The sequence below is a fragment of the Triticum dicoccoides genome, chromosome 2A (assembly GCF_002162155.2).
Source record: "Triticum dicoccoides isolate Atlit2015 ecotype Zavitan chromosome 2A, WEW_v2.0, whole genome shotgun sequence".
Lineage (NCBI taxonomy): Eukaryota > Viridiplantae > Streptophyta > Magnoliopsida > Poales > Poaceae > Triticum > Triticum dicoccoides.
The window spans coordinates 594563561-594627614 of record NC_041382.1 but is presented as its reverse complement, the minus strand read 5'-3'; the positions used below and the strand labels follow the sequence as shown (position 1 = coordinate 594627614).

Below are 64054 nucleotides of genomic sequence, written 5' to 3'. Positions count from 1 at the left end.
CCGCTAGCGGCGCCCGACTGACCCCTATGGGTCAATGACAAGGGGGCCCCCAGCGCCCAGAATGTTTTCTTTTAAAAAAATTTAAATAAAAATAAAAAATTAAGTAATAATAAAAATAAAATTAATTAATTAATTAACTTAATTAATTCTAATTAAATTAACTAACTAAGATTAATTAATCTAATGATTAATTAACCTAATTAACTACTATTAATTAACTAACTAACAGAGAATGATAGTGGGGCCCATCCCTAATTAATACTAATTAGGTTAATTAAATTGTTTAATTAAAAGTGTCACTGACCAGTGGGACCCACTGGTCAGGTTGACCAGTCAACCCTGTTGGCTGCTGATGTCAGCATGACATCATGCTGATGTCATTAATTCATTTTCGAATTAATTAATTAATTAATTAAATTTCGGAAATTAATAAAATCTTTAGAAAATCATATCTTTTAATCCGTAACTCGGTTGAAAATACTTTCTACATGAAAGTTGCTCAGAACAACAAGACGAATTCGGATACGCAGCCCGTTCATCCGCCACGCACCCCTAACATATCAAACTCGCAACTTTCCCCCTCCGGCTCCTCTGCCCGAAAACGTGAAACACCGGGGATACTTTCCCGGATGTTTCCCCCCTTCACCGGTACCACCTCGTACCGCGTTAGGGCACACCTAGCATCACGCTTTGTCATGTCATGCATCGTCATGCATTTGTTTGCATTATATTTATTGTTTCTTCCCCCTCTTCTCTCGCTAGACATCGAGACCGACGCCGCTGCTACCCAGTACGACTACGGTGTTGACGACCCCTCTCTCTTGCCAGAGCAACCGGGCAAGCCCCCCCTTTGAACACCAGATATCGCCTACTCTTCTCTATACTACTTGCATTAGAGTAGTGTAGCATGTTACTGCTTTCCGTTAATCCTATTCTGATGCATAGCCTGTCATTGTTGTTACAACTGTTGATACCTTAACTACAATCCTAAATGCTTAGTATAGGATGCTAGTGTTCCATCAGTGGTCCTACACTATTTTCCGTCTGCCATGCTATACTATTGAGCCGTGATCACTTCGGGAGGTGATCACGGGCATATACTATATACTTTACACTGTTACATTACCGGTGATACTGTTTGGAGATGGGGGCTGAAGGGGCAGGTGGGTCCATCCCGGTAGAGGTGGGCCTTGGTTCCCGACGGCCCTCGACTGTTACTTTGTGGCGGAGCGACAGGGCAGGTTGAGACCACCTAGGAGAGAGGTGGGCCTGGCCCTGGTCGGTGTTCGCGGATACTTAACGCGTTTAACGAGATCTTGGTATTTGATCTGAGTCTGGCTATTGGCCTATACGCACTAACCATCTACGCGGGGACAGTTATGGGCACTCGATGTCGTGGTATCAGCCGAAGCCTTCGTGATGTCAGCGACTGAGTGGCGCGCGCCGGATTGGACCGTAAGCCTGCTCTTGTATTAAGGGGGCTAGTTCTGCTTCCGGCCGCGTACGCAACGTGCAGGTGTGCAATGGGCGATGGGCCCAGACCCCTGCGCCATAGGATTTAGACCGGCGTGCTGACCTCTCTGTTGTGCCTAGGTAGGGCTGCGATGTGTTGATCTTTCGAGGCCGGGCATGACCCAGGAAAGTGTGTCCGGCCAAATGGGATCGAGCGTGTTGGGTTATGTGGTGCACCCCTGCACGGAAGTTAATCTATTCGAATAGATATGATCTTCGGTAACAGGACGACTTGGAGTTGTACCTTGACCTTATGACAACTAGAACCGGATACTTAATAAAGCACACCCTTCCAAGTGCCAGATACAACCGGTGATCGCTCTCTCACAGGGCGACAAGGGGAGGATCATCAGTTAGGATTATGCTACACGATGCTACTTGGAGGACTTCAGTCTACTCTCTTCTACATGCTGCAAGATGGAGGCTGCCAAAAGCGTAGTCTTCGACAGGATTAGTTATCCCCCTCTTATTCTGACATTCTGTAGTTCAGTCCACATATGATACCCTTATTCCATTTGATACCCATGCATATGTAGTGTAGCTCCTTGCTTGCGAGTACTTTGGATGAGTACTCACGGTTGCTTTCTCCCCCTTTTTCCCCCTTTTCCTTTCTTTCTGTTTGTCGCAACCAGATGCTGGAGTCCAGGAGCCAGACGCCATCGTTGATGACGACTACTACTACTCGGGAGGTGCCTACTACTATGTGCAGCCCGCTGACGGCGACCAAGAGTAGTTTAGGAGGATCCCAGGCAGGAGGCCTGCGCCTCTTTCGATCTGTATCCCAGTTTGTGTTAGCCTTCTTAAGGCAAACTTGTTTAACTTATGTCTGTACTCAGATATTGTTGCTTCCGCTGACTCGTCTATGATCGAGCACTTGTATTCGAGCCCTCGAGGCCCCTGGCTTGTATTATGATGCTTGTATGACTTATTTATGTTTTAGAGTTGTGTTGTGATATCTTCCCGTGAGTCCCTGATCTTGATCGTACACATTTGCATGCATGATTAGTGTACGGTTAAATCGGGGGCGTCACAAGTTGGTATCAGAGCCGACTGCCTGTAGGAATCCCCCTTTCCAATTCCTTGGCCGAAGTCGAGTCTAGTCATTGAAAAACTTTTTACTAACATGGTTGTGCGGCTTATGGGCCCACGTCGCCATCTGGGTGGTATTAGAATCTTTTACTCCTGGACCTATACTCTGGGATTCTAACTTCTCTTCTATTCGGGTTAAATGGTTTTGCTAACTCTAACTCTAGGTTCTCGTAAATACTTCACCCGGAGAGCCCCTTATCACAAATGATCGCCTACTGCACCAGAAGATTTCGAAGTTACTCTCCGATGCTCTTTTGAGACTTTGTGCCCGTTGCTTTTGCAATTCCCTACCACTGTTATATCATTACTGATAACTACATACACTTGCCTTTTCAATCCCATGGATCTTGTTATTACAAGATACCCTAAAAATTCTCTTTATTGTTCCGAGAATACTTTGTGCCTACTGCCTTGCAATTCATTAACCACATGGACACCCCTACGGATTATTCCTTGCACATACCGAGTATCCGCCCATCCCCGGTTGTTTATGTGTTCACTAAGGTCTTCGAAATAATATTCGATCTTCCGAAAATCCTTAGCAGCTTATTGCTCTTGAAATTCTTGCTTACTTGCATTATGGTTAATCCCATAAGTATAGTACTCTTATTGGCAGCCTTTGTCACTATCATTTTGAGTCCATTGATTCAAAATATTGCGAATGCTCGCAATCCTCGATCAGATCCTAGAATTCATCCTTTCGGCTCAGACGCCATTTTAAACATGAGCTGGATCTCGACCAATCATATTGTTGTCAATTTTACCCCTAAGCCTACTCAACTTATCCATCCTTGATCAGAGCGTTGCTTCTGATCCCCTGGTTTGGAAATCATAAGTCTTTTGCATTTGAACTTTGAATTAGTCAGTTGTTTCTATAATCAGATCTCCTTGCATTTTCTTCCTCTGGTTGAGTACCGATGCTCACATCAGATCCCTTGTGGACCATCGGTTCCTTTGTTGGATTTTATCCGACAGTGTCCTTCATATTGAATAACCTTGTGAGCCTTTCCATGGGTATACAATACCTTTGGTAAATTGTATCATCTGCTTTTGAACGATGCTCTACTTTCGAGCCGGTGATGTTTATTATTGAAGCTTGCGGAATATGTTTCCACGATACCCCGATGGGTTGAACCTATGCCTTCCTTATTATGTGTGAACTCGAAAGTTTTCATGAGTCATACTCATCTGGTATTTTGCTAAATAAAATTTCTACACTACAGCGTCATCAAAAGCGAGAAGTAAAATGAATGGTCATGCGTTGAACAAGTGGGAGTCGACCTTGAACCCTGTGTTCATGCCCATGGACACGATGTATACCTTATCATGGAGGCTGCTTGTAAATATAATTACCCCCTTGTTATAAGTTCATCTTGTATATGTGGTTCAATCATTTATGATCGTGGTTTCTGACCATATTGTTCTTCTTTGATCCCATTTCTCGGACAAGGTCTTCTGCAGGGCAATACCCTAGTCCAACCTCTACTTTGACCCGTCGTCGAGTATTACCCCCCTGGTATCTCGAGATTATCATAGAACTGCATAACTTCTTATGAGTTCTTCATGAAGTACTACATTCTCACTGATTCCATTTTTTTCACGGGCTCTGAGTTATTAAACACTCATAGACACCGATAACTGAACCGAGTCCGCACTGTGGTTCAACAACTTTTAGTAATCTTCTTTACTTACGAGTTTGTACACAATCACGTCATTCCTGGCCTGATCGGCTATATCATTATCGTGCTAAATTTTTAATTGTGCTACCTGGTCCTTCTTCTCAGCACACGATTTTCGACGATGAGCTAATCTTACGTCGAACTTCCTCATCATATAATTTCTCCTTGAACATCAAGCTTGATTTCAAGTTTGTGTCATACCTATGGTTTCAATAACTTCTTGCTTCATCATTCCGTTGACTTGATGTCATCGTCGATCGGTTACATCTTCTTGAAACCTCTCGACAAATGTGTCGTGATAACCATCAACATTTTGACCCCTTCCAAGATATCAATTGAATTCATGATGATAAGTACCCTCCTTTCCCTCGATGATTTGTGTTATCATCGACCACTCTATTGCCTTCCCTCCAACACAGACTTGTACATGTTATGGAGCTCCTTGCTATCCAGAATTTGTTCTTTACCTTGGAGTATTACCATCTTTTATGTCAAGAATGTCGTGAGAAATTCACCACCCTTAAGAATTCTAGATACAAGTGATACTTATTAACATCACCATTCTTTCTTGGTCCTCGTGTTGTTTCTAACCGGAATACCGACAAATGGTCTGTGATGTGTAAATTTTAAACTTCTAGCAACCCTATTGCTTTGAAGTTAATGGTCGATATTTCATTCTTAGACCATTGGTTATTGAATCACCATTCTAACAATTGATCAGGCTACCTAAGCCCATATCTCGCGTGCACCTTTCAACCAAAGTTTAATTGTGTATGTTTTCCTCAAGCATACATCAATATATCATTTGATCCGACAAATGTTATCTCCTTGTTCTCATAATTGTGGGAATCCGTCTTTTTGGAAATCTCGAGGAATTGTCGCTGAGTCCATCAGCCACCCCCTCTTCCTCTTATTGGTTTAAGGATGGACTCACTTCCATAGTTCATGTCCCGAGAATCTTACAATGTCATCTCGTCAATTTGTGTCGCACCTTTTCTCGGGCATTCCGAGTCTAAGGTTTCCTAACACTGATCAGATCTGAATCTCGGTCAGATCTGATGGTTGGAACATATTCCCAAGAGTTATAACACTGGTCTTTTATATGACCCGGTAAGGTGATGTCATGCCTAGCACACCTGGCCGTAGGCCCTATTGTTATAACTTCCCTTTTAGCAAGGTTAACCATTCTGCCATGACGAAATTGTAAAACTTATTCTATAAGTTGTTTTCGGTGGATCCTTTGTATCCAAAGTCTGATCTTCACCTGGAGACCATGCCAATGCTATCTCGAAGCATGTCTATGGTACTCCGATTTTCCACAAGAGCATTTGAAGCCCAATGCTAAATGTTTCCTGCTCAATTATCCAAACACCATGGTATGGGTAATGTCAGAAAATTTCTCTCCCCATACTTAAAGAATTTTCTACATTATATCCTGTCATGGATATCATGCTCTGCTTGTCCATGGGAAGGATATAACCCTTGAAATATGTGTTTAAACACATTTTCCTTTCCATTGTTCTGTTTAAACCTGATAATCATTTTTCCTTTACATTGGTTTGTTTAAACCTTCTTATGATCTATATGGTATAAGAAGTTGTACCACTCTGTTAGAAAGACCCTGTTACTTTTGTTGATGGCATTCCGGTAACCACCGATGGACGAGAATCTTGCCTACTGGTCCGCCTCGTTCAACGAGCAGGAAGATGGTTCTCTTCGTCCCCCGCCCTTGGTACTGATGTGTTGCCGACATGACCGACAGACTATCCTCTGACATGCCTTGCTTACAAGATCGTGCAGGATGTCACCGACCTTCCTACTTTTAACCACATGGTGGGCCCATAACCCACAGTTCCACAGGATCGAAACCGACTCTCCTGTACACCCCATGTTCCTAAAGTTATTCCTCGTGTGTGGCCTCGTATGTAATTCACGGGCCACCGTCCTAGTGATATATTCTGGTATCAGACGCAATACTTGTTCACATTGCTCTGAACCCCTTTTCACCTTCTGATTAGGCATCGAACGCTTGCCTATCCGTTTGAAAATTCACATGGTACCTTCTTACTTTGCTCTCGATATCTTCTTAAGTTCCAATTCGGGAGATACTTATGCTTCTTCCACCGAGTTAACCGTCTGAAGCTCGATCTTGTTAGAATCCATCCTTATAGAGTTTTCCCTTCTTACCATTTCGTAAATACAGTGAAGATCCTGAAGGAAGGACGACAACTCCATCATGATGACCTGAAGCAGAGAAATGAAGACATCAGTGTAATGGACCGACCTCTTCGAGAAGAGCAACTAGGACCGAGAAGAATCGTTAGAATTTCATAACCATATCCCTTCCACCTTACAACCGCTCCTAAATCTCGGGACGAGATTTCTTGTACTGGAGGAGAATTGTGACGCCCGGGTAATTAAGCTATAGTAACCCTCTGGAAATGATGCCACATCACCTCGGTTAGTGTTGATAATCTCACATTAGTTCGAAACTGGTTCAAAATTCAAATTCAAGATATGGCAAACAACAAAGTTTTCAAACATTAAAACAAAAATGTTCGGACGGTGCCAAATATTACATAGGTAATTATAGTGAAGATGCGAGACGGTTATTCATTTAAATCAGAGAATAATGGTTGTTCTATTTATATGAGTAATATCTTCTATGGTCATGCACCCTTGAAGAGTGGTCTATTCTTATTAAATCTCGATAGTAGTGACACACATATTCATAATGTTGAAGCCAAAAGATGCAGAGTTGACAATGATAGTGCAAATTATTTGTGGCACTGCCGTTTAGGTCATATCAGTGTAAAGCGCATGAAGAAACTCCATACTGATGGACTTTTGGAACCACTTGATTATGAATCACTTGGTACTTGCGAACCGTGCCTTATGGGCAAGATGACCAAAACACAGTTCTCCGGTACTATGGAGAGAGCAACAGATTTGTTGGAAATCATACATACAGATGTATGTGGTCCGATGAATGTTGAGGCTCGTGGCGGATATCGTTATTTTCTCACCTTCACAGATGACTTAAGCAGATATGGGTATATCTACTTAATGAAACATAAGTCTGAAACATTTGAAAAGTTCAAAGAATTTCAGAGTGAAGTTGAAAATCATCGTAACAAGAAAATAAAATTCCTACGATCTGATCGTGGAGGAGAATATTTGAGTTACGAGTTTGGTGTACATTTGAAACAATGCGGAATAGTTTCGCAACTCACGCCACCCGGAACACCACAGCGTAATGGTGTGTCCGGACGTCGTAATCGTACTTTACTAGATATGGTACGATCTATGATGTCTCTTACTGATTTACCGCTATTGTTTTTGGGTTATGCTTTAGAGACGGCCGCATTCACATTAAATAGGGCACCATCAAAATCCGTTGAGATGACGCCTTATGAACTATGGTTTGGCAAGAAACCAAAGTTGTCGTTTCTGAAAGTTTGGGGCTGCGATGCTTATGTGAAAAAGTTTCAACCTGATAAGCTCGAACCCAAATCGAAGAAATGTGTCTTCATAGGATATCCAAAGGAAACTATTGGATACACCTTCTATCACAGATCCGAAGGCAAGACTTTTGTTGCTAAATTCGGAAACTTTCTAGAGCAGGAGTTTCTCTCGAAAGAAGTGAGTGGGAGGAAAGTAAAACTTGATGAGGTAACTGTACCTGCTCCCTTATTGGAAAGTAGTACATCACAGAAACCGGTTTCTGTGACACCTACACCAATTAGTGAGGAAGCTAATGATGATGATCATGAAACTTCATAACAAGATACTACTGAACCTCGTAGATCAACCAGAGTAAGATCCGCACCAGAGTATTACGGTAATCCTGTTCTGGAAGTCATGCTACTAGATCATGATGAACCTACGAACTATGGAGAAGCGATGGTGAGCCCAGATTCCGCAAAATGGCTTGAAGCCATGAAATCTGAGATGGGATCCATGTATGAGAACAAAGTGTGGACTTTGGTTGACTTGCCCAAAGATCGGCAAGCAATTGAGAATAAATGGATCTTCAAGAAGAAGACTGACGCTGACGGTAATGTTACTGTCTACAAAGCTCCACTTGTCGCAAAAGGTTTTCGACAAGTTTAAGGGATTGACTACGAGGAGACCTTCTCACCCGTAGCGATGCTTAAGTCTGTCCGAATCATGTTAGCAATTGCCGCATTTTATGATTATGAAATTTGGCAGATGGATGTCAAAACTGCATTCCTGAATGGATTTCTGGAAGAAGAGTTGTATATAATGCAGCCAGAAGGTTTTGTCGATCCAAAGGGAGCTAACAAAGTGTGCAAGCTCCAGCGATCCATTTATGGACTGGTGCAAGCCTCTCAGAGTTGGAATAAATTCTTTGATAATGTGATCAAAGCATTTGGTTTTGTACAGACTTTTGGAGAAGCCTGTATTTACAAGAAAGTGAGTGGGAGCTCTGTAGCATTTCTGATATTATATGTAGATGACATATTACTAATCGGAAATGATATAGAATTTCTGGATAGCATAAAGGGATACTTGAATAAGAGTTTTTCAATAAAAGACCTCGGTGAAGCTGCTTACATATTGGGCATTAAGATCTATAGAGATAGATCAAGACGCTTAATTGGACTTTCACAAAGCACATACCTTGACAAAGTTTTGAAGAAGTTCAAAATGGATCAAGCAAAGAAAGGATTCTTGCCTGTGTTACAAGGTGTGAAATTCAGTAAGACTCAATGCCCGACCACTGCAGAAGATAGAGAGAAAATGAAAGATGTTCCCTATGCTTCAGCCATAGGCTCTATCATGTATGCAATGCTGTGTACCAGACCTGATGTATGTCTTGCTATAAGTCTAGCAGGGAGGTACCAAAGTAATCCAGGAGTGGATCACTGGACAGCAGTCAAGAACATCCTGAAATACCTGAAAAGGACTAAGGATATGTTTCTCATATATGGAGGTGACAAAGAGCTCATCATAAATGGTTACGTTGATGCAAGCTTTGACACTAATCCGGACGATTCTAAATCGCAAACCGGATACGTGTTTACATTAAACAGTGGAGCTGTCAGTTGGTGCAGTTCTAAACAAAGCGTTGTGGCGGGATCTACATGTGAAGCAGAGTACATAGCTGCTTCGGAAGCAGCAAACGAAGGAGTCTGGATGAAGGAGTTCATATCCGATCTAGGTGTCATACCTAGTGCATCGGGTCCAATGAAAATCTTTTGTGACAATACTGGTGCAATTGCCTTGGCAAAGGAATCTAGATTTCACAAGAGAACCAAGCACATCAAGAGACGCTTCAATTCCATCCGGGATCTAGTCCAGGTGGGAGACATAGAGATTTGCAAGATACATACGGAACTGAATGTAGCAGACCCGTTAACTAAGCCTCTTCCACGAGCAAAACATGATCAACACCAAAGCTCCATGGGTGTTAGAATCATTACTGTGTAATCTAGATTATTGACTCTAGTGCAAGTGGGAGACTGAAGGAAATATGCCCTAGAGGCAATAATAAAGTTGTTATTTATTTCCTTATATCATGATAAAAGTTTATTATTAATGCTAGAATTGTATTATTCGGAAACATAATACTTGTGTGAATACATAGACAAACTAAACGTCACTAGTGTGCCTCTACTTAACTAGCTCGTTAATCGAAGATGGTTATGTTTCCTAACCATAGACATGTGTTGTCATTTGATTAACGGGATCACATCATTAGGAGAATGATGTGATTGACATGACCCATTCCATTAGCTTAGCACCCGATCGTTTAGTATGTTGCTATCGCTTTCTTCATGACTTATACATGTTCCTATGACTATGAGATTATGCAACTCCCGTTTGCCAGAGGAACACTTTGTGTGCTACCAAACGTCACAACGTAACTGGATGATTATAAAGGAGCTCTACAGGTGTCTCCAAAGGTACATGTTGGGTTGGCGTATTTTGAGATTAGGATTTGTCACTCCGATTGTCGGAGAGGTATCTCTAGGCCCTCTCGGTAATGCACATCACATAAGCCTTGCAAGCATTGCAACTAATGAGTTAGTTGCGAGATGGTGTATTACGAAACGAGTAAAGAGACTTGCCGGTAACGATATTGAACTAGGTATTGAGATACCGACGATCGAATCTCAGGCAAGTAACATACCGATGACAAAGGGAACAAAGTATGTTGTTATGCGGTCTGACCGATAAAGATCTTCGAAGAATATGTGGGAGCCAATATGAGCATCCAGGTTACGCTATTGGTTATTGACCGGAGACATGTCTCGATCATGTCTACATTGTTCTCGAACCCGTAGGGTCCGCACGCTTAACGTTATGATGACAGTTTCATTATGAGTTTATATATTTTGATATACCGAAGTTTGTTCGCAGTCCCAGATGTGATCACAGACATGACGAGGAGTCTCGAAATAGTCGAGACATAAATATTGATATATTGGACGGCTATATTCGGACACCGGAAGTGTTCCGTGTGATTTCGTAGAAAACCGGAGTGCCGGAGAGTTACCGGAACCCCCCCGGGAGAAGTAATGGGCCTTATGGGCCCTAGTGGAGAGAGAGAGGGGCGGCCAGGGTGGGCCGCGCGCTCCCTCCCCCTCTGGTCCGAATTGGACTAGGAGAGGGGGGGCGGCGCCCCCCTTTCCTTCTCCCTCCCCCCTTCCTTTCCCCCTCCTAGTAGGAGTAGGAAAGAGGGGAGTCCTACTCCTACTAGGAGGAGGACTCCTCCTCCTTGGCGTGCCCAAGGGCCGGCCGGCCTCCCCCTTGCTCCTTTATATACGGGGGTAGGGGGCACCTCTGAACACACAAGTTGATCCTTGTGATCGTTTTCTTAGCCGTGTGCGGTGCCCCCTTCCACCATACTCCTCGATAATATTGTAGCGGTGCTTAGGCGAAGCCCTGCGACGGTAGAACATCAATATCGTCACCACGCCGTCGTGCTGACAGAACTCTTCCCCGACACTTTGCTGAATCGGAGTCCGGGGATCGTCATCGAGCTGAACGTGTGCTAAAACTCGGAGGTGCCGTAGTTTGGGTGCTTGATCGGTCGGGCCGTGAAGACGTACGACTACATCAACCGCGTTGTCATAACGCTTCCGTTGTCGGTCTACGAGGGTACGTAGACAACACTCTCCCCTCTCGTTGCTATGCATCACCATGATCTTGCGTGTGCGTAGGAATTTTTTTGAAATTACTACGTTCCCCAACAGTGGCATCCGAGCCTAGGTTTTATGCGTTGATGTTGTGCACGAGTAGAACACAAGTGAGTTGTGGGCGATATAAGTCATACTGCTTACCAGCATGTCATACTTTGGTTCGGCGGTATTGTTGGATGAAGCAGCCCGAACCGACATTACGCGTACGCTTACGCGAGACTGGTTCTACCGACGTGCTTTGCACACAAGTGGCTGGCGGGTGTCAGTTTCTCCAACTTTAGTTGAACCGAGTGTGGCTACGCCCGCTCCTTGCGAAGGTTAAAACGGCACCAACTTGACAAACTATCGTTGTGGTTTTTGATGCGTAGGTAAGATTGGTTCTTGCTTATGCCCGTAGCAGCCACGTAAAACTTGCAACAACAAAGTAGAAGACGTCTAACTTGTTTTTGCAGGGCATGTTGTGATGTGATATGGTCAAGACATGATGCTAAATTTTATTGTATGAGATGATCATGTTTTGTAACCGAGTTATCGGCAACTGGCAGGAGCCATATGGTTGTCGCTTTATTGTATGCAATGCAATCGCCCTGTAATGCTTTACTTTATCACTAAGCGGTAGCGATAGTCGTAGAAGCATAAGATTGGCGAGACGACAACGATGCTACGATGGAGATCAAGGTGTCGGGCCGGTGACGATGGTGATCATGATGGTGCTTCGAAGATGGAGATCGCAAGCACAAGATGATGATGGCCATAGCATATCACTTATATTGATTGCATGTGATGTTTATCTTTTATGCATCTTATCTTGCTTTGATTGATGGTAGCATTTTAAGATGATCTCTCGCTAAATATCAAGAAGTGTTCTCCCTGAGTATTCACCGTTGCGAAAGTTCTTCGTGCTGAGACACCACGTGATGATCGGGTGTGATAGGCTCTACGTTCAAATACAACGGGTGCAAAACAGTTGCACACGCAGAATACTCAGGTTATACTTGACGAGCCAAGCATATACAGATATGGCCTCGGAACACGGAGACCGAAAGGTCGAGCGTGAATCATATAGTAGATATGATCAACATAGTGATGTTCACCAATGAAGCTACTCCATCTCACGTGATGATCGAACATGGTTTAGTTGATTTGGATCACGTGATCACTTAGAGGATTAGAGGGATGTCTATCTAAGTGGGATTTCTTTAGTAATATGATTAACTGAACTTAAATTTGTCATGAACTTAGTACCTGATAGTATCTTGCTTGTTTATGTTTGATTGTAAATAGATGGCCCGTGCTGTTGTTCCATTGAATTTTAATGCGTTCCTTGAGAAAGCAAAGTTGAAAGATGATGGTAGCAATTACACGGACTGGGTCCGTAACTTGAGGATTATCCTCATTGTTGCACAGAAGAATTACGTCCTGGAAGCACCGCTGGGTGCCAGGCCTGCTGCTGGAGCAACACCAGATGTTATGAACGTCTGGCAGAGCAAAGCTGATGACTACTCGATAGTTCAGTGTGCCATGCTTTACGGCTTAGAATCGGGACTTCAACGACGTTTTGAACGTCATGGAGCATATGAGATGTTCCAGGAGTTGAAGTTAATATTTCAAGCAAATGCCCGGATTGAGAGATATGAAGTCTCCAATAAGTTCTATAGCTGCAAGATGGAGGAGAACAGTTCTGTGAGTGAGCATATACTCAAAATGTCTGGGTATAATAATCACTTGATTCAATTGGGAGTTAATCTTCCACATGATTGCGTCATTGACAGAATTCTCCAATCACTTCCACCTAGCTACAAGAGCTTCGTGATGAACTATAATATGCAACGGATGAATAAGACAATTCCCGAGCTCTTCGCAATGCTGAAAGCTGCGGAGGTGGAAATCAAGAAGGAGCATCAAGTGTTGATGGTCAACAAGACCACTAATTTCAAGAAAAAGGGCAAAGGGAAGAAGAAGGGGAACTTCAAAAAGAACAGCAAGCAAGTTGCTGCTCGGGAGAAGAAACCCGAATCTGGACCTAAGCCTGAAACTGAGTGCTTCTACTGCAAGCAGACTGGTCACTGGAAGCGGAACTGCCCCAAGTATTTGGCGGATAAAAAGGATGGCAAGGTGAACAAAGGTATATATGATATACATGTTATTGATGTGTACCTTACTAATGCTCGCAGTAGCACCTGGGTATTTGATACTGGTTCTGTTGCTAATATTTGCAACTTGAAACAGGGACTACGGATTAAGTGAAGATTGGCTAAGGACGAGGTGACGATGCGCATGGGAAATGGTTCCAAAGTCGATGTGATCGCGGTCGGCACGCTACCTCTACATCTACCTTCGGGATTAGTATTAGACCTAAATAATTGTTATTTGGTGCCAGCATTGAGCATGAACATTATATCTGGATCTTGTTTGATGCGAGACGGTTATTCATTTAAATCAGAGAATAATGGTTGTTCTATTTAGATGAGTAATATCTTTTATGGTCATGCACCCTTGAAGAGTGGTCTATTCTTATTAAATCTCGATAGTAGTGACACACATATTCGTAATGTTGAAGCCAAAAGATGCAGAGTTGATAATGATAGTGCAAATTATTTGTGGCACTGCCGTTTAGGTCATATCGATGTAAAGCGCATGAAGAAACTCCATACTGATGGACTTTTGGAACCACTTGATTATGAATCACTTGGTACTTGCGAACCGTGCCTTATGGGCAAGATGACCAAAACACCATTCTCTGGTACTATGGAGAGAGCAACAAATTTGTTGGAAATCATACATACAGATGTATGTGGTCCGATGAATGTTGAGGCTCGTGGCGGATATCGTTATTTTCTCACCTTCATAGATGACTTAAGCAGATATGGGTATATCTACTTAATGAAACATAAGTCTGAAACATTTGAAAAGTTCAAAGAATTTCAGAGTGAAGTTGAAAATCATCGTAACAAGAAAATAAAATTCCTACGATCTGGTCGTGGAGCAGAATATTTGAGTTACGAGTTTGGTATACATTTGAAACAATGCGGAATAGTTTCGCAACTCACGCCACCCGGAACACCACAGCGTAATGGTGTGTCCGAACGTCGTAGTCGTACTTTACTAGATATGGTGCGATCTATGATGTCTCTTACTGATTTACCGCTATCATTTTTGGGTTATGCTTTAGAGACGGCCGCATTCATGTTAAATAGGGCACCATCAAAATCCGTTGAGACGACGCCTTATGAACTGTGGTTTGGCAAGAAACCAAAGTTGTCATTTCTGAAAGTTTGGGGCTGCGATGCTTATGTGAAAAAGCTTCAACCTGATAAGCTCGAACCCAAATCGGAGAAATGTGTCTTCATATGATATCCAAAGGAAACTATTGGATACACCTTCTATCACAGATCCGAAGGCAAGACTTCTGTTGCTAAATTCGGAAACTTTCTCGAGCAGGAGTTTCTCTCGAAAGAAGTGAGTGGGAGGAAAGTAGAACTTGATGAGGTAACTGTACCTGCTCCCTTATTGGAAAGTAGTACATCACAGAAACCGGTTTCTGTGACACCTACACCAATTAGTGAGGAAGCTAATGATGATGATCATGAAACTTCAAAACAAGATACTACTGAACCTCGTAGATCAACCAGAGTAAGATCTGGTATAGTAATCCTGTTCTGGAAGTCATGCTACTAGATCATGATGAACCTACGAACTATGGAGAAGCGATGGTGAGCCCAGATTCCGCAAAATGGCTTGAAGCCATGAAATCTGAGATGGGATCCATGTATGAGAACAAAGTGTGGACTTTGGTTGACTTGCCCAAAGATCGGCAAGCAATTGAGAATAAATGGATCTTCAAGAAGAAGACTGACGCTGACGGTAATGTTACTGTCTACAAAGCTCCACTTGTCGCAAAAGGTTTTCGACAAGTTCAAGGGATTGACTACGAGGAGACCTTCTTAACCGTAGCGATGCTTAAGTCTGTCCGAATCATGTTAGCAATTGCCACATTTTATGATTATGAAATTTGGCAGATGGATGTCAAAACTGCATTCCTGAATGGATTTGTGGAAGAAGAGTTGTATATGATGCAGCCAGAAGGTTTTGTCGATCCAAAGGGAGCTAACAAAGTGTGCAAGCTCCAGCGATCCATTTATGGACTGGTGCAAGCCTCTCAGAGTTGGAATAAATGCTTTGGTAATGTGATCAAAGCATTTGGTTTTATACAGACTTTTGGAGAAGCCTGTATTTACAAGAAAGTGAGTGGGAGCTCTGTAGCATTTCTGATATTATATGTAGATGACATATTACTAATCGGAAATGATATAGAATTTCTGGATAGCATAAAGGGATACTTGAATAAGAGTTTTTCAATAAAAGACCTCGGTGAAGCTGCTTACATATTGGGCATTAAGATCTATAGAGATAGATCAAGACGCTTAATTGGACTTTCACAAAGCACATACCTTGACAAAGTTTTGAAGAAGTTCAAAATGGATCAAGCAAAGAAAGGATTCTTGCCTGTGTTACAAGGTGTGAAATTCAGTAAGACTCAATGCCCGACCACTGCAGAAGATAGAGAGAAAATGAAAGATGTTCCCTATGCTTCAGCCATAGGCTCTATCATGTATGCAATGTTGTGTACCAGACCTGATGTATGTCTTGCTATAAGTCTAGCAGGGAGGTACCAAAGTAATCCAGGAGTGGATCACTGGACAGCAGTCAAGAACATCCTGAAATACCTGAAAAGGACTAAGGATATGTTTCTCATATATGGAGGTGACAAAGAGCTCATCATAAATGGTTACGTTGATGCAAGCTTTGACACTGATCCGGACGATTCTAAATCGCAAACCGGATACGTGTTTACATTAAACAGTGGAGCTGTCAGTTGGTGCAGTTCTAAACAAAGCCTTGTGGCGGGATCTACATGTGAAGCGGAGTACATAGCTGCTTCGGAAGCAGCAAACGAAGGAGTCTGGATGAAGGAGTTCATATCCGATCTAGGTGTCATACCTAGTGCATCGGGTCCAATGAAATTTTTTTGTGACAATACTGGTGCAATTGCCTTGGCAAAGGAATCCAGATTTCACAAGAGAACCAAGCACATCAAGAGACGCTTCAATTCCATCCGGGATCTAGTCCAGGTGGGAGACATAGAGATTTGCAAGATACATACGGAACTGAATGTAGCAGACCCGTTAACTAAGCCTCTTCCACGAGCAAAACATGATCAACACCAAAGCTCCATGGGTGTTAGAATCATTACTGTGTAATCTAGATTATTGACTCTAGTGCAAGTGGGAGACTGAAGGAAATATGCCCTAGAGGCAATAATAAAGTTATTATTTATTTCCTTATATCATGATAAAAGTTTATTATTCATGCTAGAATTGTATTATCCGGAAACATAATACTTGTGTGAATACATAGACAAACTAAACGTCACTAGTGTGCCTCTACTTAACTAGCTCGTTAATCGAAGATGGTTATGTTTCCTGACCATAGACATGTGTTGTCATTTGATTAACGAGATCACATCATTAGGAGAATAATGTGATTGACATGACCCATTCCATTAGCTTAGCACCCGATCGTTTAGTATGTTGCTATTGCTTTCTTCATGGCTTATACATGTTCCTATGACTATGAGGTTATGCAACTCCCGTTTGCCGGAGGAACACTTTATGTGCTACCAAACGTCACAACGTAACTAGGTGATTATAAAGGAGTTCTACAGGTGTCTCCAAAGGTACATGTTGGGTTGGCGTATTTCGAGATTAGGATTTGTCACTCCGATTGTCGGAGAGGTATCTCTGGGCCCTCTCGGTAATGCACATCACATAAGCCTTGCAAGCATTGCAACTAATGAGTTAGTTGCGAGATGGTGTATTACGAAACGAGTAAAGAGACTTGGAGGTAACAAGATTGAACTAGGTATTGAGATACCGACGATCGAATCTCGGGCAAGTAACATACCGATGACAAAGGGAACAAAGTATGTTGTTATGCGGTCTAACCGATAAAGATCTTCGAAGAATATGTGGGAGCCAATATGAGCATCCAGGTTCCGCTATTGGTTATTGACCGGAGACATGTCTCGGTCATGTCTACATTGTTCTCGAACCCGTAGGGTCCGCACGCTTAACATTACGATGACAGTTTCATTATGAGTTTATATATTTTGATATACCGAAGTTTGTTCTGAGTCCCGGATGTGATCATGGACATGATGAGGAGTCTCGAAATAGTTGAGACATAAAGATTGATATATTGGACGGCTATATTCGGACACCGGAAGTGTTCCGGGTGATTTCGAAGAAAACCGGAGTGCCGGAAGGTTACCGGAACCCCCCCGGGTGAAGTAATGGGCCATATGGGCCCTAGTGGAGAGAGAGGGGCGGCCAGGGTGGGGCGCGCGCCTCCTCCCCCTCTGGTCCGAATTGGACTAGGAGAGGGGGGCGGCGCCCCCCTTTCCTTCTCCCTCTCCCCCTTCCTTCCCCCTCCTAGTAGGAGTAGGAAAGAGGGGAGTCCTACTCCTACTAGGAGGAGGACTCCTCCTCCTTGGCGCGCCCAAGGGCCGGCCGGCCTCCACCTTGCTCCTTTATATACAGGGGCAGGGGGCACCTCTAAACACACAAGTTGATCCTCGTGATCGTTTTCTTAGCCGTGTGCGGTGCCCCCTTCCACCATACTCCTCGATAATATTGTAGCGGTGCTTAGGCGAAGCCCTGCGACGGTAGAACATCAAGATCGTCACCACGCCGTCATGCTGACGGAACTCTTCCCCGACAGTTTGCTGGATCGGAGTCCGGGGATCGTCATCGAGCTGAACGTGTGCTAAAACTCGGAGGTGCCGTAGTTTCGGTGTTTGATCGGTCGGGCCGTGAAGACGTACGACTACATCAACTGCGTTGTCATAACGCTTCCGCTGTCGGTCTACGAGGGTACGTAGACAACACTCTCCCCTCTCATTGCTATGCATCACCATGATCTTGCGTGTGCATAGGAATTTTTTTGAAATTACTACGTTCCCCAACAGTTGCTTGCCCGAGATTCGATCGTTGATATCATCATACCTAGTTCAATCTCGTTACCAGCAAGTTTCTTTACTCATTTTGTAATGCATCATCCCGCAACTAACTCATTAGTCACATTGCTTGCAAGGCTTATAGTGATGTGCATTACCGAGAGGGCCCAGAGATACCTCTCCGACAATCGGAGTGACAAATCCTAATCTTGATCTATGCCAACTAAACAAACACCATCGGAGACACCTGTAGAGCATCTTTATAATCACCCAGTTACGTTGTGACGTTTGATAGCACACTAAGTGTTCCTCCGGTATTCCGGGTTGCATAATGTCATAGTCATAGGGACATGCATAAGTCATGAAAAAAGCAATAGCAATAAACTAAACGATCATAGTGCTAAGCTAACGGATGGGTCTTGTCCATCACATCATTCTCTAATGATGTGATCCCATTCATCACATGAAAACACATGTCTATGTCTAGGAAACTTAACCATCTTTGATTAACGAGCTAGTCTAGTAGAGGCATACTAGGGACACTCTATTTGTCTATGTATTCACACATGTACTAAGTTTCCGATTAATACAATTCTAGCATGAATAATAAACATTTATCATGATATAAGGAAATATGAATAACAACTTTATTATTGCCTCTAGGGCATATTTCCTTCACTCTTCTAGGAACTATCCTAGGACAGTTGCAGAATTGTTCAATATCAAACAGTCTAGCCTTAGAGTTACGGTTGAGAGGGCATTTGGAGCTCTAAAGAATAGATTTAAGATTCTGGATCAGAAGACATTCCTCCCTTTTCCCACCCAAGTTAAGCTTTTTCTTGTATGTTGCATTATTCACAATTGGACCCTAGAAGAATGGGGTTGTGATGATCTTGTGCTAGAGGAGAAAGATGTGTCGGCTAATGATGTTGATGACTCCGGCCATGGTGTGGAGGCACATGAGAATGAAGCTTCGAAGAGCAAAAGGTCGAAGTGGCTAAGGTAATGTGCGTAAACAGAGGTAACACAAGGATCTGAAGAAGAAGAAGAAGAAGAAGAAGCAGAGTAAGAAGCAACAACAGGAGAAGAAGAAGACGAGGATGGATTTACCCCTAGTTCAACACCATTGAACATTCCCCTATTAAGACATATGATTGTTGATTTGTATTGCAATTTGTTACTCCATCCAATCCAAAATAAGTGTCGTGGTTTCAGTTTAAACCTAAAACCATGACACTTTGGATCGGGGCAAGTAGTAGGTAGGATGAGTTGTCATTTGTTTACTAAACAATACTTATTTCATGCTCCATATGTAGTGTAATGTATAGTAAGAGCATCTACAGTCGGGCGCATCAAACCCACGTCACACACCTAGATGGACGGTCCGATCATAAAAATGTGACCCAGACGGGCTCCTCATACCGGCCCTAAAGAACCAGGCTGATTGGCACCCCTCATATCTAGGCCAAATCTAGGATGGATATGAGGAGGCCCGGGCGCGTGTAAACCCTAGTCCCTTCCTACCTACGACCTAGGGTTCTCATTAGGGATCCTATCTGGAACTCAATTCTTGGTAGACATCTCAAACACCATTGTAATCCTCTACATGAGGTATCCCTCACCATGAATACCAAGACAAAGCGGGATGTAGGGTATTACTCTTTGGAGGCCCGAGCCTGGGTAAATAGTGTGTGCAAACTCCATTCTGATACTTCTGGTCTTGTCATGAACCCTACCGAGGGATCTGACGGGAATTCACTCCGTCAGTATGCTCCACTACGAGGGGCAATGCAGGGATAACACAGAAGCTCATGAAGCTTTGGTATGATCTGCAACGCTGGAGCCACGACCGCAACAATGGACGGGCCCTCAGTGGAGGATGAAACAATGGGCAAGGAGGGCAGAGCCGACGAAGTGTCCCCAACACGAGGGAGAAACGAGCATAGAGCTCCACACCCTTATCCCTTGAGGGGCCAACACCGACCCCACCAAGAAGACACGACATATGAGTAGTATGTAACATGGCTGACACAAGGGAAAACCTGCTAAAAACAGTCTCCGCCTGCTCCAACAATCTCTCAATCCGCGCTAGATAGCCTTGTCGCAGAGCAGACTGAAGCACCACATGAGATGAGGTTGTCGGGCCAACGAGAGCAGAAACGACCGACACCGAAGACCCACGGTGAAGCACCTTGGAGGGGAGCGTGGACCCATTGGACTCTCACATGCATCTGGAGCTTGATGATGCTCAGCACCGAGGCAGTGCACTGACGGCGTGACAAGGCATGCCAGCGGGCTGAGCGGACGCCAAGGATTGTGGCACTCGCATACGCTGTGACCGTTCTTTCACTGCAAGGATTCCGGTCTATTGCAACAAAATTTATTGCCACAATTATGTTTCGTTGCAATAGAACACAATATTACCACAAATTACTGGGTTGTGGTAATAGGAACAACGTACTGCCACAACTAAGTTTTATCGTGATAAATACTCATTTTGTTGCAATAGAGGCTCCGTATTGCAACAAACTATAGTGTCATTGCAATACGGTAGCGATATTGCGACAAACAAATTTCGTTGCGTGAGCCAGTTAGTTGGTTGCAATAGAGACTAGGTATTTCAACAGAATAACTATTCGTGGTAATATTTGGAAAGATATTGCAACATCCGTATGATGTTGCATTAGTTATAAATATTGTTGCGAAAATTGGCTAAATATTGCAACAAAATATGTATTGGTCACAATAGTATATATATTTATGGCCTCAATTTCGTTGCGTTGCAATAACTATTGTTTATTACGACAAATTGCGTATCCATGGTAATATGTAGAGCATACTGCAAAAATCCCCTATTGTTATGAAAAAGAACAAGATATTGGCAACGATATTCATATAGTTAACGACGGACCTTCACTGGGGCCTTCTGGCATGTGGCCCACTAGCAAAATTGCATTCTTTTTAGTAGCCCTAATCCTATCATGGCCTGCAGCCCATCAGTCCATGATTGGTTGCCATATGACCACAATACATAGCTAGAGATAACGACCTACTCTGTAAAAAATAGAGAACGACCTAGATGAACAGGACAACTTCTTCTCATCTCCATGCGGCTTCGGTAGCAGATCACTAGGTGCCTAGGTCCTCTGTCACTTTCGGTTGGCCTCCATCCTCACTCAATCCCCCTCCCCGAGTTAATTTCATCCAGAAACAACACTTGAGACAGTTGTAACAAATTAGTATCACTATTTAAAATTTTGCATATCAGTACCATATTTAGATCAAGCTGTTACAAAATGATCTAAACCGTGTGGTTTAGTTACATATAAGTACCACAATTGGTGTAGTGCAAGCGGATTGGTACCACATATAAACACGTATTGACGAAAACTGACCAGCGGGATCCCCTGTCAAGGGCTGATGTGGCATGTTCTTTTGCTTGGTTTACATTTAATGACACAAATGGCCTCATTTGCAGGGAAAACTAAAAATCCGGCACCAAAAATTAAAAGACACGCTCGCCCGCCAGGATTTGAAACTTGGACGCACAGAATGCGGTAGAAGCTCGCTGACCACTACTCCACACAATTGTATGTGATAAAGTTGAGGCTTTCTTGTTTTTATACTCTAACTTATACCCTGTTTCTTTTATGGACGACTGTTTCGTTTTTAATATGTTTTTGGGTTTCTTTTATCTTTTTAGACACAAAAAAATGGCGCCTAAGTGATTCGAACACAGGAGCTCGCGCATATTTCTAACTCATATTTGTGTATATAAAAGTTGAGGCACACATATTTCTATCTCATATAAGTACTCCCTCCAGGACAGTAATTTTGGTTTTTCTTCAAACTGAAGATTAATCTACATTCTGGAACAAAAAATACGTGATTCACAGAGCTATCATACCCGCGACCTAAAGCGTGTTGGGCCAACTGTAGGAAGTAGTATATTTACCTGCAGATATCTTTGTTGCCATGTACAGTAAGTAATATATTTATCTGCTTCTACTAAAAAATTGGAAATTTTGATGCATATTTATTTTCTGGAAACTTTTAAAAATGTTGAGAACGCTTTTGGAAAATGTTGAACGTGTATTTGTTTTTAAATGTTCATCATGCATTCAGAAAATTGACAATGTGTATTCCAAATAAGGTTAGACGTGTATTAAAAAATTATTGTGTAAAATCATTCTTATATTTCTTTTATCTTTTTTCAGATCTTGGGTATTCTTCGGGTTTCCATTTTTTTTATGCACACTTCTTTTTTATATAAGTTTTGTAATAAACGGTATATGTTTTTTCAATACTGTCCACATATTTTTAATTTATACTGAACTTTTTATTATGTCACATTTTTTGAAAATACACACCAAAAATTCTTTTATAAATACACAATGAAGACTATTGTATAATATATGAACAATTTTCTTATATATACATTGAACATTTTCTAATAAAGTTTTAGGATCAATCTCAAAAGACAAACAAGTAGTTACAATTTAACGTGGCAATTTTAATCTGCTTGCTTCTCAAAAGACAACAGCACGTCAATACTAAAGAAACACAAGACGAAGCAACTAAATCAGACAAAAACCAAACTAACAAGTCGCGTACTCGCGCCAGTAACATTTGTAGCAAGTCTGTAAGGATTACCCTACACCAAATAGCGCACTTGTGACAATGACAGAGAGGCAGTTAGCAGGCTAAGTGGCTAACACAAACAACTACGGGGGGATCTGATGGTGCAGAGCTTAGCACGAAAGAAAAGGGTTTTCGTCTTTACGAAGTAACCTTGACGGCCGCTGGTGAGCTTCACGTGGACGCCCTTGTCGACGAACTTGGTCAGGTCAAGCGCGGTCTCCTTGCGCTGGCAGGGGCGGATGGGCACGCCGACGCCGGCGCTGCTTCGCGGTGGTGCCGTACTGCCGAAGGCGTTGTAGTCGGCAGCCCGGCAGGGACTGACGGGAGGGGCCGGCGAGGCGGCGAAAATGACTGGGCGAGGCACTGAGGCAGGTGCTGGCGGCGGATCGAACGCGTAGAGCAGAGGGGATCAGGGCAATCAGCTGGCGTCGACAGGCACGGGACGAGCAGTCTAGGCAGTAGGCTGTTCCTGGGCTTTTTTTCTCGGGCCATCCTCCTAGTAAATAACCCAGCCTATAGCTCCACCCCGCGCCCCCTGTTGCACCGGCCCTGTGTTTTTTGTTCGTTTTTACTTTTCCTTTATATTTTCTGTTTTTGTTTTATTCTATGTTAAAATAATTTGCGATTGCAAAAAAATTCTAAATTTTCAAAAAATATGAATTTTCAAAAAAGTTCTTGAATTAAAAAACTGTTCATGATTTCAAAATAATAAACATTTTTCAATTTAATTGAACATTTTTATTTTGAAGAACAAATTTTTATGAGCATTTTTAATAATGGTGAATAATTTTTGTATTTGATGAACACGTTTGAGTTCGAGGAACCTTTTTTGAACTTGATGAACAAAATTTGTTCAATATTTCCTTTTTGAACAAATGGATGAACAAATTTAAATTCAATGAACAATTTTTGAAAACTATGAACAAAATTCGTATTTTATGAACATATTTTTAGTTCAATGGCCAAATTTAGAATTTTGAAGAACATTTTTGAAATAGGTGAACCAAAAATTGAATTCAATGAAGATTTCTTGAATCGTTAAACTTTTGTTTTACGTGGAAAATGGGCCGGCCAATATGACAGCCCAATGCACGAGGGGGTGTGTGTGCATGCCAGGTCGCTTGCGGGCGACCTGTGCGCCATATGGGATCCCCCGATCGAGAGGCAGAGGAGCAGACCTAGCGATTTGGGCGAGATCGCAATGGAGGGCGGCAGACGCGTGGTTGAACTGGAAAGAAGGTGAAGAGAAGTAGGGCTATCTTTGCTGATGGGCTAATGTAGAGCGCTACTATATTCAACCTAGTATTCAGAGCCCAGGTGACAGAGTTCCGGGTCAACAGAGTTTTGACCATTTTCCAAAAATTTTGCAGAACTGAAAGTGAAATTCCAACTTTACGAGAGACTTACCTGTTCAAACTTGACAGATTGGAATTTCTGAGTTCAAACATTGAATCTACAAACAAGGATATCAGAAAGTGTATTCTCTATCAAGACCTTCTGATGAGTGCACAGCTTCAATTCAGACATGGTTTATGTAGACAAACTAGACGTACATGCCCTTTTTCTCAAAAAAGGGATCTCCGATTGGATTATATTGGGTCGGCATCGTCCTCGCACTAGAAGCCCCGATGAGTTGGTACCTTGGGAGCTCCGGTTACAATTAGCTAGGGCTTTCTAGTTGTAAAATACCGAATATATGTAGTGTCATTTGATTTTATTCCCCCGGTATGTGTGGAAACCACAAGACCTTCGATGAAGATGATCTATATATGTTCTTGGTATTGGAATTTCCATGCAAGGTTCTAGTATGCCCTGACAACTACTCTTTCTCCCAAGTGATTCTAGTATCAATCTTTCCATGTGAGATTCTAGTTCGGCGTGGTCGTCGGATCTTTCTTGGATTGGATTATATTGGATCGAGTTTGCACTGTAAGCCCCAGTGAGTTGGTAGCCTTGGATCGCCTGTTACGGTTAGCTAGGGTTTGCTAGTTGGAAAATGCCGAATATATGTGGTGGCATTTGATTTTTGGTTGTATGATTAACATGATGATTCCCTATATATGTGTATAAACTACTTGTTGATCTGGGACAGAGACGATGATGAGGAGATAGATGAGTTATGGCTCTATCCCCCCCAATACGTGTGGAAACCACAAGACCTTCGATGGAGATGATTTATATATATTCTTGGTGTAGGTATTTCCATGTGTAGCTGAGTCTTCTTTGGATTCGATTCTATTGGATTTGCGGACCGACCGGTAAGAAGAAAGCAGTCGATCCATTGGGGGTTTATTGCATGTGTGCGCGCGCGCGTTTTCCATCACGTCCTTCGTGTTCTTTGCCATCTCCCGTCCTACCGCCCCATCACAAGATCGAACTGTGAGATCGGGACCGACATAGATCGATCGTCTCATCACCCCATATCTACTCATGTTCAAGGCAAGAGTAAAGCGAGGGTGACATACGATTTCTACCAATGAGTGCAGAACACAACATCTCCATTACCCTCGCTGTCTCGGTTGTTGTTCCTGTGTCGACTACATACTCTCCCCGCCAGCACACCATCATGTACGATTCGCAACGACGCGAACATCTATCTCGGCCAGTCAGCGAAAAAAAATTACAAACAAATTTTAGTAATATTATTTTCAGCAGCAGATATATTCCATATTGATTTGATTTTTTTAAATTTATTTCATTATTCTAAATGTTTCCTTAAAACACTGCTTTCCAAACAAATAATTAAGCGTGTACTCTGCTTTAGGGAAGTAATTTTTAACCTTCCCGCTAAAGCCTTCAGTCTCCCTCCATTTTTTTTAATTTCCCACCAAATAATTTGGTCGTCTCTACCGCCACAATTTCTTAACCTCCCCGTTAAACACCCCTCACAGATTTTCCCGATTATTTCTCTTCACCAAATCGTAGATCAGATCTGAGCTCTCTCGTCCTGGTTCCTCCGTCCTCACGGCGTCATGACGGCGTCGACACTGCAGACCACACCGGAGTCCATCGAACATACACTGCCTCAGGTTATTCCTTTCTCCCAAATCTCCTCCGTGCAGCGCAGCGCCTAGAGTCGGGCGAAGGCTGCGTCCTCGGCGGCACTAGGAGAGGCCGGGGATGAAGCCGGCGAGGCCCTCGTGGTTGGTGAGCATGGCCCAGACGACGTCGAGCGGAGCGCCGACCCGCACCCGCGCGCGCACCAGCCGCCGGTTCTTCTTCGGTTCTTCCCCGACAGTTTCCGCACCTCCATCTCGAACGCGTACTGCTCGTCCTGGCCCTCTTCCACCTCCCTGCCCCCTGCGGTCATTAGATCCTTACCTTCGTAGGTGTCCAGTGTCCTCGCCGGCGACATCGGGGGCGCTCTCGGAGGAGGACGAGGAGGAGGCCGGGAGGGGGGTTCCGTTGGGAAGGGGCGGGGCGAGAGACGAAGCGGATGCGCGCGGGGCTGCAGAAATTGGTGGTGGTGGCGACGGTCAGGAGGAGGCAGAGGCGGAGGCGGAGGCGGAGGCGGAGGCGGTGGGGGTGGGGGCGGTCATGGGGAGACGAGGAGGAGGGGCAGCAGGAGGCGGTGGGTGGTATGGCCATAGCAGCGCCCCCTTTCTATCGTAGAACAACCACGCGGACGGCCGCCGTGCAACACTCCTTACCCTCGCCTCTGGCATAGCCGCCGGGATGCAATTGCCTACCTGGCCTTCCTACTACAACAACCCCCAGGATGCAACCGCCGTGCAGCACTCCTCACTGTCAATGCCGTCCACGGCGACCATAGCCACTCCCTCACGCATTGAAGAGGATGTTCCTCCGTCGCTTCCCTTGCCATCGAAGTTATCGTTTCGTCGCCGTCCACTTCCGCATGGTCTGCATCCTCACAGCTCCCTTTCCTCTCCTGCAAGAACCTAAGATCTGAAGATGTCACTGCAACTACAAGTGAAAGGATCCAAGATCCTCACCAACGTACTTGCTTGATGCTTTACAATTACTGCTACGCTTGTAGATATATAGATATACTTGGCTTGAAGTTGAATTTCTACTAGTGTTGTTGGCTTGTTGCTGTACTCTTTCATGGGTATTGTCCAATAGTAATATTCCATGGGTAATGTTCAATAGCATTTATGGAACAGGAAAGAATGCTATTTATAAAATTAACTGACCAGGATACTGAAGATGTCTTGCTTGTGCTGCACATACACAGGTAGTTTGTTTCTTTCTGTAACTAAAACGTTGAGTTTACTGAATCTTGTGTCTTTCTGTAACTGAAACGTTGCGTTTACTGAATCTTGTTTCTTTCTGTACACTGGCTAGTGATCCTCGGCTGTACATATACTGCAGTAGTTTGTGTCTTTCTACGACTGAGAGAAGTAGACAAACATCATCGGCTGCACTAAATAGTGTTATTTCGTACGAATGTATTGATGTTTCCCTGTCAAGTTGGCCTATGTGGGTGTATGCCATGGCCAGGGACTGGTGTCAACTGACACAAGTCATATCTTGCAATTTCTTCATAAATCTGTGTTAATTACTGTCCATATACGTATGCTGACCCCTTTGCAATGAAGGCTGACACTATAGTAGTTTTTGTCTAGCTTCGTCCCTGGCCATGGCGGCTGCGACCACGACCACAACTCCTGTATTTTTGTATTTTGGAGTGTCCCACGTTTTGTGTAAATAGTCCCAAGTTTTCTTTTTGACTATGTAAAATATTACCAAGTTAATATCAGAACCACTGTCCTATACTGAACCATACTGCCACATTCAGCGTATTTGACCTTGGTAGTTTGCTTACCACATTCAGGCTACATTTGATTTCATTTAATCTCTAAAGCCTAGCTTATTTTTGCTTACAACAGCTTCTGTATAGACTTGAATAGATATTTTTCCGGTCACTTTTTTATGCCTGCTTTAAGTACCGCATTTCTTCTGAAATTGACTGAAATTATGATATTACTTACAGGAGGGCACGGTGATGAATTCAACGCAATATCCTGCTAATAGCAGATCGAGTACAATACACGGCAACTTGATAATAATATTTATGTTCACTTCAATAGCTAGGGATGCGTCAGGTAATGTGCACGCTTCAGAGGAAAGAGATGATGCACATTACTCCTTTCTGCAAGGTACACAACATCCTTAATTCTTAATGACTTATCTGAATGGTGCATATTGATAATGCTAAGTCCCTTAATTGTTTTTGTGTTCAGTAAAGAAAGGATTTGTTCCCGTAACAAGGATGGAAAGTATTTGCCAAAAAAAAACAAGGATGGAAAGTATAACAGCTTACAAAAACCAACGTGGACAACACAGATCTGGTAAAAAAATTATGACATTTAAGCTATCTCTAACACTTGCTATTATGCATAAAATCCTTGATTGCTTAATCATCAAAACCGTTAATCCTTATACAGGAACTCGAGTAAATCATACTCACAAATAAGTTTTTGAGAAGGTACGAGTCTAACTAAATATGCATGCTTCGATGCTAACTGTACTTCCATGTGTCAAGCATCTCATTGTTATACTATTTGCAGAGAGACTTGGAAACCAGAGAAGAGGAGCGAAGATCAAGACTAGAATTTGAAAAAAAAACAGGATGGCAAAGTTTACAGAATTGAGCCAACAGATGGGAACCCAACAGCTGATTACATTCATATGCTTGTGACCTTGTAAGATTTATGTTGCTTAATTGCATTGCTAAAAGTGCACTTCTATTTTCAGGTGCTAACGAAGAGGATTAACAAAGGAAATAGTATCCAAACTTGCAAAATACTCTTTTACATAGATCTACTCCTAATAAGACTCCAGTTGCAAGGCCAACTGTTATTTCTTCAAATGCTCTCATACAAGTTGCAACGAGGAATTCTCGAATGTTTAAAGCAATGGTAAGTCACAGCCTTGCTTTCTCTTCATGTTCACCTGCATTTTATACGTCATTGGCCTTCATAATTAGCTAGTTGATGCTTCTTTTTAACCATGTGTTGTTGCTGCATTAAGGCGCAACTTCAAAAAATGAATATGTGCTAGCTAGGGACATGAACTTAACTGAAACTATACATCAAATCACAACTTAAGTCACATCGGAAGCTTTTAGTACTTAGGCTTTAGACATTTACAGTTGTAAAATTGTTCTGATCGCTCAGTCATATGCTTGTTGAGACAGTGTTACTTCAGTTAGTCTGATGACATTTTTTTAACAATGGGGTTGGAATAATTGTACGGCATAAGTTATTTGGACTCATTAACTAGAACTATTTTTTTGTTTTCTTGATTGCAGGATCCAAAGAACTAGCTGGACTGGACTCTAGATCATGGACAGTTTAGTTTGGCACTTAATTAGGATGGCTAAATTACATCTGAGTTTCATTTGATGGATATTTGCTATGAGAATTATGAATTTATGAATGTACATATTATATGTATGGTTTGGAATATTGTAATTGAATGCCTGTATTTTTTTACGGTTGCAATGGGCTATTACCACAACCAACTTTTGGTTGAAACAGAGTATCGCCATGAAAAGTTGGCATTGTTACAGTAGCTTCTCGCTACAAGCATTTTGATCGTTGTGATAACTATTTGGTGCTACCGAACTAAGTTTTGTTGAAATAGAGTATCGTCACAAAAAGTTTAAATTGTCGCAATAGTTTTTTGCCATGAATAGTTTACTTGTTGTGATACCTATTTATCACATCAAAACGATTGTGTTGCAATTTCCTGTTTCGACGATTGAAATATTTGTTGCCATAAGTTTAGCACCACAAGTGTAACGGTTTGTGGCAAAATGCCTGCTACCACGAAAACAAGGATTGTTGCCATATATTGTTGCCACAATTAACTATTGCCATGGAAGAGTATGCGCTATGAAACAAGCGTCGTTGGCATAGATTGTTGCCACAAATGTCTATCGCCACGAGCTATTAGTTGCCACGATTAGTTACATGTTGCATTAAAGCTATCTCCACAAACCAAATTGTGGCATCAGGTGAGTGTTGCCGCGGAAAACCATGTGGCGACTTTCCCACATGGTTGTTGCAATAGCGCACTTTATTGCCACATTTTCTTTTTTGTGGCAACAACCTATTACCATGTGTCCAGTCGCAACGGCTGCCAACGAAAGTCGTTTTGTGGCAATAGGTACTTATCACCACAAATCAGTATGTATTGCGACGAACGACTTTGTTGCAATAGACCCGGATCCTTGTACTGTTTAAACATCAGGAACATCGAAGCAGATCTCTAAAAACAGCCGCATGGTGCCGAAGAGCGAGGCATCTACAACATCTACCAAAGAGCCAAGCGCGGATTGGTGAGGAGGCAATGTTAGTGCTGGCAACGACGGATGGCGTGGACCACGCCGAGGCAACACATCTTGCCATCTCCTGCTTGCCTCTTCTCCTTCGCACCCATGCTCATGTGAGCCAGTTGAGTGTCCACCATGGGCGAGCCATTGGCAGCTAACGGCGACTGCGGGGCCAATGCCTCATCATCATCATCGCTGGCCTTGTCGGCGGGGAGGCCCATGGCTCAAGGTATCTATTAGCATGGTCCTATGACTCAAGGTATCTATTAGCGTGGCATTATAGACGCACGGCTATGCACGTGCGTCTATGATGTCACGCTGTTGTTCTCTTACTGTGCCCGCGAGGGTTGACAATCAAAGGCGCCATGTTTGATTATATGACCAAGTGTATGTTGGAATTTTGCTAGTAGGCCTTTGGCCCAAAGCCCAACTAAAATTCTGAAATTTTCTTGGCCCATTCATGCACACATGTGAGTGGAGTGAGTGAGGCTAAAATTTAGTCCCACCCCGGAAGTTGAGAGAGAGTTGCACCTCTTTATAAGGTGAGCTCTTCTACCACTTGTATGAGCATGAGAAGAGGAGACCTACACGCGCGCTCCTCCTCCTCGCTCGCCACGCCACGCCTCGTCACGACGCGCCGCGCCGCGCCGCGCCGCGCCGCGCCGCGGGTTGCGGGATTGAGCCGAGCCGCAGAGGACATAGCTATGCACGTTGTCTATATTTTTGCTACTCGGGAAAAATTAATTAATGAGTCATTAATTAATAATTAACGGACGTGTTAATTAATGAACCGTTTTCGATTCTTTTGGATCGTGACGACTCGAACGTGGGGTTTCCTCCCACAACCTACCCGGCCCGCACTATATAGTCAGGCAGATGTCTACCCTAGCCGCCGCCGCTTCATATGGTTTCTCACCACCGTTCCAAATCATTGCACCGCCAAGCAAGTCTTCTCTATCCCTCCTTTCGGCGTGCACCGGAAGAAGGGACAGCAGGCCTCCGGCAGTAGCGAACAATGTGTTCAGCAGGCCAGTGGGAAACGGATCCATGTCAGGTCGGGCAGTTCATGTATAGTAACCCGCATTGACGTACAACCGTCTAATGTTGGTGAAAGGAGGGATGTCCAGTAGTTTAACACATGTACATGAACATGGCCAACTGATCTGTTTCTTCAGAATATTATCTGTTCACATTCGAGCTAACTGGAGTGCATCAGACTAGCCATGTCAGTGATCTTTCTTGACGAAATATCATGTGACAAGTGATTGTTGGCGGTCTACATGATAATGTATCGACGTATCAGTGTATGATCGAAATCGTTGAAGATTCAATACCTAGTGCTGATTGTTAGCTGGACATCAGGAGCTCATGTGCAGTATCCTTAAGAACTGCTGTCAAGGCATATTTGATTCAAAGAAAATCCATAGTAATCTTAGAGGATTATATATTTATATTTCATATGATTTTTCTCAAGATCCCGTTTGATTTATTGGATTGAACTTTTGGTGCCCATCTTCTTTTTACAAATTTGTTCATTTGCATCCTGATAATCCAATTATTTAACTGTATGTATACGTCGTTTAAGAGATTTATTAACTGCATAATATGTTTGGCAAAAATAACCATGCATCTTTAATGCGTAGGCCTGCTACCCAATTGAAACTTCAAAAAAGGACTGGACAAGTCACAGTTGAAGAACGACACGGTGGTGACGGGAAGCTACTCGGTGCCATACTGGGAGACTTCAGGGTTCATCGAGTACATTGAGTCGGGGCACAAGCAGGAGGACATGATCATGGGCTCATGGCGGTGCCAGAGGGAGCCAACGCCTTGCGTCTGGGTAAACGACGCCATCATCCGGACGCAGTTCGATGTCACCCGTCACATGTACTACTCCGTCACCTTGATCGCCGCTCGGTCGTGCGCCCAGGAAGTGAAGCTCAACGTGTCGGTCGCCCCCAACTCCGGCATGCTTCCCATCCAGACCGTGTACACCAACACCGGCTGGGACTCCTACTCCTGGGCCTTCAAGGCAAAGCATAGCAATGTATGCATGTCCATCCACAACATCGGCATCGAGGAGAACCCGAGCGCGGCGACGAGCATTCTCCTCTTCTAGGGTGGATGATCATGTCGGGATCGAAGGTTGTCAAGTACGTCGACACGCCGCACCATGTCGTTCCGCACGGCACGCGCGCCGTGGAGCTGGTGGCCGGTCTGGAGTGCACGCTGATGCAGGAGGTGAGCATTGTGCCTGGACGGTCGTACATACTCTCGTTCTCCGACGGCGACACGGGCAACGGGTGCAGCGGGTCCCTGGTCGTGGGCGCGTACGCAGGGCAGGAGACCCTGAAGGTGTCGTACGAGTCCCAGGGCACGGGCGGGTCCAAGCTCGTCGAGCTCCACTTCACGGCGATCTCCAACCTGATGCGCGTGGTGTTCCAACGCTGGAACCACCACATGACGTCCGAAGCCACGCTCTGCGGTCTTGTCTTTGACGACATCTCGCTCGTCGCTGCGCATGCACACACTGCTCGCCGGCTGCTTCTGTAGCTAGCTCACACTTTAGACTGTTGGTGTGCTTGCGTGTGTTTATTTTGTATCTGCGGAATGTATTGACTATCTTTGGAATAAGTAAGGATGACATGAAATAAACTAAAATCGCATCTTTGTATTGTATTACTCGAAAACCAGGACTTGAATGTGCCATTTTAATCCCTGTCATTCAAAGCCAAGTGGAACAAATGAATAATTTATTGAACACTATGCAGCTCAAACTGAATTAAAAATAAATTATGACAAATCAGTCATGATCCCTGTTATGTGCAAGAAGTGATTTCCACACAGCTCCTCAATGCTCTCGGATGCAAAGGAGGGAACTTCCCATTCACATATTTAGGGTTAGCTCTCAGTGCCAACATAGATTTTATCCTCACTTGCCAACAAATTAGAAGACTGTCTGGGTGCTCAACTATGATTTCATATGATGGAAGGTTTCTTCTAGTTAAGTCAGTTTTTTCAGCCCTTGCAATATTCTTCATGAGCACCCTAACACTACATGCTTCCATTATCAGCAAGATAAATAGGTATCTCGAGAATTTCTTATGAAGAAAGTTTGGGCAACAAATTGCTGGACCTACCCTAATTGCCTCAGACAATGTGTGTAAACCCAAAGATCAGGAGGGTTGGGGATTATAGATGTGTCCCTGCGCATACCAAAGCATTGATGATGATGAATATTTAAAAAATTCTCAACAAAGATCCATTGCCCTAGGTGTCTCTAATTTGGGAGAAATACTATTCTGATTCTCTACCTGGATTTAAGATGGAAGGGTCAAGTTGGTGGGAAATCATCTAAAACTGCTACAAGAATATAAGGGGAACTCCAATTGCATTAGGAAATGGCAAATCAATCCTCCTCTGCCATGGCTTTTGGTTAGATCAACCACTCAAACACAAGCACCCAGAGATGCATTCCTATACAAAGACGGATATTCAATATGTGGATATCTGGAATCAGACTGAAGACCCAACCCAACTCTTCAACACAAGCCTACAATCAATTCACTCAGGTGCAGAGTATTCTTCAGAATCAAAGTAATTCTCAAGTGCATGATAGATGGACATGCAAGGGTTCAAAGAGCAAGTATTCTTCAATCATAATGTACCACCATCTCTGTTCACAGTAGGAGGAACGCCAATTTTTAAATGGCTATGGAAGAGTGCTTGCAGATTGAGGCATGTTATTTTTCTAGCTTCTACTCCATGATAGAGTTAATACGAGGAATTTGCTAAAAAGAAAACTATTTCACCTGGACTGTTATGATTATGTGTTTTGCCATGAGTGCATTGAGGAAACTTCTAGGCACCTCTTTTGAGATGGTGGCATTATCCATGGCAGTTGGCACAGTATTTCCGAACCCTAGCTCACTCCGCTCGTGTCTCTTGCTCCGTCCTATCGTCTTCCCTCCCTCATTCCGATCCACAATGTCGAGCGCTGGCAGCCACTCCAGCTCCGACCTCGACTTCGACGAGGAGCTGACCCTCCGCATTGCCTTGAAGCGGTCCAAGGTGGACAGCGGGGGTAGCTTTGGATCTGCAGCGTCACTGCAGGTACCACGCCGGCGCAGCACGGACGCCGGAGCTCGTAATACGCGAGGCGTTGAACTGAAAACAGCTCGGGGTCGCTCCGGCACCCCCAATTTAAGAATGCTACCATCTACCACGAGGGTCAGTCTGGACCAATCGATCCCCAAATCGAAGAGCAAACCCTAAGCGCATATGCGACAGATCCCCAAATCGGGAGCAAGGTACAACAGTGCAAGAGGAGATGGCAGATGTGAATCAAGGTGGTAACCCCGCGCCCCTGCCAATCGCGCCTTGCCTGGAATCACAACGTAAGCATCTAGTTTCTGCATCGTTCTCGTCTGATCCCGTTGAATATCTCATTTCTTAGGTTTTTTCGCCGGTCAAATTCAGCCGTCACGCGGGGGATGTGATTTCTACCGGTGGCACCAAGGCTACGCCGACCATCTCGCTTCGCTTGGCCCTGGCGCACCACCATTGACGCTAATCCAGCCACAGGCGGATAAGGACCGGGAGTTCAAGATATACAACTGCCGCACGCACCACAGGGGCAGCAGAATGGCGTCCCGGAGGGCACGCAGTTCGTTTCTTCAGTCAGCGCAGTTGCAGGATACATTCTTGCCACGCTCCCTCCTGCTAGGCGCCAGGGGACCGCTGGTGTCGGCGCTGCATCCGTCAGTTTGGTGGTCTCTGTGGCGAACCTTGTCATTGGCGTTGCAATCCTTGTGTTGGTGGCGGACGATGTGGTCATGCGTGTGCTTGCTTCGCATTAGCCGCGATGAAGGGAATCCTAGATTAGCTGTCAAGTATGAAATCGTGTGCATGCAGCTGGAGTGGGTGTTTGCTGAGGCTGGTCATAGTGGGGAGTCACAGTTGTGACGGGAAGCTACTCGGTGCCATACTAGGAGACTTCAGGGTTCATCGAGTACATTGAGTCGGGGCACAAGCAGGAGGACATGATTATGGGGTCATGGCGGTGCCCGAGGAAGCCAACGCCTTGCGTCTGGGTAAACGACGCCACCATCCGGACGCAGTTCTTTTTTTCTTCGAAACGGAGGCATAAGATTTGTCTCATCAATTAAATAACGGAATGGATAACTCCCGAACGTCCGGTCTTTTTGCCTCTGGTCCCGAACCCCCTCCTTATCGTCGCACGAATCTTGACGGTCTACACTTGCCACGTCATCACCAGCGAGCGCGTTCGGGGCGAAGCCAATAGTCACCGAACCACTCCCTCGCTCTCCTCCCCCCGTTCCCCCCACTCTCTTATCCACACAGCACACCACACACCACCGGATGCCAGCGCTGGGCAGGCGGGGACGGCGGCGAAGGCGTCCGGCGGCCGGAGCGAGGGATGGTGGCGCTCTCCCCTGGAACGGCGGCAGCTCCTTTCCGTCGGACGCGGGGCCACGTCTGGGCGGAGGCGGAGATGGCGAAGGCGGCGCATAAGGGGTGCGCAGATGGTGGCGAGAGATGCAGGAGGGATGCGGCGTTGGCTGGGCACCAGGCGGCGGCCTTGCGCGTCGCGTGGATTTGAAGGAGGGGACGACCGGCGTTGGGCAGGCGGGGACATCGACGAAGGACTCCGTCGGTGGGAGCGGCGGTTGTGGCCCTGCGCGTCGCCGGATTTGAAGAAGGTTGCGGCCTTGCGGGATGGCTGCGGCCATGGGGGGCACCAGGGTGCAGCCTCCGCGAAGGGCGGCGGCCGACAGAGGCGTGAGCGGGCGAGCGGTGCTGCTCGGCAGGGGAGGACGCGCGCCAGATCCGACGTCCGATGGCCTCCGGTGGATCCCGACGCCATCTTCTCATCTGGGCAGCAAACACGGGGCCAACGCCACGCCCCCGACCCGATGTCGACCTCCCATGACCTTGGGAGCATGCTTTTTCAGGTTTTATTCATGCCCGCATGGCAACAAACCTATACTGATTCTTACCTTCATGGCAATTTTGTAGTAGATTTCTAAGGATGGCAGCATGCTTTTTCCGAGGGCTACATGGCAACAAACCGATTTTTCTCCCAACTACCCATGGCAACATCATTTTCTATGGCAAATTATCATCAATTTGACATGGCAATTTTACATATCTTGGATAGCTACCATCTTTTGTTTTCGTAAATAATTTCCATGGCATTTTTTGATTAGTTCATTTTTCTCAAATTACCATGTAATATCCGAGTAGAATCGATATGAGTAGTTTCCATGGCAAAATGTTGGAGTAGTTGCCATGGAAAAATTCTGTATTTAGGTGCCATGACATAACTGTTACAAGTAATTGCAATTGATAGAATCGCTATGAGAAGTTGTCATGGCAACATGTTGGAGAAGTTGACGTGGCATATTTCTGGAGTAGTTGCCAATCTTTCTTCAAAGTTGATTTTGTAAAAAAAATCTCACACTTTTCGCAAATGTACATGAAACAAAGTCTACACTCATGGATACATAAATCTTAATATGTCGACATGGAACATGGCTAGTTTTCTTACTTACATTGCAATTTTTATTACAAAATCCACGGCCATTTAAAAAATAACACGGCAAATTTAATAAGCTTTCTTGCCATGGAAATTTGATCTTAATAACAAGTTTACTTTTTAATATCATGGAAGTTTTTTCTCTGTAGCTTGGCAAATTTTACTTTATTGCCAATGGCAATTTTACTTACATTGCCATTCAATTTTTTACATTAACTTTTCCATGTCAAATTTACCTTTATTTTATTTTTTTTGCCATGGCAAAAAATGACCACTAATTGCCATGGCAATTTTACTTTTAAATACATGGCAAATTTACTTCAACATACAACGCAAATTTTACTTTGAACACTCATGGCAAATTGTAATTTTTTTGCCATGGCAAATTTAGTTTATGGACTATGGCAAATTTACTTTATGGACCATGGCAAATTTCCTTTTTATTTGCCATGGCAAAAAAATGACCCCTAGTTGCCATGGCAATTTTACTTCTAAATACATGGCAAATTTTACTTTGATTGCTCATCGCAAATTATACTTTTTTCGTCATGGCAAATTTAGTTGATGGACCATGGCAAATTTCCTTCTTATTTGCCATGGCAAAATTTACTTCACATCCATGCCAACTTTTACATTCATCATTCGTGGGAATTCCTGCTTTCCATGTGGGGCCATGGCAATTTTTTTATGAAACATGGTAATACTACTAAAATACACATGATACACTTCTTTCTTTGCATTCTACATATTTCTTCACGGCATCACAACTATATTTTTTCAACATGTCAAAGTTATTGTCTGAATCATAGCAAATTTTATGATTTCGACCATGGCAAATTTAACTTTGTACACAACAAGCAAACTTTTTATCTCATATATACCGCCATAATAAATTTTGTTTCTTTTGTACATCATTATTGAAACACGGCAAATTTGTTGAATAAAGCATGTTAATTGTTTTTAGCATGGCAATTTTACATAAACATCAGATGCCAAATATCTTTTTTCATCAAGTTCTGATCCATTTGAACATGATGGCAGTTTATCACAAATTATGATAAATTTTTAATTTCGTTTTTGTATTCAAAATCAGCTCCAAATTCTAAGTTTAAGGCTTCATAGTAGCTAGGAGAAAGTTTTGGTCTTTTTATGTCTTTTTTATCTTTTTGGATTACTGATGACGTTTGGTTGAAGGGGGGCCTATTTAAAAGGCCTGTAGTTTCACAGGGTTCGGGCTGGGAGTCTCTCAATCCGAACAAATCGTTCGATCGATAGAGCACCCGATACCGAACGACTCGTTCGGCCTGGAAGTGTCCCAGACCGAACATTCAGTAGTTATCGACGTCCTTAAATAAGAAGAGAATAGAGTTTAGAGTTTTACAACACCCACAAATACGGCATGGCAATTACTCGTCCATAAAAATATCTTCTAATTTCTTTGCGCCCGCGGTCATCCAAAGCTTGGCCTCGTGGACAATGGCAGTGAGAAGAATTGTCGTTGGCACACTCTTATGACGAAACACCCATGCATTTCTTTCATTCCAAATGGTTCAAGAGACAAGCATGGTGAGAGAGGCCAAAGCTTGTCGGTTGGGGTTGCGATTGTCGGTTCTCTTGTCCCACCATTCGTAGACGGATTCATCCGTGTGCCACTCGGATGTATCTATGTGCGCGAGACCAAGCATCTCAATGAGAGACTTCCATATTCGAATTGTAAAACAGCACTTGAAGAAAATGTGGGCACCCGTTTCTTACTCCCTATTGCAAAGTTTGCAGAGGCCACAATTTGGCCAACCTCGTCGCTGTAAACGATCGGCTGTCCAAATCCTATCTTTGTTGGGGAACGTTGCAGAAAACAAAAATTTTCCTACGTTTTCATCAAGATCCATCTAGGAGTTCATCTAGCAACGAGTGATCGAATTGCATCTACATACCTTTGTAGATCACGCGTGGAAGCGTTCAAAGAACGGGGATGAGGAAGGCGTACTCGACGTGATCCAAATCACCGGAGATCCTAGCGCCGAACGGACGGCACCTTCGCGTTCAACACACGTACAGTCAGCGTGACGTCTCATTCTTCTTGATCCAGCAAGAGGGAAGGAGAGGTTGAGGAAGATGGCTCCAGCAGCAGCACGACGGCGTGGTGGTGGTGGAGCTGCAGTACTCCGGCAGGGCTTCGCCAAGCACTATGGAGGAGGAGGATGTGTTGGAGAGGGAGAGGGAGGCCCCAAAGATGTGTTATGAGAGGCCCTTTTTCCCCCACTATATATAGGGAGTCCAGGGGGGGCGCCGGCCCTAGGAGATCCAATCTCCTAGGGGGGTGCGGCCAAGGGGAGGAATCCCTCCTCCCCAAGGCACCTAGGAGGTGCCTTCCCTCTTTGGGACTCTTCCCTTCTTGAACCCTAGGCGCATGGGCCTCTTGGGGCTGGTGCCCTTGGCCCATATAGGCCAAGGCACACCCCCTACAGCCCATGTGGCCCCCCGGGGCAGGTGGCCCCACCCGGTGGACCCCCGGGACCCTTCCGGTGGTCCCGGTACAATACCGGTGACCCCTAAACTTGTCCCGATGCCCGAAATAGCACTTCCTATATATAATTCTTTACCTCCGGACCATTCCGGAACTCCTCGTGACGTCCGAGATCTCATCCGGGACTCCGAACAACATTCGGGTTACTGCATATACATATCCCTACAACCCTAGCGTCATCGAACCTTAAGTGTGTAGACCCTACGGGTTCGGGAGACATGTAGACATGACCGAGATGCTCTCCGGTCAATAACCAACAACGGGATCTGGATACCTATGTTGGCTCCCACATGCTCCTCGATGATCTCATCGGATGAACCACGATGTCGAGGATTCAAGCAACCCCGTATACAATTCCCTTTGTCAATCGGTATGTTACTTGCCCGAGACCCGATCGTCGGTATTCCAATACCTCGTTCAATCTCGTTACCGGCAAGTCGCTTTACTCGTGCCGTAATGCATGATCCCGTGACCAGACACTTGGTCACTTTGATCTCATAATGATGATGCATTACCGAGTGGGCCGAGTGATACCTCTCCGTCATACGGAGTGACAAATCCCAGTCTTGATCCGTGTCAACCCAACAGACACTTTCGGAGATACCCGTAGTATACCTTTATAGTCACCCAGTTACGTTGTGACGTTTAGTACACCCAAAGCACTCCTACGGTATCCGGGAGTTACACGATCTCATGGTCTAAGAAAAGGATATTTGACATTGGAAAAACTCTAGCAAACGAACTATACGATCTTATGCTATGTTTAGGATTGGGTCTTGTCCATCACATCATTCTCCTAATGATGTGATCTCGTTATCAATGACATCCAATGTCCATAGTAAGAAAACCATGACTATCTGTTGATCAACGAGCTAGTCAACTAGAGGCTTACTAGGGACATGTTGGTGTCTATTATTCACACATGTATTACGATTTCCGGATAACACAATTATAGCATGAATAAAGACAATTATTATGAACAAGGAAATATAATAATAATGCTTTTATTATTGCCTCTAGGGCATATTTCCAACAGCCTTCCACTTGCATTAGAGTCAATAATCTAGTTACATTGTGATGAATCGAACACCCATGGAATTCTGGTGTTGATCATGTTTTTCTCTAGGGAGAGGTTTAGTCAACGGATCTGCTACATTCAGGTCCGTGTGTACTTTACAAATATCTATGTCTCCATCTTGAACATTTTCACGAATGGAGTTGAAGCGACGCTTGATATGCCTTGTCTTCTTGTGAAACCTGGGCTCCTTGGCAAGAGCAATAGCTCCAGTGTTGTCACAGAAGAGCTTGATCGGCCCCGACGCATTGGGTATGACTCCTAGGTCGGTGATGAACTCCTTCACCCAAATTGCTTCATGTGCTGCCTCCGAGGCTGCCATGTACTCCGCTTCACATGTAGATCCCGCCACGACGCTCTGCTTGCAACTGCACCAGCTTACTGCCCCACCATTCAAAATATACACGTATCCGGTTTGTGACTTTGAGTCATCCAGATCTGTGTCGAAGCTAGCGTCGACATAACCCTTTACGACGAGCTCTTCGTCACCTACATAGACGAGAAACATTTCCTTAGTCCTTTTTAGGTACTTCAGGATATTCTTGACCGATGTCCGGGGTTCCTTGCCGGGATTACTTTGGTACCTTCCTACCAAACTTACGGCAAGGTTTACATCAGGTCTGATACACAGCATGGCATACATAATAGAACCTATGGCTGAGGCATAGGGGATGACACTCATCTCTTCTATATCTTCTGCCGTGGTCGGACATTGAGCTGAGCTCAATTTCACACCTTGTAACACAGGCAGGAACCCCTTCTTAGACTGATCCATATTGAACTTCTTCAATATCTTATCAAGGTATGTGCTTTGTGAAAGACCTATGAGGCGTCTTGATCTATCTCTGTAGATCTTGATGCCTAATATATAAACAGCTTCTCCAAGGTCCTTCATTGAAAAACTCTTATTCAAGTAGGCCTTAATGCTGTCCAAGAGTTCTATATCATTTCCCATCAAAAGTATGTCATCTACATATAATATGAGAAATGCTACAGAGCTCCCACTCACTTTCTTGTAAACACAGGCTTCTCCATAAGTCTGCGTAAACCCAAACGCTTTGATCATCTCATCAAAGCGAATGTTCCAACTCCGAGATGCTTGCACCAGCCCATAAATCGAGCGTTGGAGCTTGCACACCTTGTCAGCATTCTTAGGATCGACAAAACCTTTCGGCTGCATCATATACAATTCTTCCTTAAGGAAACCATTAAGGAATGCCGTTTTGACGTCCATTTGCCATATTTCATAATCATAGAATGCGGCAATTGCTAACAAGATTCGGACGGACTTTAGCTTCGCTACCGGTGAGAAAGTCTCATCATAGTCAACCCCTTGAACTTGTCGATAACCCTTAGCGACAAGCCGAGCTTTATAGATGGTCACATTACCATCCGCGACTGTCTTCTTCTTAAAGATCCATTTATTTTCTATGGCTCGCCGCTCAACGGGCAAGTCAGTCAAAGTCCATACTTCGTTTTCATACACGGATCCTATCTTGGATTTCATGGCTTCTAGCCATTTGTCGGAATCCGGGCCCGCCATCGCTTCTTCATAGTTCGAAGGTTCATCGTTGTCTAACAACATGATTTTCAAGACAGGGTTGCCGTACCACTCTGGTGCGGAACGTGTCCTTGTGGACCTTCGAATTTCAGTAGGAGCTTGATCAGAAGTATCTTGATCATCATCATTAACTTCCTCTCTAGTCGGTGCAGGCACCTCAGGAACATTTTCTTGAGTTGCGCCATTTTCCGGTTCAAGAGGTAATACTTCATCAAGTTCTACTTTCCTCCCACTTACTTCTTTCGAGAGAAACTCTTTCTCCAGAAAGGATCCATTCTTGGCAACAAAGATCTTGCCTTCGGATCTGAGGTAGAAGGTATACCCAATAGTTTCTTTAGGGTATCCTATGAAGACACATTTTTCCGATTTGGGTTCGAGCTTTTCAGGTTGAAGTTTCTTGACATAAGCATCGCCATCCCCAAACTTTTAGAAACGACAGCTTAGGTTTCTTCCCAAACCATAATTCATACGGTGTCGTCTCAACGGATTTCGACGGAGCCCTATTTAAAGTGAATGCGGCAGTCTCTAAAGCATAGCCCCAAAAAGATAGCGGTAAATCGGTAAGAGACATCATAGATCGCACCATATTCTAATAGAGTGCGATTACGACGTTCGGACACACCATTACGCTGAGGTGTTCTAGGCGGCGTGAGTTGTGCTTCCACATTTTCTTAAGTGTGTGCTAAACTCGTGACTCAAGTATTCTTCTCCACGATCCGATCGCAGGAACTTGATTTTCCTGTCACGTTGATTCTCAACCTCACTCTGAAATTCCTTAAACTTTTCAAAGGTCTCAGACTTGTGTTTCATTAAGTAGACATACCCATATCTACTCAAGTCATCAGTGAGGGTGAGAACATAACGATAGCCACCGCGAGCCTCAACGCTCATTGGACCGCACACATCAGTATGTATGATTTCCAATAAGTTGGTTGCTCACTCCATTGTTCCCGAGGACGGAGTCTTGGTCATTTTACCCATAAGGCATGGTTCGCACGTGTCAAATGATTCGTAATCAAGAGACTCTAAAAGTCCATCTGCATGGAGCTTCTTCATGCGTTTGACACCTATGTGACCAAGGCGGCAGTGCCACAAGTATGTGGGACTATCATTATCAATCTTACATCTTTTGGTATTCACACTATGAATATGTGTAGCATTACGCTCGAGATTCATTAAGAATAAACCATTCACCATCGGAGCATGACCATAAAACATATCTCTCATATAAATAGAACAACCATTATTCTCGGATTTAAATGAGTAGCCATCTCGTATTAAACGAGATCCTGATACAATGTTCATGCTCAAACTTGGCACTAAATAACAATTATTGAGGTTCAAAACTTATCCCGTAGGTAAATGTAGAGGTAGCGTGCCGACGGCGATCACATCGACCTTGGAACCATTCCCGACGCGCATCGTCACCTCGTCCTTCGCCAGTCTCCGCTTATTCCGCAGCTCCTGCTTTGAGTTACAAATGTGAGCAACTGCACCGGTATCAAATACCCAGGAGCTACTACGAGTACACTTAAGGTACACATCAATTACATGTATATCACATATACCTTTCGTTTTGCCGGCCTTCTTGTCCGCTAAGTATTTGGGGCAGTTTCGCTTCCAGTGACCACTTTCCTTGCAATAAAAGCACTCAGTCTCGGGCTTGGGTCCATTATTTGGCTTCTTCCCAGCAGCTTGCTTGCCGGGCGCGGCAACTCCCTTGCCGTCCTTCTTGAAGGCTTTCTTACCCTTACCCTTCTTGAACTTAGTGGTTTTATTCACCATTAACACTTGATGTTCCTTTTTGACTTCTACCTCTGCTGATTTCAGCATTGCAAATACTTCAGGAATGGTCTTTTCCATCCCCTGCATATTGAAGTTCATCACAAAGCTCTTGTAGCTCGGTGGAATCGACTGAAGGATTCTGTCAATGACCGCGTCATCCGGGAGATTAACTCCCAACTGAGTCAAGCGGTTATGTAACCCAGACATAGTGAGTGTGTGCTCACTGACAGAACTGTTTTCCTCCATCTTACAACTGAAGAACTTGTCGGAGACTTGATAGCTCTCGACCCGGGCATGAGCTTGGAAAACCATTTTCAGCTCTTCGAACATCTCATATGCTCCGTGTCTCTCAAAACGCTTTTGGAGCCCCGGCTCTAAGCTGTAAAGCATGCCGCACTGAACGAGGGAGTAGTCATCGGTACGTGCCTGCCAAGCGTTCATAACGTCTTGTTCTGCAGGAAGAACATGTGCGTCACCCAGCGGTGCTTGTAGGACATAATCTTTCTTGGCAGCTATGAGGATGATCCTCAGGTTCCGGACCCAGTCCGTGTAGTTGCTGCCATCGTCTTTCAGCTTGGTTTTCTCTAGGAACGCGTTGAAGTTGAGGACTACGTTGGCCATTTGATCTACAAGATATATTGTAAATATTTTAGACTAAGTTCATGATAATTAAGTTCATCTAATCAAATTATTCAATGAACTCCCACTTAGATAGACATCCCTCCTGTAATCTAAGTATAACATGATCCGAGTTAACTAGGCCGTGTCCGATCATCACGTGAGACGGACTAGTCAACGTCAGTGAACATGTTCATGTTGATCGTATCTTCTATACGACTCATGCTCGACCTTTTGGTCTTCTGTGTTTCGAGGCCATGTCTGTACATGCTAGGCTCGTCAAGTCAACCTAAGTGTTTGCATGTGTAAATCTGTCTTACACCCGTTGTATGTGAACGTTGGAATCTATCACACCCGATCATCACGTGGTGCTTCGAAACAACGAACTGTCGCAACGGTGCACAGTTAGGGGGAACACTTTCTTGAAATTATTATGAGGGATCATCTTATTTACTACCGTCGTTCTAAGCAAACAAGATGCAAAAACATGATAAACATCACATGCAATCAAATAATAATAGTGACATGATATGGCCAATATCACATAGCTCCTTTGATCTCCATCTTCGAGCTCCATGATCATCTTGTCACCGGCATGACACCATGATCTCCATCATCGTGTCTCCATGAAGTTGCTCGCCAACTATTACTTCTACTACTATGGCTAACGCGTTTAGCAATAAAGTAAAGTAATTTACATGACGTTTCTCAATGACACGCAGGTCATACAAAAATATAGACAACTCCTATGGCTCCTGCCGGTTGTCATACTCATCGACATGCAAGTCGTGATTCCTATTACAATAGCATGAACATCTCATACATCACATATATATCATTCATCATTCATCACAACTTTGGCCATATCATATCACAAAGCACTTGCTGCAAAAACAAGTTAGACGTCCTCTAATTGTTGTTGCAAGTTTTACGTGGCTGAAATAGGGTTCTAGCAAGAACGTTTTCTTACCTACGTGAAAGCCACAACGTGATTTGTCAACTTCTATTTACCCTTCATAAGGACCCTTTTCATCGAATCCGCTCCAACTAAAGTGGGAGAGACAGACACCCGCCAGCCACATTATGCAACTTGTGCATGTTAGTCGGTGGAACCGGTCTCACGTAAGCGTACGTGTAAGGTTGGTCCGGGCCGCTTCATCCCACAATACCGTTGAAGCAAGATAAGACTAGTAGCGGCAAGAAAGTTGACAACATCAACGCCCACAACAAATTGTGTTCTACTCGTGCAAGAGAACTACGCAAAGACCTAGCTCATGATGCCACTGTTGGGGAATGTTGCAGAAAACAAAAAATTTCCTACGGTTTCACCAAGATCCATCTAGGAGTTCATCTAGCAACGAGTGATCGGATTGCATCTACATACCTTTGTAGATCACGCGCGGAAGCGTTCAAAGAACGGGGATGAGGAAGGCGTACTCGACGTGATCCAAATCACCGGAGATCCTAGCGCCGAACGGACGGCACCTCCGCGTTCAACACACGTACGGTCAGCGTGACGTCTCCTTCTTCTTGATCCAGCAAGAGGGAAGGAGAGGTTGAGGAAGATGGCTCCAGCAGCAGCACGACGGCGTGGTGGTGGTGGAGCTGCAGTACTCCGGCAGGGCTTCGCCAAGCACTATGGAGGAGGAGGATGTGTTGGAGAGGGAGAGGGAGGCCCCAAAGATGTGTTATGAGAGGCCCTCCTTCCCCCACTATATATAGGGAGTCCAAGGGGGGGTGGGGGGCGCCGGCCCTAGGAGATCCAATCTCCTAGGGGGGTGCGGCCAAGGGGAGGAATCCCTCCTCCCCAAGGCACCTAGGAGGTGCCTTCCCCCTTTGGGACTCTTCCCTTCTTGAACCCTAGGTGCATGGGCCTCTTGGGGCTGGTGCCCTTGGACCATATAGGCCAAGGCACACCCCCTACAGCCCATGTGGCCCCTCGGGGCAGGTGGCCCCACCCGGTGGACCCCCGGGACCCTTCCGGTGGTCCCGGTACAATACCGGTGACCCCGAAACTTGTCCCGATGCCCGAAATAGCACTTCCTATATATAATTCTTTACCTCCGGACCATTCCGGAACTCCTCGTGACGTCCGAGATCTCATCCGGGACTCCGAACAACATTCGGGTTACTGCATATACATATCCCTACAACCCTAGCGTCACCGAACCTTAAGTGTGTAGACCCTACGGGTTCGGGAGACATGTAGACATGACCGAGATGCTCTCCGGTCAATAACCAACAGCGGGATCTGGATACCCATGTTGGCTCCCACATGCTCCTCGATGATCTCATCGGATGAACCACGATGTCGAGGATTCAAGCAACCCTGTATATAATTCCCTTTGTCAATCGGTATGTTACTTGCCCAAGATCCGATCGTCGGTATCCCAATACCTCGTTCAATCTCGTTACCGGCAAGTCACTTTACTCGTGCCGTAATGCATGATCCCGTGTCCAGACACTTGGTCACTTTGAGCTCATAATGATGATGCATTACCGAGTGGGCCCAGTGATACCTCTCCGTCATACAGAGTGACAAATCCCAGTCTTGATCCGTGTCAACCCAACAGACACTTTCGGAGATACCCGTAGTATACCTTTATAGTCACCTAGTTACGTTGTGACGTTTGGTACACCCAAAGCACTCCTACGGTATCCGGGAGTTACACGATCTCATGGTCTAAGGAAAGGATACTTGACATTGGAAAAACTCTAGCAAACGAACTATACGATCTTATGCTATGTTTAGGATTGGGTCTTGTCCATCACATCATTCTCCTAATGATGTGATCTCGTTATCAATGACATCCAATGTCCATAGTCAGAAAACCATGACTATCTGTTGATCAACGAGCTAGTCAACTAGAGGCTTACTAGGGACATGTTGGTGTCTAGTATTCACACATGTATTACGATTTCCGGATAACACAATTATAGCATGAATAAAGACAATTATCATGAACAAGGAAATATAATAATAATGCTTTTATTATTGCCTCTAGGGCATATTTCCAACAATCTTGTATTGCCAACCACGCAAAAAATTTAACCTTTGGAGGTGCCCATGCCTTCCAAACCATACGGTCCAAGGGGGAAAGAGTCAAGCCTAGGAATTGAGCTTTGTACGCAGTGGCCGCCGTGTATATCCCGTCGTTTGCGTGCTTCCATATGATGGTATCTTCAGTTTGTTCATGAAGGTGGACATCATTCAGGAGCATCTAAAGAGTGAAAAATTCCCGAATGTGGACATCATTCAGGAGCATCTAGATAGTCGTAGAAGCATAGAAAAACTCGAAGTCCTCGACGGTACAGGGGTTTCCCAGGCCAACCCATAATTTGCGGGGCTCATTCCATTCATACCACAACTATCGAAGCCGCAAAGCACGTGCGAATTTGTCGGTGTTGAGCACCCCCAGGCCACCGTATTCTTTTGGTCTATAAACCACCTTCCAGTTGACCTTGCATTTGGCTCCCGTTGCCTTGTCCGCACCAGACCAAAGGAAAGCCCTCTCGATTTTGTTAAGGCTATCGAGGCAGCCCTGAGGCACGACGAGGCGCGTGATGGAGAACACCGCTTGGGAGGAGATGACCGACCTAACAAGAGTCGTACGACTGATGGTAGTGATGTTTTGGCCCTCCCAGGAAACCAATTTTCCGGCCGCCTTATCCTCAAGGTATTGGAAATCCATCTTCTTAAGTTGCCAAACTGAAAGTGGGAGGCCTAGGTATTTGATCGGAAAAGTGGCCCGTGTTGCCGGCATGCTCTAAAGGATTTGCTCAAGGTCAAGGTCGTTGCAACGAATAGGCACAACCGAGCTTTTTTGGAAATTGGAGCAAAGGCCCGTCACATCCCCAAAACCTCTCAGGATAGAGGCGAGATTGGCAATGTCCCGTTTGATGGGAGCCACAAACACCGCTGCATCGTCCGCATAGAGGGAGGTACGCACCATGGACCCACGACCACAGATCTTGTGGAGGAAACCTTTCCCTGTCGCCAAGTCAAGGATCTTATGCAAGGGGTCAGTCGCAAGGATGAAGAGGAGGGGGGAAATGGGGTCTCCCTGACGGAATCCGCGACCATGCTTGACCGGTGGGCCGGGCAACCCATTTAACATAATCCGGGAGGATGAAGATGATAACAACGCGGCAATCCAAGCCCGAAATTTTGGGGGGAATCCCAACTGTTGGAGAATCTCGAAGTAGTATCCCCACTTGACTAAGTCGAATGCCTGCTTTATATCAAGCTTGAAGAGGAGAGCGGGCGTTTTGCATTTGTGTAGACGTCGGGCGAAATTTTGAACATACATGAAGTTGTCGTGGATACTTCACCTTTTGATGAATGCACTCTGGGCGTTGGAAACAAGGTCATCCATGTGGGGGCAAGTCGAAGTGAGAGAATCTTGGCAATGATTTTAGCAACGGCGTGGATGAGACTAATGGGTCTATAATCAGAGATGTCTTCCGCGCCATCCTTTTTCGGCAGTAGAACCACATTGGCAGAATTTAGCCACTGAAGGTTGGAGGTGTGCAATGAATCGAAGCATTGGATGACCCTCATGATCGAATGCTTGATGATTCCCCAACACTTCTTGAAGAACATCCCCGTGAATTCATCCGGACCCGGCGCCTTATCATTTGGCATCTCCTTTATAGCCTCCCAAACCTCCTCCTCGGTGATGGCAGAGTTGAGGTCTTGCAAAGCAGGGCTCTCGATGCCCAGCTCCTCCCAGTTGAAGTCGTTGTTGCTCGTGCTTGGCCGACCCATGACCTCAGAGAAGTGGTTGTGGATGATCTTCTCCTTTTACTTGTGCTCGGTCACCCAACCTTGTGCATGCTTTAACCGGTGAATGTGGTTTTTTCGCCTACGGGCACTGATGCGACGGTGGAAGAATTTGGTGTTGGCATCGCCCTCCCTCAGATTTGTCAACCTAGCACACTGGTGTTTTCGAGTCCGCTCAAGGACCGCCAAGCTAACCACTCTTCGCTTGAGTCTAGCACGTAGGTCCCGTTCCTCCGGGGAAAGGGTCCTACTCTCATGTGCAATATCCAAATGGAGGATCACAAGATGAGCCGCATGAAGTTGGATCTTGGCCTTGGAGTAAAATTTCTTGCTCCACTCAGTAAGCCGAATCGCGGTTTTCTTTAGCCTGTGATGAAGTATTTGGAAAGGCTCTATATGGTTGACACGCTCATCCTACGCCTTCTGAACCACGTCGCTGAAACCAGGCAAAGATACCCAGAAATTTTCGAATTTGAAAGAACGTGGCCGTCTAGGCCCCTTATCGTTAGCGAGCAGAAGGGGCCAATGATCCGAGAGGGAAGATGATAAAGCATGTAACACGTGTGTGTTGAAAGCCATGTCCCACTCCGCATTGCAAAAAAAAGGAGTCGAGCTTGCAAAGGGTGGGGTTTCCCCTCTCGTTGCTCCAAGTGAAGAGCCTGTTTGGGAGATGAATCTCTTTGAGCTCGCAAGATTGCAGTGCAGCACGGAAACGATTGATCCTACTCCGGTTTACCCTTCTCTTGTTTTTATCTCTTGCGCGGTATATTTGATTAAAATCCCCAAGGGCCAACCAAGCATCACCCGATAAAGGTTTGTGGGAGACAAGCTCGACGAAGAAGGAATCTTTGCTGGTGTGTGATACGTCTCCAACGTATCTATAATTTTTGATTGCTCCATACTATATTATCTACTATTTTGGGCAATATTGGGCTTTATTATCCACTTTTATATTATTTTCGGGACTAACCTATTAACCAGAGGCCCAGCCCAGATTTGCTGTTTTATGCCTATTTCAGTGTTTTGAAGAAAAGGAATATCAGACGGAGTCGAAACGGAACGAAATCAACTGGAGAAGTTATTTTTGGAAGGAAACACACCTGATAGACTTGGACCCCATGTCAGAAGATACGGGAGCTGCCCACGAGGATGGGGGGCACGCCCACCCCCTAGGGCGCGCCCCCTGCCTCGTGGGGCCCCCATGGCTCCCCTGACGTGCTTCTTCTGCCTATATAACTCCATATACCCTAAAACTTCCAGAATGCACAATAGATCGGGAGTTCCGCCGCCAGAAGCCTCCGTAGCCACCGAAAACCAATCTAGAACCATTCCGGCACCTTGCCGGAGGGGGTAATCCTTTTCCAGTGGCCATCTTCATCATCCCGGTGCTCTCCAAGACGAGGAGGGAGTAGTTCTCCCTCGGGGCTGAGGGTATGTACCAGTAGCTATGTGTTTGATCTCTCTCTCTCTCTCTCGTGTTCTTGAGATGACACGATCTTGATGTATCGCGAGCTTTGCTATTATATTTGGATCCTATGATGTTTCTTCCCCCCTCTTCTCTCTTATAATGAATTGAGTTTCCCCTTTGAAGTAATCTTATCGGATTGAGTCTTTAATATTTGAGAACACTTGATGTATGTCTTGCCGTGGATATCTGTGGTGACAATGAGATATCACGTGATTCACTTGATGTATGTTTTGGTGATCAACTTGCGGGTTCCGCCCATGAACCTATGCATAGGGGTCGGCGCACGTTTTCGTCGTGATTCTCCGGTAGAAACTTTGGGGCACTCTTTGAGGTCCTTTGTGTTGGTTGAATAGATGGATCTGAGATTGTGTGATGCATATCGTATAATCATACCCACAGATACTTGAGGTGACATTGGAGTATCTAGGTGACATTAGGGTTTTGGTTGATTTGTGTCCTAAGGTGTTATTCTAGTACGAACTCTAGGGTTGTTTGTGACACTTATAGGAATAGCCCAACGGATTGATTGGAAAGAATAACTTTGAGGTGGTTTCGTACCCTCATAATCTCTTCGTTCGTTCTCCGCTATTTGTGACTTTGGAGTGACTCTTTGTTGCATATTGAGGGATAGTTTTATGATCCAATTATGTTAGTATTGTTGAGGAAACTTACACTAGCGAAAGTATGAACCCTAGGCCTTATTTCCACGCATTGCAATACAATTTACGCTCACTTTTATCATTAGTTACCTTGCTGTTTTTGTATTTTCAGATTACAAATACTATTATCTACCATCCATATACCACTTGTATCACCATCTCTTCGCCGAACTAGTGCACCTATACAATTTACCATTGTATTGGGTGTGTTGGGGACACAAGAGACTCTTTGTTATTTGGTTGCAGGGTTGCTTGAGAGAGACCATCTTCATCCTACGCCTCCTACGGATTGATAAACCTTAGGTCATCCACTTAAGGGAAATTTGTACTGTCCTACAAACCTCTGCACTTGGAGGCCCAACAACGTCTACAAGAAGAAGGTTGTGTAGTAGACATCAAGCTCTTTTCTGGCGCCGTTGCCGGGGAGGTTAGCACTTGAAGGTATATCTTTAGATCTTGTAATCGAGTCTTTTAGTTTCTTGTTTTATCACTAGTTTAGTTTATAAAAGAAAACTACAAAAAATTGGAATTGAGTTTGTCTCATAGGCTTCATCTTTTTAATATCTTTCGTGAGTATGATGGAAAGGAAAATTGTGCTCTAGTGCTAGAAGAAGAAATCTATAAAATGTTTGGCACTAAATCTTTGAATGATGAGCATGATTGCAATGTTGTTAGTACGAATTCTTTGAATATCCATGATGATAATGATGATTGCACTAGTTATGATGAAAATGTCTCCTATAAACATGTCAATTTTTGTGGAGTTCATTGGGTTTGTAAGTACACACCAAATAGGGAAGATAGATATTGCAAAAAGCATAAATACTTATAAACCAAATTGTTGCAAGAAGAGGTAGATGAATATGCTGAAAATTTAAATTATCTTGGCCGTACTTGTGGACTTTGCAATGAAAGTGGTCATTTAGCTATCCGATGCAAATTGTTTCACGATCTAATCGTGTCCAAAAATTGTGATGACTTGATTTTCCTTGCACATTGTAATGAACTTAGTTTGCTTCTGGGTTATGAAGAAATGAAACGTTTAACTAATGATCTTCCAGAATTTGCCCGTTACAAACTTCTTGACTTTGATCTAGAAGAAAATTATATGTATTGTGCGGTGAATTGTATTGAAAATCCTTATATTGCCAATTACATAAAGAAAATAAAACAAATAGAGGATGAAGAGAATACTAATGAAAGGGAAGAGACTTCCGAATATCCTCCTATTATTTCTTATGATGAATCAGGTAACGAGGAGGAGCCTTCTACTCAACCAATCTCATTAATAAGGAGCTCCAAAAAGAGGATTGAACCCCCACATGATATGGTGAAGAGGAAGAAAAGAAAAAGGAAGAGAAGTAAAAAGGTATCTCTCCCAAATAAAGTTGCTCCTATTATTGTTGTGCCTCATGAAAATGAAGATGATACACTTGATGATGATCTCGTTATGCCTATTACTTGTTGTGATGATTATGATTGGGAAGATAATGATATTTCTTATGATCTTGAATTTTTTTTGGCATTTTTGCTTGGAAGGATATAATATTTGCTACACTATTGGTGCTATCCATACTATTAATGATGAGAGTGATTATGCTTATGATATGAAAAGGCTCAAGCTTGGGGAAGCTATGTTTGATGAGGATGACATATTTGAGAATATATTTGCTGCAATTAATGTTTGTCCCAAGCTTGGGGATGCTATGTTTAATGAAGATGACACCTTCAGCCTCTCAAGTTTTGATATGCAAAGTTGTTATGATGATAGCATGCTTCCTACTTATGATAATTATTGTGATAATACATATGCTATAAAAAGTAGTAATGATTATATTTATAAAACTTTTCATGATTGTGGTTACCCATTTTCTGAACATTACTCTTTTAATGTGAAAACAATTTATTGTATTCAAGTCTCTTATGATACTTCCACTATTCCGAATGGGGAGAATTTTGCTTATGTGGAGAGTAATAAAATTTCTATGCTTGTAGATCATGAAAAGAATGCTTTATGTGTTGGTTATATTGTTGAATTCATTCATGATGCTACTGAAAATTATTATGAGGGAGGAATATATGCTTGTAGGAATTGCTATAATATCAAGTTTCCTCTCTATGTGCTTAAAGTTTTGAAGTTATGCTTGTTTTACCTTACTATGCAAGTTGATTCTTATTCCCATAAGTTGTTTAAGCACAAAATCCCTATGCATAGGAAGTATGTTAAACTTAAATGTGCTAGTCATATTCTTCATGATGCTCTTCTTATGTTACAATTCTTATCTTTTATGTGATCATCATTGACATCATCATGCCTAGCTAGGGGCGTTAAACGATAGCGTTTGTTGGGAGGCAACCCAATTTTATTTTAGTTCCTTGCCTTTTGTTCCTGTTTAGTAATAAATAATTCATTTAGCCTCTGTTTAGATGTTGTTTTATGCTTTTAATTAGTTCCTGTGCCAAGTAGAACCTCTGGGAAGACTTGGGGAAAGTCTTGTTGATCATGCTCTAAAAAACAGAAACTTTAGCGCTCACGAGAATTGCTGCAATTTTTATTTGGAGAGTGCTATTTAGTTAATTCTTTTTTAAGATGATTAATAGATAAATTCCTCAGGTCCAGCAATTTATTTGAGAATTTTATGAGTTCCAGAAGTATATGTTTGATCCAGATTACTACAGACTATTCTGTTTTTGATAGATTCTGTTTTTCGTGTATTGTTTGCTTATTTTAATGAATCTATGGCTAGTAAAATAGTTTATAAACCATAGAGAAGTTGGAATACAGTAGATTTAACACCAATATAAATAAATAATAAGTTCATTACAGTACCTTGAAGTGGTGATTTACTTTCTTATACTAACGGAGCTTACGAGTTTTCTGTTAAGTTTTGTGTTGTGAAGTTTTCAAGTTTTGGGTAAGGATTCGATAGACTATGGAATAAGGAGTGGCAAGAGCCTAATCTTGGGGATTCCCAAGGCACCCCAAGGTAATATTCAAGGATAGCCAAGAGTCTAAGCTTGGGGATGCCCCGGAAGGCATCCCCTCTTTCGTCTTCGTTCATCGGTAACTTTACTTGGAGCTATATTTTTATTCGCCACATAATATGTGTTTTGCTTGGAGCATCAATTTATTTTGTTTGCATTTGCTTGATGTTATTTAGAATAATGTTTTGCATCTTTTATTTCAATAAAAGTGGCATTGATAGCCTTTACTATGCCTATGTTACAAGTATACATGTTGCTGTTTGAAAACAGAAAATTTACCGATGTTGCAATAATTCCCTAGAAAAGTCAGAATGTGATAAAATGTTGAAACCTTTTGAATATTAAGCTCTGATAAATTTACTACAGTGGGAATTTTATTTCATAATTTTTGGAGCTAGTGAAGTATGGATGTTGCAGCATTCTTTACAGACTATCATGTTTAGGCAGATTGCTGTTATGTTTACATTGTTTGCATATGTTTGCTTCTTTAATGATTATATTTGAGGATAGGACTATTAAATATGCAGAGGCATTTAGTATTCAGTGTTAAATAATAATTTTAGTGGTTTGCTACAGTAGAGTATGATAAGGTTTTTGCAATGGTTTATACTAACTTATCTCACGAGTCCTTGTTGAGTTTTGTGTGGATGAAACTTTTGAGATTTAGGGAGACCGTGATATGAGAGGAATTAAGGAGACACAAAAGCTCAAGCTTGGGGATTCCCAAGGCACCACAAGATAATATTTCAAGAAGTCTCAAGCGTCTAAGCTTGGGGATGCCCCGGTTGGCATCCCACCTTTCTTCTTCAACAATTATCAGTTAGTATCGGTTGATCCTAAGTTTTTGCTTCTTCACATGATGTTTGCTATTCTTAGATGTCATTTTATTTTGCTTTGCTTGTTGTTTGAATAAATTACCAAGATCTGAAATTATTAAATATTAGAGAGTCTTCACATAGTTGCATAATTATTCAACTACTCATTGATCTTCACTTATATCTTTCGGAGTAATTTGTCATTTGCTCTAGTGCTTCACTTATATCTTTTAGAGCATGATGGTAGTTTTATTTTGAAGAAATAGATGAACTCTCATGCTTCACTTAGATTATTTTGAGAGTCTTAAATAGCATGGTAATTTGCTTAAAATCTTAATATGCTAGGTATTCAAGAATAATAAAATTCTCTTATGAGTGTGTTGAATACTATGAGAAATTTGATACTTGATAATTGTTTTGAGATATGAAGATGGTGATATTAGAGTCATGCTAGTTGAGTAGTTGTGAATTTGAGAGATACTTGTGTTGAAGTTTGTGATTCCCATAGCATGCATGTATGGTGAACCGTTATGTAACGAAGTCGGAGCATGAGGTGTTTATTGATTGTCCTCCTTATGAGTGGCGGTCGGGGACGAGCAATGGTCTTTTCCTACCAATATATCTCCCTAGGAGCATGCGCGTAATACTTTGTTTCGATAACTAATAGATTTTTGCAATAAGTATGTGAGTTCTTTATGACTAATGTTGAGTCCATGGATTATACGCACTCTCACCCTACCACCATTGCTAGCCTCTCTAATACCGCGCACCTTTCCCCGGTATCATACACCCACCATATATCTTCCTCAAAACAGCCACCATACCTACCTATTGTGGCATTTCCATAGCCATTTCGAGATATATTGCCATGCAACTTTCCACCGTTCCGTTTATTATGACACGCTTCATCATTGTCATATTGCTTAGCATGATCATGTAATTGACATCATATTTGTGGCAAAGCCACCGTTCATAATTCTTCCATACATGTCACCCATGAGTCATTGCACATCCCGGTACACCGCCGAAGGCATTCATATAGAGTCATATCTTGTTCTAAGTATCGAGTTGCAACTCTTGAGTTGTAAGTAAATAAAAGTGTGATGATCATCATTATTAGAGCATTGTCCCAGTGAGGAAAGGATGATGGAGACTATGATTCCCCCACAAGTCGGGATGAGACTCTGGACGAAAAATAAATAAAAGAGGTCAAAGAAGCCCAAATAAAAAAGAAAGAAAGAAAAAAGGCCAAAGAAGCCCAAATAAAAAATAAAAGAGGCCATAAAAAAGAGAAAAGGCCCAAATAAAAAAAATAAAAAATATGAGAGAAAAAGAGAGAAGGGACAATGTTACTATCCTTTTACCACACTTGTGCTTTAAAGTAGCACCATGATCTTCATAGTAGAGAGTCTCTCATGTTATCACTTTCATATACTAGTGGGAATTTTTCATTATAGAACTTGGCTTGTATATTCCAATGATGGGCTTCCTCAAATTGCCCTAGGTCTTCATGAGCAAGCAAGTTGGATGCACACCCATTTAGTTTCTTTTTGAGCTTTCATATACTTATAGCTCTAGTGCATCCGTTGCATGGCAATCCCTACTCACTCACATTGATATCTATTCATGGGCATCTTCATAGCCCGTTGATACGCCCAGTTGATGTGAGACTATCTTCTCCTTTTTGTCTTCTCACAACCACCACTCTATTCCACCTATAGTGCTATGTCCATGGCTCACGCTCATGTATTGCGTGAAGATTGAAAAAGTTTTGAGAATGTCAAAAGTATGAAATAATTGCTTGGCTTCTCATCGGGGTTGTGCATGATTTAAATATTTTGTGTGGTGAAGATAGAGCATAGCCAGACTATATGATTTTGTAGGGATAGCTTTCTTTGGCCATGTTATTTTGAGAAGACATAATTGCTTAGTTAGTATGCTTGAAGTATTATCATTTTTATGTCAATATGAACTTTTGTCTTGAATCTCATAGATCTGAATATTCATACCACAATTAAGAAGAATCACAATGAAATTATGCCAACTAGCATTCCACATCAAAAATTATTTTTTTATCATTTACCTACTCGAGGACGAGCAGGAATTAAGCTTGGGGATGCTTGATACATCTCCAACGTATCTATAATTTTTGATTGCTCCATGCTATATTATCTACTGTTTTGGGCAATATTGGGCTTTATTATCCACTTTTATATTATTTTTGGGACTAACCTATTAACCGGAGGCCCAGCCCAGATTTGCTGTTTTATGCCTATTTCAGTGTTTTGTAGAAAAGGAATATCAGACGGAGTCGAAACGGAACGAAATCAACTGGAGAAGTTATTTTTGGAAGGAAACACACCTGATAGACTTGGACCCCACGTTAGAAGATACGGGAGCTGCCCACGAGGGTGGGGGGCGCGCCCCCTGCCTCGTGGGGCCCCTGTGGCTCCCCTGACGTGCTTCTTCTGCCTATATAACTCCATATACCCTAAAACATCCAGAACGCACAATAGATCGGGAGTTCCGCCGCCAGAAGCCTCCGTAGCCACCGAAAACCAATCTAGACCCGTTCCGGCACCCTGTCAGAGGGGGCAATCCTTCTCCGGTGGCCATCTTCATCATCCCGGTGCTCTTCATGACGAGGAGGGAGTAGTTCTCCCTTGGGGCTTAGGGTATGTACCAGTAGCTATGTGTTTGATCTCTCTCTCTCTCTCTCTCTCTCTTGTGTTCTTGAGGTGATACGATCTTGATGTATCGCGAGCTTCGCTATTATATTTGGATCCTATGATGTTTCTTCCCCCCTCTTCTCTCTTGTAGTGAATTGAGTTTCCCCTTTGAAGTAATCTTATCGGATTGAGTCTTTAAAGATTTGAGAACACTTGATGTATGTCTTGCCGTGGATATCTGTGGTGACAATGGGATATCACGTGATTCACTTGATGTATGTTTTGGTGATCAACTTGCGGGTTCGCCCATGAACCTATGCATAGGGGTTGGCACACATTTTCGTCGTGATTCTCCGGTAGAACTTTGGGGCACTCTTTGAGATCCTTTGTGTTGGTTGAATAGATGAATCTGAGATTGTGTGATGCATATCGTATAATCATACCCACGGATACTTGAGGTGACATTGGAGTATCTAGGTGACATTAGGGTTTTGGTTGATTTGTGTCTTAAGGTGTTATTCTAGTACGAACTCTAGGGCTGTTTGTGACACTTATAGGAATAGCCCAACGGTTTGATTGGAAAGAATAACTTTGAGGTGGTTTCGTACCCTACCATAATCTCTTCGTTTGTTCTCCGCTATTAGTGACTTTGGAGTGACTCTTTGTTGCATGTTGAGGGATAGTTTTATGATCCAATTATGTTAGTATTGTTGAGGGAACTTACACTAGCGAAAGTATGAACCCTAGGCCTTATTTCCACGCATTGCAATACCATTTACACTCACTTTTATCATTAGTTACCTTGCTGTTTTTGTATTTTCAGATTACAAATACTATTATCTACCATCCATATACCACTTGTATCACCATCTCTTCGCCGAACTAGTGCACCTATACAATTTACCATTGTATTGGGTGTGTTGGGGACACAAGAGACTCTTTGTTATTTGGTTGCAGTGTTGCTTGAGAGAGACCATCTTCATCCTACGCCTCCTACAGATTGATAAACCTTAGGTCATCCACTCGAGGGAAATTTGTACTGTCCTACAAACCTCTGCACTTGGAGGCCCAACAACGTCTACAAGAAGAAGGTTGTGTAGTAGACATCAGTGTGATTGGTGGGTCCATAGACAGATGTTAACTTGAAGCACACATTGGTCGACCGGATGTGAACCTTGGCGGAGAGGCAAAAGGCCGAAGTAGAAATGTCGGACACCTCAACAGTATCGTCGTCCCATAGCAAGAGGATGCCACCCCTCGTACCTGTAGCTGGGCGCTGCGCAAAACTTCTCAGCCGGTTACCACCAAGGAAGGCTGCCACATATGTATCAACGTTCTCAAGCTTTGTCTCTTGCAAACACACAATTTGGCAAGAGGAGTCAGCAATCGTAAAACTGACTGTAGCTCTTCTAGTCGGCCAGTTCAGCCCACGCACGTTCCAGCTTAGGGTATTTATTGGTTGTGATGTCATTGAGCACAAGGGTAAACACATTGGCCAATCCAGAGTTGACGATGCGAAACAGCTAGCAGCAACAACACGACTAAAATGAAGGGAGATACAAGCCCCACTGGGACACACCCATACTGGAAGTGGTACAACACAAAGCCAAGCCAGGCGCCACTAAACAGACCCAAAGTAAAACCTCCTACAGCCAGTAGGCTAACACACACAACAGGGAAGCGGAGAGCTAACATGACAACTAAAATTGCACTAAGACGACGAACTAGGCAAACTAGTCGCTTCCTACTGTGTTCCCATGCTCTGTTGGGCCACACCTTCCTCTTGGATCAACTCCAGTGTTCCTTCACCGCCGTGCTCGATCAGCGCATCCTCCACGCCATCGACAGCAGTCGTCAAGGTGGAAGAAATCTCTCATGGCAATGATCACTTCCGGGGCCAGCTGCTCTTTGAACTTGGCTGTGAAATCAGCAAGCGTGGCCTCTATGACGTCCTCTCCATCCCTGGTAATTCCCAGGGACCGGCTGACCAGCTTTTTCGCCACCTTGGCTGCCGGAACCGCAACCCAGGGACCCCCACGCTTCACTTTCTGCAGAGAGAGGCCCCCCTTGTTGGAAATCCTCACTCCAGCAATAGTCTTCCGATGAGCCATAGGAGGCCTGGGAGGGGGGAGTCGGGCATAGCAAGAATGCCCCCTGGCGCCGCACAAAGATAGGCTCCATGGCATGACCAGAGTCGGTTGCAGCAAGGCCTCGAGCAGGAGAAGGCGTGCGCTGTAGGGCGCCAGCGCTAGACAGGGGCGGCGTGGGGGATGACTGAAACCCCGGCGGCCTAGAGGGTGACCGCAGAGGCAGCACAAGCGAAGTGGGCGCGCAGAGCTCCAACATGGCCTGGCTGGGCGCAGGGCTCGCAAGACGGGAAGCCGCGGCCTCAGCGTGTTTGGAGACCGGGCTTGGCGGCAGAACGGTTGTCAGAGAGAGCGGAGGGGATGCCGGGGGGTCCTTTCATCTTGCGAGCGGCGCCTGGAGGAGTGGGGTGATGTCGGACGCGTCGGGCTGCGCCCACGGACAACCACCAGCTTGAGGGCGCGAGCAGGCGCATCACTGGTCGAGCCCGAGCCCCTGAGAACCAGAGCAGCACCAAGCCCCTCCATAGGCGCGGGCGAAGCAGCCTGGCTGTTGCCAGCGTGCCGGCGGCCACCGGAGCGGTCCCTTGAACGGTTCTGGACCTCCCCTTGATGTCGGTCCCGAGCGTTTCGGGAGAGCGAGCGCCGGACCCTGGCACCCCAGCCCTCTCGTGCGCGACCGTCATCACGACCACGCCTGCCGTCACGGTCGCCCTTGTCTTCACGCCTGCCACTGCGTCGTTCCGCACATCCCTGGGTAGGCCCGCGCTCCCTTGGCGTGTACGTGCCGTCCACCTTCTTCCTGTACCAAGTGAACTCGTGGACATCCGGTGGCGGCGGGTTGTCGTCGTCGTCCCCGGCCTTGGAGTGGTCCTCGTGGAGGTCGAGGTGGAAGAGCACGCGGTGACGGAGACCTCAGCGTCCGCGGCGGCAGTGACCACGGTCCGGGAGAGTGAGCCATTTGACCTTGGGGATGGCACTGGGGTTGGACGTCCAAGCCCAAAGCGCCATGTCCCTTGTGTCCTCTTTGTGGAGCAAACGAGGCTCGATGTAGTCGAGGGAGCAACCTCGGCCGATGAGGAAGGTGGCGATGTAGTGGTTCCAGCCGTGCAGGGGGACGCCTTCCAAGCAGAGACGGACATGATGGAGTTGGTCTTCGTTGTCAGCATGAGCCTCGGGCCTCCACTCATGCATGAAGATGTGGTGGCCATTGCCACGAAGATCACCACGAGACACGGCGTCGACGCAGTGGTGTTGATGCATGAAGCGCACCAAAAATTGCTCGGGGTAGTGCTTGACAACCTCGACGTCGGCCGGTCTCGCGCCCAGGGCCGTCGCGAGCTCGGCAGCCACCTGGTGGCAGGGGATGTCCTGCCTGGCCCCCTCCAGCCAGGCCACAACACAGTTGGAGGTGAGGACGACTGCCTCCGCTTGTATCTCAGGTGTCGCCGGAACGATGACGAAGTCCTCCTCTGGCCTTAGCGCGGCGTCGCCCATGCGCTGCATCATGGCAGTCGTTGCATTGGACTACAGCAGGGGGCTCTGAGCAGAGGTCTCCCAGCCCCGGCCCAGACGGGGCGGAGCCACGCGGTTTGCAAGAGCAGCAGAGGGATGAGGCAGCGGTGGTGGGGGCACACGGAGACTGTCGAGAGAGCTCAGAGGCTTCCAGTTGTTCTTGCAGCCGTGCGATTTGTGCCCATTTTGTAGACAACGGGAGCAGCGGATCGGGTCACGGCAACTCTCAACCCTGTGCCCGCGGTGGAGGCACCGACAGCAACGCCCTTGAAGCCAGCGAGGGATGGGCGCTGGCTTGAATGCTGGAGCGGCCAAAGCCGGGCGGCGCGGGCCATTACGCGACGCGACGAGGTGCCAGCCGCTGGTCACCTCCGCCTCGCGCCCCGCGTCCGGCATTGAAGGCGCGCCAGAAGCAGAGAGGGAGGAGGAAGCCAGCTGCCCCGCCACTCCACAGTTAATGCCAGCGCCAGCCTGCACTTGAATGCGCGGGGATGAGGCAGCGGCGGCGCCATGCCCCGACCCAGCCAGGGCCAGACCCGTAGCCGACGCGTCTGGTTGCGAGTCGGGCACGGACTCCTCGAAGGCGGTGGCTCCAGATCCGCCATGCCCCGCCAGTGTCGAATCTGGATCCGGCGATGTGAAGTGTCAGGGGCTTCCATGCAGCGTGGGGCGGGCAGAGGCAGAGGCGCCATCGGGGCCGCCGACAGTGGGAGGTGGGAGGGGCATGAACCACGACGCGAAGGCGAGGTCGGAGCAGGGCGCGGCCACCGCCGGCGGCGTGTGCGCAGGCGTAGCAAGGAGGAGCGAGGGCGCTCACATCCTGATGTATGGACCCGTCACATGTACTACTCCGTCACCTTGATCGCCGCTCGGTCGTGCGCCCAGGAAGAGAAGCTCAACGTGTCGGTCGCCCCCAACTCCGGCATGCTTCCCATCCAGACCGTGTACACCAACACCGGCTGGGACTCCTACTCCTGGGCCTTCAAGGCAAAGCATAGCGATGTATGCATGTCCATCCACAACATCAGCATCGAGTAGAACCCGCGTGCGGCGACGAGCATTCTCCTCTTCTAGGGTGGATGATCATGTCGGGATCGAAGGTTGTCAAGTACGTCGACGCGCAGCACCACGTCGTTCCGCACGGCACACGCGCCATGGAGCTGGTGGCCGGTCTGGAGTGCGTGCTGCTGCAGGAGGTGAGCACCGTGCCTATGCGGTCGTATAGGCTCTCTTTCTCTGTCGACGATGCGGGTAACGGGTGTAGTGGGTCCCTGGTCGTGGGCGCGTACGTAGGGCAGGAGACCCTGAAGGTGTCGTACGAGTCCCAGGGCACGGGTGGGTCCAAGCTCGCCGAGCTCCACTTCACGGCGATCTCCAACCTAATGCGCGTGGTGTTCCAACGCTGGAACCACCACATGACGTCCGAAGCCACACTCTGCGGTCTTGTCTTTGACGACATCTCGCTCGTCGCTGCGCACGTGCACACTGCTCGTCGGCTGCTTCTGTAGCTAGCTCACATTTTAGACTGTTGGTGTGCTTGCGTGTGTTTATTTTGTATCTGCGGAATGTATCGACTGTCTTTGGAATAAGTAAGGATGACATGAAATAAACTGAAATCACATCTTTGTATTGTATTAGTCAAAAATCAGGACTTGAATGTGCCATTTTAATCCATGTCATTCAAAGCCAAGTGGAACAAATGAATAATTTATTGAACACTATGCAGTTCAAACTGAATTGAAAATAAATTATGACAAATCAGTCATGATCCCTGTTATGTGCAAGAAGTGATTTCCACACAGCTCCTCAATGCTCTCGGATGCAAAGGAGGGAACTTCCCATTCACATATTTAGGGTTAGATCTCAGTGCCAACATAGATTTTATCCTTACTTGCCAACAACTTAGAAGACTGTCTGGGTGCTCAACTATGATTTCATATGATGGAAGGTTTCTTCTAGTTAAGTCAGTTTTTTCATCCCTTGCAATATTCTTCATGAGCACCCTAACACTACATGCTTCCATTATCAGCAAGATAAATAGGTATCTCGGGAATTTCTTATGAAGAAAGTTTGGGCAACAAATTGCTGGACCTACCCTAATTGCCTCAGACAAAGTGTGTAAACCCAAAGATCAGGGGGGTTGGGGATTATAGATGTGCCCCTGCACATACCAAAGCATTGATGATGATGAATATTCAAAAAATTCTCAACAAAGATCCATTGCCCTAGGTGTCTCTAATTTGGGAGAAATACTATTCTGATTCTCTACCTAGATTTATGATGGAAGGGTCAAGTTGGTGGAAAATCATCTAAAACTTCTACAAGAATATAAGGGGAACTCCAATTGCATCAGGAAATGGCAAATCAATCCTCCTCTGGCATGGCTTTTGGTTAGATCAACCACTCAAACACAAGCACCCAGAGATGCAATCCTATGCAAAGGCGGATATTCAATATGTGGATATCTGGAATCAGACTGAAGACCCAACCCAACTCTTCCACACAAGCGTACAATCAATTAACTCAGGTGGAGAGTATTCTTCAGA

General features: G+C 44.6%; 1 long non-coding RNA gene and 2 pseudogenes across 8 annotated transcripts; all 3 read left to right on the top strand.

Moving 5' to 3' along the window:
* Window positions 1–25938: 25938 nt before the first annotated feature.
* LOC119355593 lies at window positions 25939–29674 on the top strand. 8 transcript variants are annotated; one of them, XR_005171622.1, is made up of 7 exons: window positions 25959–26134; window positions 27230–27300; window positions 28060–28225; window positions 28310–28417; window positions 28514–28554; window positions 28637–28987; window positions 29380–29663. It is a non-coding gene; the product is annotated as an uncharacterized LOC119355593 (long non-coding RNA). The 8 variants fall into 8 exon arrangements; XR_005171619.1 differs by having other exon boundaries at window positions 25939–26134; window positions 27230–28225; window positions 29380–29674; XR_005171620.1 differs by lacking the exon at window positions 27230–27300 and having other exon boundaries at window positions 25965–26134; window positions 29380–29657.
* Window positions 29675–30540: 866 nt separating this feature from the next.
* On the top strand, window positions 30541–32958 carry LOC119357988 (annotated as a pseudogene).
* A 1434-nt stretch (window positions 32959–34392) lies between these two features.
* LOC119357987 lies at window positions 34393–63016 on the top strand (annotated as a pseudogene).
* Window positions 63017–64054: the final 1038 nt, after the last annotated feature.